A 72,089-nucleotide genomic window follows, 5' to 3' on the forward strand; every position below is an offset into this window, starting at 1 on the left:
ATATTCTTTACTTAAAGGAGAGTACAGTGGTAAATGTGTGTTATACAAGGCAGAATACCACTGAAATAGAGAAAGAAACACGTTCGGCAGCTTTGGAAAGCCTTACACTTCACTGAAATGTAGTACTACACTCTATAACACAGTTGAGAGACAATGTTCAATAGCTGCCTCAGTACTTAACAGTGTGTAGGAAGTTGTTTGATAAAGTGGGCAAAGCTTATACTTGGGCCAGAAGGCAGAATATAGGAAACTACATGAAAACATGATTAATTCAGTGAAAATGACTGTAAACAGATGTGAACTTGTTTAGAACAGCTGAAAGAGATTCTCCAAGTCAGTTCTTAGTGTAGACAAGGTAGCTAACATCCGGGAAATCCTTAATTCGAGTTAACATTACATGAAACACTGTATGAATCCTATATTCTTTACTTAAAGGAGACTAGAGTGGTAAATGTGTGTTATACAAGGCAGAATACAATTGAAATAGAGAAAGAAACACGTTCGGCAGCTTTGGAAAGCCTTACACTTCACTGAAATGTAGTACTACACTTTATATAACACAGTTGAGAGACAATGTTCCCTAGCTCCCTCAGTTCATAACAGTGTGTAGGAAGTTGTTTGATAAAGTGGGCAAAGCTTATACTTGGACCAGAAGGCAGAATATAGGAAATGACAAGAAAACATGATTAATTCAGTGAAAATGACTGTAAACAGATGTGAACTTGGTTAGAACAGCTGAAAGAGATTCTCCAAGTCAGTTCTTAGTGTAGAAAAGGTAGCTAACATCCGGGAAATCCTTAATTCGAGTTAACATTACATGAAACACTGTATGAATCCTATATTCTTTACTTAAAGGAGACTAGAGTGGTAAATGTGTGTTATACAAGGCAGAATACCATTGAAATAGAGAAAGAAACACGTTCGGCAGCTTTGGAAAGCCTTACACTTCACTGAAATGTAGTACTACACTTTATATAACACAGTTGAGAGACAATGTTCCCTAGCTCCCTCAGTTCATAACAGTGTGTAGGAAGTTGTTTGATAAAGTGGGCAAAGCTTATACTTGGGCCAGAAGGCAGAATATAGGAAACAACATGAAAACATGAATAATTCAGTGAAAATGACTGTAAACAGATGAGAACTTGTTTAGAACAGCTGAAAGAGATTCTCCAAGTCAGTTCTTAGTGTAGAAAAGGTAGCTAAGATCCGGGAAATCCTTAATTCGAGTTAACATTACATGAAACACTGTATGAATCCTATATTCTTTACTTAAAGGAGACTAGAGTGGTAAATGTGTGTTATACAAGGCAGAATACCATTGAAATAGAGAAAGAAACACGTTCTGCAGCTTTGGAAAGCCTTACACTTCACTGAAATTTAGTACTACACTTTATATAACACAGTTGAGAGACAATGTTCCCTAGCTCCCTCAGTTCATAACAGTGTGTAGGAAGTTGTTTAATAAAGTGGGCAAAGCTTATACTTGGACCAGCAGGCAGAATATAGGAAACTACATGAAAACATGATTAATTCAGTGAAAATGACTGTAAAGACATGTGAACTTGTTTAGAACAGCTGAAAGAGATTCTCCAAGTCAGTTCTTAGTGTAGAAAAGGTAGCTAAGATCCGGGAAATCCTTAATTCGAGTTAAGATTACATGAAACACTGTATGAATCCTATATTCTTTACTTAAAGGAGACTAGAGTGGTAAATGTGTGTTAAACAAGGCAGAATACCATTGAAATAGAGAAAGAAACACGTTCGGCAGCTTTGGAAAGCCTTACACTTCACTGAAATGTAGTACTACACTTTATATAACACAGTTGAGAGACAATGTTCCCTAGCTCCCTCAGTTCATAACAGTGTGTAGGAAGTTGTTTGATAAACTGGGCAAAGCTTATACTTGGGACAGAAGGCAGAATATAGGAAACTACATGAAAACATGAATAATTCAGTGAAAATGACTGTAAACAGATGAGAACTTGTTTAGAACAGCTGAAAGAGAATCTCCAAGTCAGTTCTTAGTGTACAAAAGGTACCTAAGATAAGGAAAATCCTTAATTCCAGTTAAGATCACATGAAACACTGTATGAATCCTATATTCTTTACTTAAAGGAGACTAGATTGGTAAATGTGTGTTATACAAGGCAGAATACCATTGAAATAGAGAAAGAAACACGTTCGGCAGCTTTGGAAAGCCTTACACTTCACTGAAATGTAGTACTACACTTTATATAACACAGTTGAGAGACAATGTTCCCTAGCTCCCTCAGTTCATAACAGTGTGTAGGACGTTGTTTGATAAAGTGGGCAAAGCTTATACTTGGGCCAGAAGGCAGAATATAGGAAACTACATGAAAACATGAATAATTCAGTGAAAATGACTGTAAACAGATGAGAACTGGTTTAGAACAGCTGAAAGAGAATCTCCAAGTCAGTTCTTAGTGTAGAAAAGGTAGGTAAGATAAGGGAAATACTTAATTCCAGTTAAGATCACATGAAACACTGTATGAATCCTATATTCTTTACTTTAAGGAGAGTACAGTGGTAAATGTGTGTTATACAAGGCAGAATACAATTGAAATAGAGAAAGAAACACGTTCGGCAGCTTTGGAAAGCCTTACACTTCACTGAAATGTAGTACTACACTTTATATAACACAGTTGAGAGACAATGTTCCCTAGCTCCCTCAGTTCATAACAGCGTGTAGGAAGTTGTTTGATAAAGTGGGCAAAGCTTATACTTGGACCAGAAGGCAGAATATAGGAAACGACAAGAAAACATGATTAATTCAGTGAAAATGACTGTAAACAGATGTGAACTTGGTTAGAACAGCTGAAAGAGATTCTCCAAGTCAGTTCTTAGTGTAGAAAAGGTAGCTAACATCCGGGAAATCCTTAATTCGAGTTAACATTACATGAAACACTGTATGAATCCTATATTCTTTACTTAAAGGAGACTAGAGTGGTAAATGTGTGTTATACAAGGCAGAATACCATTGAAATAGAGAAAGAAACACGTTCTGCAGCTTTGGAAAGCCTTACACTTCACTGAAATTTAGTACTACACTTTATATAACACAGTTGAGAGACAATGTTCCCTAGCTCCCTCAGTTCATAACAGTGTGTAGGAAGTTGTTTGATAAAGTGGGCAAAGCTTATACTTGGACCAGAAGGCAGAATATAGGAAACTACATGAAAACATGATTAATTCAGTGAAAATGACTGTAAAGACATGTGAACTTGTTTAGAACAGCTGAAAGAGATTCTCCAAGTCAGTTCTTAGTGTAGAAAAGGTAGCTAAGATCCGGGAAATCCTTAATTCGAGTTAAGATTACATGAAACACTGTATGAATCCTATATTCTTTACTTAAAGGAGACTAGAGTGGTAAATGTGTGTTAAACAAGGCAGAATACCATTGAAATAGAGAAAGAAACACGTTCGGCAGCTTTGGAAAGCCTTACACTTCACTGAAATGTAGTACTACACTTTATATAACACAGTTGAGAGACAATGTTCCCTAGCTCCCTCAGTTCATAACAGTGTGTAGGAAGTTGTTTGATAAAGTGGGCAAAGCTTATACTTGGGACAGAAGGCAGAATATAGGAAACTACATGAAAACATGAATAATTCAGTGAAAATGAGTGTAAACAGATGAGAACTTGTTTAGAACAGCTGAAAGAGAATCTCCAAGTCAGTTCTTAGTGTACAAAAGGTACCTAAGATAAGGAAAATCCTTAATTCCAGTTAAGATCACATGAAACACTGTATGAATCCTATATTCTTTACTTAAAGGAGACTAGAGTGGTAAATGTGTGTTATACAAGGCAGAATACCATTGAAATAGAGAAAGAAACACGTTCGGCAGCTTTGGAAAGCCTTACACTTCACTGAAATGTAGTACTACACTTTATATAACACAGTTGAGAGACAATGTTCCCTAGCTCCCTCAGTTCATAACAGTGTGTAGGAAGTTGTTTGATAAAGTGGGCAAAGCTTATACTTGGGCCAGAAGGCAGAATATAGGAAACTACATGAAAACATGAATAATTCAGTGAAAATGACTGTAAACAGATGAGAACTGGTTTAGAACAGCTGAAAGAGAATCTCCAAGTCAGTTCTTAGTGTAGAAAAGGTAGGTAAGATAAGGGAAATACTTAATTCCAGTTAAGATCACATGAAACACTGTATGAATCCTATATTCTTTACTTAAAGGAGAGTACAGTGGTAAATGTGTGTTATACAAGGCAGAATACCATTGAAATAGAGAAAGAAACACGTTCGGCAGCTTTGGAAAGCCTTACACTTCACTGAAATGTAGTACTACACTCTATAACACAGTTGAGAGACAATGTTCAATAGCTGCCTCAGTACTTAACAGTGTGTAGGAAGTTGTTTGATAAAGTGGGCAAAGCTTATACTTGGGCCAGAAGGCAGAATATAGGAAACTACATGAAAACATGATTAATTCAGTGAAAATGACTGTAAACAGATGTGAACTTGTTTAGAACAGCTGAAAGAGATTCTCCAAGTCAGTTCTTAGTGTAGAAAAGGTAGCTAACATCCGGGAAATCCTTAATTCGAGTTAACATTACATGAAACACTGTATGAATCCTATATTCTTTACTTAAAGGAGACTAGAGTGGTAAATGTGTGTTATACAAGGCAGAATACCATTGAAATAGAGAAAGAAACACGTTCGGCAGCTTTGGAAAGCCTTACACTTCACTGAAATGTAGTACTACACTCTATAACACAGTTGAGAGACAATGTTCAATAGCTGCCTCAGTACTTAACAGTGTGTAGGAAGTTGTTTGATAAAGTGAGCAAAGCTTATACTTGGACCAGAAGGCAGAATATAGGAAACTACATGAAAACATGATTAATTCAGTGAAAATGACTGTAAACAGATGTGAACTTGTTTAGAACAGCTGAAAGAGATTCTCCAAGTCAGTTCTTAGTGTAGACAAGGTAGCTAACATCCGGGAAATCCTTAATTCGAGTTAACATTACATGAAACACTGTATGAATCCTATATTCTTTACTTAAAGGAGACTAGAGTGGTAAATGTGTGTTATACAAGGCAGAATACAATTGAAATAGAGAAAGAAACACGTTCGGCAGCTTTGGAAAGCCTTACACTTCACTGAAATGTAGTACTACACTTTATATAACACAGTTGAGAGACAATGTTCCCTAGCTCCCTCAGTTCATAACAGTGTGTAGGAAGTTGTTTGATAAAGTGGGCAAAGCTTATACTTGGACCAGAAGGCAGAATATAGGAAACGACATGAAAACATGATTAATTCAGTGAAAATGACTGTAAACAGATGTGAACTTGGTTAGAACAGCTGAAAGAGATTCTCCAAGTCAGTTCTTAGTGTAGAAAAGGTAGCTAAGATCCGGGAAATCCTTAATTCGAGTTAACATTACATGAAACACTGTATGAATCCTATATTCTTTACTTAAAGGAGACTAGAGTGGTAAATGTGTGTTATACAAGGCAGAATACCATTGAAATAGAGAAAGAAACACATTCGGCAGCTTTGGAAAGCCTTACACTTCACTGAAATGTAGTACTACACTTTATATAACACAGTTGAGAGACAATGTTCAATAGCTGCCTCAGTACTTAACAGTGTGTAGGAAGTTGTTTGATAAAGTGGGCAAAGCTTATACTTGGACCAGAAGGCAGAATATAGGAAACTACATGAAAACATGATTAATTCAGTGAAAATGACTGTAAAGAGATGTGAACTTGTTTAGAACAGCTGAAAGAGATTCTCCAAGTCAGTTCTTAGTGTAGAAAAGGTAGCTAAGATCCGGGAAATCCTTAATTCGAGTTAAGATTACATGAAACACTGTATGAATCCTATATTCTTTACTTAAAGGAGACTAGATTGGTAAATGTGTGTTATACAAGGCAGAATACCATTGAAATAGAGAAAGAAACACGTTCGGCAGCTTTGGAAAGCCTTACACTTCACTGAAATGTAGTACTACACTTTATATAACACAGTTGAGAGACAATGTTCCCTAGCTCCCTCAGTTCATAACAGTGTGTAGGAAGTTGTTTGATAAAGTGGGCAAAGCTTATACTTGGGCCAGAAGGCAGAATATAGGAAACTACATGAAAACATGAATAATTCAGTGAAAATGACTGTAAACAGATGAGAACTGGTTTAGAACAGCTGAAAGAGAATCTCCAAGTCAGTTCTTAGTGTAGAAAAGGTAGGTAAGATAAGGGAAATACTTAATTCCAGTTAAGATCACATGAAACACTGTATGAATCCTATATTCTTTACTTAAAGGAGAGTACAGTGGTAAATGTGTGTTATACAAGGCAGAATACAATTGAAATAGAGAAAGAAACACGTTCGGCAGCTTTGGAAAGCCTTACACTTCACTGAAATGTAGTACTACACTTTATATAACACAGTTGAGAGACAATGTTCCCTAGCTCCCTCAGTTCATAACAGTGTGTAGGAAGTTGTTTGATAAAGTGGGCAAAGCTTATACTTGGACCAGAAGGCAGAATATAGGAAACGACAAGAAAACATGATTAATTCAGTGAAAATGACTGTAAACAGATGTGAACTTGGTTAGAACAGCTGAAAGAGATTCTCCAAGTCAGTTCTTAGTGTAGAAAAGGTAGCTAACATCCGGGAAATCCTTAATTCGAGTTAACATTACATGAAACACTGTATGAATCCTATATTCTTTACTTAAAGGAGACTAGAGTGGTAAATGTGTGTTATACAAGGCAGAATACCATTGAAATAGAGAAAGAAACACGTTCTGCAGCTTTGGAAAGCCTTACACTTCACTGAAATTTAGTACTACACTTTATATAACACAGTTGAGAGACAATGTTCCCTAGCTCCCTCAGTTCATAACAGTGTGTAGGAAGTTGTTTGATAAAGTGGGCAAAGCTTATACTTGGACCAGAAGGCAGAATATAGGAAACTACATGAAAACATGATTAATTCAGTGAAAATGACTGTAAAGACATGTGAACTTGTTTAGAACAGCTGAAAGAGATTCTCCAAGTCAGTTCTTAGTGTAGAAAAGGTAGCTAACATCCGGGAAATCCTTAATTCGAGTTAACATTACATGAAACACTGTATGAATCCTATATTCTTTACTTAAAGGAGACTAGATTGGTAAATGTGTGTTATACAAGGCAGAATACCATTGAAATAGAGAAAGAAACACGTTCGGCAGCTTTGGAAAGCCTTACACTTCACTGAAATGTAGTACTACACTTTATATAACACAGTTGAGAGACAATGTTCCCTAGCTCCCTCAGTTCATAACAGTGTGTAGGAAGTTGTTTGATAAAGTGGGCAAAGCTTATACTTGGGCCAGAAGGCAGAATATAGGAAACTACATGAAAACATGAATAATTCAGTGAAAATGACTGTAAACAGATGAGAACTGGTTTAGAACAGCTGAAAGAGAATCTCCAAGTCAGTTCTTAGTGTAGAAAAGGTAGGTAAGATAAGGGAAATACTTAATTCCAGTTAAGATCACATGAAACACTGTATGAATCCTATATTCTTTACTTAAAGGAGAGTACAGTGGTAAATGTGTGTTATACAAGGCAGAATACCACTGAAATAGAGAAAGAAACACGTTCGGCAGCTTTGGAAAGCCTTACACTTCACTGAAATGTAGTACTACACTCTATAACACAGTTGAGAGACAATGTTCAATAGCTGCCTCAGTACTTAACAGTGTGTAGGAAGTTGTTTGATAAAGTGGGCAAAGCTTATACTTGGGCCAGAAGGCAGAATATAGGAAACTACATGAAAACATGATTAATTCAGTGAAAATGACTGTAAACAGATGTGAACTTGTTTAGAACAGCTGAAAGAGATTCTCCAAGTCAGTTCTTAGTGTAGACAAGGTAGCTAACATCCGGGAAATCCTTAATTCGAGTTAACATTACATGAAACACTGTATGAATCCTATATTCTTTACTTAAAGGAGACTAGAGTGGTAAATGTGTGTTATACAAGGCAGAATACAATTGAAATAGAGAAAGAAACACGTTCGGCAGCTTTGGAAAGCCTTACACTTCACTGAAATGTAGTACTACACTTTATATAACACAGTTGAGAGACAATGTTCCCTAGCTCCCTCAGTTCATAACAGTGTGTAGGAAGTTGTTTGATAAAGTGGGCAAAGCTTATACTTGGACCAGAAGGCAGAATATAGGAAATGACAAGAAAACATGATTAATTCAGTGAAAATGACTGTAAACAGATGTGAACTTGGTTAGAACAGCTGAAAGAGATTCTCCAAGTCAGTTCTTAGTGTAGAAAAGGTAGCTAACATCCGGGAAATCCTTAATTCGAGTTAACATTACATGAAACACTGTATGAATCCTATATTCTTTACTTAAAGGAGACTAGAGTGGTAAATGTGTGTTATACAAGGCAGAATACCATTGAAATAGAGAAAGAAACACGTTCGGCAGCTTTGGAAAGCCTTACACTTCACTGAAATGTAGTACTACACTTTATATAACACAGTTGAGAGACAATGTTCCCTAGCTCCCTCAGTTCATAACAGTGTGTAGGAAGTTGTTTGATAAAGTGGGCAAAGCTTATACTTGGGCCAGAAGGCAGAATATAGGAAACTACATGAAAACATGAATAATTCAGTGAAAATGACTGTAAACAGATGAGAACTTGTTTAGAACAGCTGAAAGAGATTCTCCAAGTCAGTTCTTAGTGTAGAAAAGGTAGCTAAGATCCGGGAAATCCTTAATTCGAGTTAACATTACATGAAACACTGTATGAATCCTATATTCTTTACTTAAAGGAGACTAGAGTGGTAAATGTGTGTTATACAAGGCAGAATACCATTGAAATAGAGAAAGAAACACGTTCTGCAGCTTTGGAAAGCCTTACACTTCACTGAAATTTAGTACTACACTTTATATAACACAGTTGAGAGACAATGTTCCCTAGCTCCCTCAGTTCATAACAGTGTGTAGGAAGTTGTTTGATAAAGTGGGCAAAGCTTATACTTGGACCAGCAGGCAGATTATAGGAAACTACATGAAAACATGATTAATTCAGTGAAAATGACTGTAAAGACATGTGAACTTGTTTAGAACAGCTGAAAGAGATTCTCCAAGTCAGTTCTTAGTGTAGAAAAGGTAGCTAAGATCCGGGAAATCCTTAATTCGAGTTAAGATTACATGAAACACTGTATGAATCCTATATTCTTTACTTAAAGGAGACTAGAGTGGTAAATGTGTGTTAAACAAGGCAGAATACCATTGAAATAGAGAAAGAAACACGTTCGGCAGCTTTGGAAAGCCTTACACTTCACTGAAATGTAGTACTACACTTTATATAACACAGTTGAGAGACAATGTTCCCTAGCTCCCTCAGTTCATAACAGTGTGTAGGAAGTTGTTTGATAAACTGGGCAAAGCTTATACTTGGGACAGAAGGCAGAATATAGGAAACTACATGAAAACATGAATAATTCAGTGAAAATGACTGTAAACAGATGAGAACTTGTTTAGAACAGCTGAAAGAGAATCTCCAAGTCAGTTCTTAGTGTACAAAAGGTACCTAAGATAAGGAAAATCCTTAATTCCAGTTAAGATCACATGAAACACTGTATGAATCCTATATTCTTTACTTAAAGGAGACTAGATTGGTAAATGTGTGTTATACAAGGCAGAATACCATTGAAATAGAGAAAGAAACACGTTCGGCAGCTTTGGAAAGCCTTACACTTCACTGAAATGTAGTACTACACTTTATATAACACAGTTGAGAGACAATGTTCCCTAGCTCCCTCAGTTCATAACAGTGTGTAGGAAGTTGTTTGATAAAGTGGGCAAAGCTTATACTTGGGCCAGAAGGCAGAATATAGGAAACTACATGAAAACATGAATAATTCAGTGAAAATGACTGTAAACAGATGAGAACTGGTTTAGAACAGCTGAAAGAGAATCTCCAAGTCAGTTCTTAGTGTAGAAAAGGTAGGTAAGATAAGGGAAATACTTAATTCCAGTTAAGATCACATGAAACACTGTATGAATCCTATATTCTTTACTTTAAGGAGAGTACAGTGGTAAATGTGTGTTATACAAGGCAGAATACAATTGAAATAGAGAAAGAAACACGTTCGGCAGCTTTGGAAAGCCTTACACTTCACTGAAATGTAGTACTACACTTTATATAACACAGTTGAGAGACAATGTTCCCTAGCTCCCTCAGTTCATAACAGCGTGTAGGAAGTTGTTTGATAAAGTGGGCAAAGCTTATACTTGGACCAGAAGGCAGAATATAGGAAACGACAAGAAAACATGATTAATTCAGTGAAAATGACTGTAAACAGATGTGAACTTGGTTAGAACAGCTGAAAGAGATTCTCCAAGTCAGTTCTTAGTGTAGAAAAGGTAGCTAACATCCGGGAAATCCTTAATTCGAGTTAACATTACATGAAACACTGTATGAATCCTATATTCTTTACTTAAAGGAGACTAGAGTGGTAAATGTGTGTTATACAAGGCAGAATACCATTGAAATAGAGAAAGAAACACGTTCTGCAGCTTTGGAAAGCCTTACACTTCACTGAAATTTAGTACTACACTTTATATAACACAGTTGAGAGACAATGTTCCCTAGCTCCCTCAGTTCATAACAGTGTGTAGGAAGTTGTTTGATAAAGTGGGCAAAGCTTATACTTGGACCAGAAGGCAGAATATAGGAAACTACATGAAAACATGATTAATTCAGTGAAAATGACTGTAAAGACATGTGAACTTGTTTAGAACAGCTGAAAGAGATTCTCCAAGTCAGTTCTTAGTGTAGAAAAGGTAGCTAAGATCCGGGAAATCCTTAATTCGAGTTAAGATTACATGAAACACTGTATGAATCCTATATTCTTTACTTAAAGGAGACTAGAGTGGTAAATGTGTGTTAAACAAGGCAGAATACCATTGAAATAGAGAAAGAAACACGTTCGGCAGCTTTGGAAAGCCTTACACTTCACTGAAATGTAGTACTACACTTTATATAACACAGTTGAGAGACAATGTTCCCTAGCTCCCTCAGTTCATAACAGTGTGTAGGAAGTTGTTTGATAAAGTGGGCAAAGCTTATACTTGGGACAGAAGGCAGAATATAGGAAACTACATGAAAACATGAATAATTCAGTGAAAATGACTGTAAACAGATGAGAACTTGTTTAGAACAGCTGAAAGAGAATCTCCAAATCAGTTCTTAGTGTACAAAAGGTACCTAAGATAAGGAAAATCCTTAATTCCAGTTAAGATCACATGAAACACTGTATGAATCCTATATTCTTTACTTAAAGGAGACTAGAGTGGTAAATGTGTGTTATACAAGGCAGAATACCATTGAAATAGAGAAAGAAACACGTTCGGCAGCTTTGGAAAGCCTTACACTTCACTGAAATGTAGTACTACACTTTATATAACACAGTTGAGAGACAATGTTCCCTAGCTCCCTCAGTTCATAACAGTGTGTAGGAAGTTGTTTGATAAAGTGGGCAAAGCTTATACTTGGGCCAGAAGGCAGAATATAGGAAACTACATGAAAACATGAATAATTCAGTGAAAATGACTGTAAACAGATGAGAACTGGTTTAGAACAGCTGAAAGAGAATCTCCAAGTCAGTTCTTAGTGTAGAAAAGGTAGGTAAGATAAGGGAAATACTTAATTCCAGTTAAGATCACATGAAACACTGTATGAATCCTATATTCTTTACTTAAAGGAGAGTACAGTGGTAAATGTGTGTTATACAAGGCAGAATACCATTGAAATAGAGAAAGAAACACGTTCGGCAGCTTTGGAAAGCCTTACACTTCACTGAAATGTAGTACTACACTCTATAACACAGTTGAGAGACAATGTTCAATAGCTGCCTCAGTACTTAACAGTGTGTAGGAAGTTGTTTGATAAAGTGGGCAAAGCTTATACTTGGGCCAGAAGGCAGAATATAGGAAACTACATGAAAACATGATTAATTCAGTGAAAATGACTGTAAACAGATGTGAACTTGTTTAGAACAGCTGAAAGAGATTCTCCAAGTCAGTTCTTAGTGTAGAAAAGGTAGCTAACATCCGGGAAATCCTTAATTCGAGTTAACATTACATGAAACACTGTATGAATCCTATATTCTTTACTTAAAGGAGACTAGAGTGGTAAATGTGTGTTATACAAGGCAGAATACCATTGAAATAGAGAAAGAAACACGTTCGGCAGCTTTGGAAAGCCTTACACTTCACTGAAATGTAGTACTACACTCTATAACACAGTTGAGAGACAATGTTCAATAGCTGCCTCAGTACTTAACAGTGTGTAGGAAGTTGTTTGATAAAGTGAGCAAAGCTTATACTTGGACCAGAAGGCAGAATATAGGAAACTACATGAAAACATGATTAATTCAGTGAAAATGACTGTAAACAGATGTGAACTTGTTTAGAACAGCTGAAAGAGATTCTCCAAGTCAGTTCTTAGTGTAGACAAGGTAGCTAACATCCGGGAAATCCTTAATTCGAGTTAACATTACATGAAACACTGTATGAATCCTATATTCTTTACTTAAAGGAGACTAGAGTGGTAAATGTGTGTTATACAAGGCAGAATACAATTGAAATAGAGAAAGAAACACGTTCGGCAGCTTTGGAAAGCCTTACACTTCACTGAAATGTAGTACTACACTTTATATAACACAGTTGAGAGACAATGTTCCCTAGCTCCCTCAGTTCATAACAGTGTGTAGGAAGTTGTTTGATAAAGTGGGCAAAGCTTATACTTGGACCAGAAGGCAGAATATAGGAAACTACATGAAAACATGATTAATTCAGTGAAAATGACTGTAAACAGATGTGAACTTGGTTAGAACAGCTGAAAGAGATTCTCCAAGTCAGTTCTTAGTGTAGAAAAGGTAGCTAAGATCCGGGAAATCCTTAATTCGAGTTAACATTACATGAAACACTGTATGAATCCTATATTCTTTACTTAAAGGAGACTAGAGTGGTAAATGTGTGTTATACAAGGCAGAATACCATTGAAATAGAGAAAGAAACACGTTCGGCAGCTTTGGAAAGCCTTACACTTCACTGAAATGTAGTACTACACTTTATATAACACAGTTGAGAGACAATGTTCAATAGCTGCCTCAGTACTTAACAGTGTGTAGGAAGTTGTTTGATAAAGTGGGCAAAGCTTATACTTGGACCAGAAGGCAGAATATAGGAAACTACATGAAAACATGATTAATTCAGTGAAAATGACTGTAAAGAGATGTGAACTTGTTTAGAACAGCTGAAAGAGATTCTCCAAGTCAGTTCTTAGTGTAGAAAAGGTAGCTAAGATCCGGGAAATCCTTAATTCGAGTTAAGATTACATGAAACACTGTATGAATCCTATATTCTTTACTTAAAGGAGACTAGATTGGTAAATGTGTGTTATACAAGGCAGAATACCATTGAAATAGAGAAAGAAACACGTTCGGCAGCTTTGGAAAGCCTTACACTTCACTGAAATGTAGTACTACACTTTATATAACACAGTTGAGAGACAATGTTCCCTAGCTCCCTCAGTTCATAACAGTGTGTAGGAAGTTGTTTGATAAAGTGGGCAAAGCTTATACTTGGGCCAGAAGGCAGAATATAGGAAACTACATGAAAACATGAATAATTCAGTGAAAATGACTGTAAACAGATGAGAACTGGTTTAGAACAGCTGAAAGAGAATCTCCAAGTCAGTTCTTAGTGTAGAAAAGGTAGGTAAGATAAGGGAAATACTTAATTCCAGTTAAGATCACATGAAACACTGTATGAATCCTATATTCTTTACTTAAAGGAGAGTACAGTGGTAAATGTGTGTTATACAAGGCAGAATACAATTGAAATAGAGAAAGAAACACGTTCGGCAGCTTTGGAAAGCCTTACACTTCACTGAAATGTAGTACTTCACTTTATATAACACAGTTGAGAGACAATGTTCCCTAGCTCCCTCAGTTCATAACAGCGTGTAGGAAGTTGTTTGATAAAGTGGGCAAAGCTTATACTTGGACCAGAAGGCAGAATATAGGAAACGACAAGAAAACATGATTAATTCAGTGAAAATGACTGTAAACAGATGTGAACTTGGTTAGAACAGCTGAAAGAGATTCTCCAAGTCAGTTCTTAGTGTAGAAAAGGTAGCTAACATCCGGGAAATCCTTAATTCGAGTTAACATTACATGAAACACTGTATGAATCCTATATTCTTTACTTAAAGGAGACTAGAGTGGTAAATGTGTGTTATACAAGGCAGAATACCATTGAAATAGAGAAAGAAACACGTTCTGCAGCTTTGGAAAGCCTTACACTTCACTGAAATTTAGTACTACACTTTATATAACACAGTTGAGAGACAATGTTCCCTAGCTCCCTCAGTTCATAACAGTGTGTAGGAAGTTGTTTGATAAAGTGGGCAAAGCTTATACTTGGACCAGAAGGCAGAATATAGGAAACTACATGAAAACATGATTAATTCAGTGAAAATGACTGTAAAGACATGTGAACTTGTTTAGAACAGCTGAAAGAGATTCTCCAAGTCAGTTCTTAGTGTAGAAAAGGTAGCTAAGATCCGGGAAATCCTTAATTCGAGTTAAGATTACATGAAACACTGTATGAATCCTATATTCTTTACTTAAAGGAGACTAGAGTGGTAAATGTGTGTTAAACAAGGCAGAATACCATTGAAATAGAGAAAGAAACACGTTCGGCAGCTTTGGAAAGCCTTACACTTCACTGAAATGTAGTACTACACTTTATATAACACAGTTGAGAGACAATGTTCCCTAGCTCCCTCAGTTCATAACAGTGTGTAGGAAGTTGTTTGATAAAGTGGGCAAAGCTTATACTTGGGACAGAAGGCAGAATATAGGAAACTACATGAAAACATGAATAATTCAGTGAAAATGACTGTAAACAGATGAGAACTTGTTTAGAACAGCTGAAAGAGAATCTCCAAGTCAGTTCTTAGTGTACAAAAGGTACCTAAGATAAGGAAAATCCTTAATTCCAGTTAAGATCACATGAAACACTGTATGAATCCTATATTCTTTACTTAAAGGAGACTAGATTGGTAAATGTGTGTTATACAAGGCAGAATACCATTGAAATAGAGAAAGAAACACGTTCGGCAGCTTTGGAAAGCCTTACACTTCACTGAAATGTAGTACTACACTTTATATAACACAGTTGAGAGACAATGTTCCCTAGCTCCCTCAGTTCATAACAGTGTGTAGGAAGTTGTTTGATAAAGTGGGCAAAGCTTATACTTGGGCCAGAAGGCAGAATATAGGAAACTACATGAAAACATGAATAATTCAGTGAAAATGACTGTAAACAGATGAGAACTGGTTTAGAACAGCTGAAAGAGAATCTCCAAGTCAGTTCTTAGTGTAGAAAAGGTAGGTAAGATAAGGGAAATACTTAATTCCAGTTAAGATCACATGAAACACTGTATGAATCCTATATTCTTTACTTAAAGGAGAGTACAGTGGTAAATGTGTGTTATACAAGGCAGAATACCATTGAAATAGAGAAAGAAACACGTTCGGCAGCTTTGGAAAGCCTTACACTTCACTGAAATGTAGTACTACACTCTATAACACAGTTGAGAGACAATGTTCAATAGCTGCCTCAGTACTTAACAGTGTGTAGGAAGTTGTTTGATAAAGTGGGCAAAGCTTATACTTGGGCCAGAAGGCAGAATATAGGAAACTACATGAAAACATGATTAATTCAGTGAAAATGACTGTAAACAGATGTGAACTTGTTTAGAACAGCTGAAAGAGATTCTCCAAGTCAGTTCTTAGTGTAGAAAAGGTAGCTAACATCCGGGAAATCCTTAATTCGAGTTAACATTACATGAAACACTGTATGAATCCTATATTCTTTACTTAAAGGAGACTAGAGTGGTAAATGTGTGTTATACAAGGCAGAATACCATTGAAATAGAGAAAGAAACACGTTCGGCAGCTTTGGAAAGCCTTACACTTCACTGAAATGTAGTACTACACTCTATAACACAGTTGAGAGACAATGTTCAATAGCTGCCTCAGTACTTAACAGTGTGTAGGAAGTTGTTTGATAAAGTGAGCAAAGCTTATACTTGGACCAGAAGGCAGAATATAGGAAACTACATGAAAACATGATTAATTCAGTGAAAATGACTGTAAACAGATGTGAACTTGTTTAGAACAGCTGAAAGAGATTCTCCAAGTCAGTTCTTAGTGTAGACAAGGTAGCTAACATCCGGGAAATCCTTAATTCGAGTTAACATTACATGAAACACTGTATGAATCCTATATTCTTTACTTAAAGGAGACTAGAGTGGTAAATGTGTGTTATACAAGGCAGAATACAATTGAAATAGAGAAAGAAACACGTTCGGCAGCTTTGGAAAGCCTTACACTTCACTGAAATGTAGTACTACACTTTATATAACACAGTTGAGAGACAATGTTCCCTAGCTCCCTCAGTTCATAACAGTGTGTAGGAAGTTGTTTGATAAAGTGGGCAAAGCTTATACTTGGACCAGAAGGCAGAATATAGGAAACGACATGAAAACATGATTAATTCAGTGAAAATGACTGTAAACAGATGTGAACTTGGTTAGAACAGCTGAAAGAGATTCTCCAAGTCAGTTCTTAGTGTAGAAAAGGTAGCTAAGATCCGGGAAATCCTTAATTCGAGTTAACATTACATGAAACACTGTATGAATCCTATATTCTTTACTTAAAGGAGACTAGAGTGGTAAATGTGTGTTATACAAGGCAGAATACCATTGAAATAGAGAAAGAAACACGTTCGGCAGCTTTGGAAAGCCTTACACTTCACTGAAATGTAGTACTACACTTTATATAACACAGTTGAGAGACAATGTTCAATAGCTGCCTCAGTACTTAACAGTGTGTAGGAAGTTGTTTGATAAAGTGGGCAAAGCTTATACTTGGACCAGAAGGCAGAATATAGGAAACTACATGAAAACATGATTAATTCAGTGAAAATGACTGTAAAGAGATGTGAACTTGTTTAGAACAGCTGAAAGAGATTCTCCAAGTCAGTTCTTAGTGTAGAAAAGGTAGCTAACATCCGGGAAATCCTTAATTCGAGTTAACATTACATGAAACACTGTATGAATCCTATATTCTTTACTTAAAGGAGACTAGAGTGGTAAATGTGTGTTATACAAGGCAGAATACCATTGAAATAGAGAAAGAAACACGTTCTGCAGCTTTGGAAAGCCTTACACTTCACTGAAATTTAGTACTACACTTTATATAACACAGTTGAGAGACAATGTTCCCTAGCTCCCTCAGTTCATAACAGTGTGTAGGAAGTTGTTTGATAAAGTGGGCAAAGCTTATACTTGGACCAGAAGGCAGAATATAGGAAACTACATGAAAACATGATTAATTCAGTGAAAATGACTGTAAAGACATGTGAACTTGTTTAGAACAGCTGAAAGAGATTCTCCAAGTCAGTTCTTAGTGTAGAAAAGGTAGCTAAGATCCGGGAAATCCTTAATTCGAGTTAAGATTACATGAAACACTGTATGAATCCTATATTCTTTACTTAAAGGAGACTAGAGTGGTAAATGTGTGTTAAACAAGGCAGAATACCATTGAAATAGAGAAAGAAACACGTTCGGCAGCTTTGGAAAGCCTTACACTTCACTGAAATGTAGTACTACACTTTATATAACACAGTTGAGAGACAATGTTCCCTAGCTCCCTCAGTTCATAACAGTGTGTAGGAAGTTGTTTGATAAAGTGGGCAAAGCTTATACTTGGGACAGAAGGCAGAATATAGGAAACTACATGAAAACATGAATAATTCAGTGAAAATGACTGTAAACAGATGAGAACTTGTTTAGAACAGCTGAAAGAGAATCTCCAAGTCAGTTCTTAGTGTACAAAAGGTACCTAAGATAAGGAAAATCCTTAATTCCAGTTAAGATCACATGAAACACTGTATGAATCCTATATTCTTTACTTAAAGGAGACTAGATTGGTAAATGTGTGTTATACAAGGCAGAATACCATTGAAATAGAGAAAGAAACACGTTCGGCAGCTTTGGAAAGCCTTACACTTCACTGAAATGTAGTACTACACTTTATATAACACAGTTGAGAGACAATGTTCCCTAGCTCCCTCAGTTCATAACAGTGTGTAGGAAGTTGTTTGATAAAGTGGGCAAAGCTTATACTTGGGCCAGAAGGCAGAATATAGGAAACTACATGAAAACATGAATAATTCAGTGAAAATGACTGTAAACAGATGAGAACTGGTTTAGAACAGCTGAAAGAGAATCTCCAAGTCAGTTCTTAGTGTAGAAAAGGTAGGTAAGATAAGGGAAATACTTAATTCCAGTTAAGATCACATGAAACACTGTATGAATCCTATATTCTTTACTTAAAGGAGAGTACAGTGGTAAATGTGTGTTATACAAGGCAGAATACCACTGAAATAGAGAAAGAAACACGTTCGGCAGCTTTGGAAAGCCTTACACTTCACTGAAATGTAGTACTACACTCTATAACACAGTTGAGAGACAATGTTCAATAGCTGCCTCAGTACTTAACAGTGTGTAGGAAGTTGTTTGATAAAGTGGGCAAAGCTTATACTTGGGCCAGAAGGCAGAATATAGGAAACTACATGAAAACATGATTAATTCAGTGAAAATGACTGTAAACAGATGTGAACTTGTTTAGAACAGCTGAAAGAGATTCTCCAAGTCAGTTCTTAGTGTAGACAAGGTAGCTAACATCTGGGAAATCCTTAATTCGAGTTAACATTACATGAAACACTGTATGAATCCTATATTCTTTACTTAAAGGAGACTAGAGTGGTAAATGTGTGTTATACAAGGCAGAATACAATTGAAATAGAGAAAGAAACACGTTCGGCAGCTTTGGAAAGCCTTACACTTCACTGAAATGTAGTACTACACTTTATATAACACAGTTGAGAGACAATGTTCCCTAGCTCCCTCAGTTCATAACAGTGTGTAGGAAGTTGTTTGATAAAGTGGGCAAAGCTTATACTTGGACCAGAAGGCAGAATATAGGAAACGACAAGAAAACATGATTAATTCAGTGAAAATGACTGTAAACAGATGTGAACTTGGTTAGAACAGCTGAAAGAGATTCTCCAAGTCAGTTCTTAGTGTAGAAAAGGTAGCTAACATCCGGGAAATCCTTAATTCGAGTTAACATTACATGAAACACTGTATGAATCCTATATTCTTTACTTAAAGGAGACTAGAGTGGTAAATGTGTGTTATACAAGGCAGAATACCATTGAAATAGAGAAAGAAACACGTTCGGCAGCTTTGGAAAGCCTTACACTTCACTGAAATGTAGTACTACACTCTATAACACAGTTGAGAGACAATGTTCCCTAGCTCCCTCAGTTCATAACAGTGTGTAGGAAGTTGTTTGATAAAGTGGGCAAAGCTTATACTTGGGCCAGAAGGCAGAATATAGGAAACTACATGAAAACATGAATAATTCAGTGAAAATGACTGTAAACAGATGAGAACTTGTTTAGAACAGCTGAAAGAGATTCTCCAAGTCAGTTCTTAGTGTAGAAAAGGTAGCTAAGATCCGGGAAATCCTTAATTCGAGTTAACATTACATGAAACACTGTATGAATCCTATATTCTTTACTTAAAGGAGACTAGAGTGGTAAATGTGTGTTATACAAGGCAGAATACCATTGAAATAGAGAAAGAAACACGTTCTGCAGCTTTGGAAAGCCTTACACTTCACTGAAATTTAGTACTACACTTTATATAACACAGTTGAGAGACAATGTTCCCTAGCTCCCTCAGTTCATAACAGTGTGTAGGAAGTTGTTTGATAAAGTGGGCAAAGCTTATACTTGGACCAGAAGGCAGAATATAGGAAACTACATGAAAACATGATTAATTCAGTGAAAATGACTGTAAAGACATGTGAACTTGTTTAGAACAGCTGAAAGAGATTCTCCAAGTCAGTTCTTAGTGTAGAAAAGGTAGCTAAGATCCGGGAAATCCTTAATTCGAGTTAAGATTACATGAAACACTGTATGAATCCTATATTCTTTACTTAAAGGAGACTAGAGTGGTAAATGTGTGTTAAACAAGGCAGAATACCATTGAAATAGAGAAATAAACACGTTCGGCAGCTTTGGAAAGCCTTACACTTCACTGAAATGTAGTACTACACTTTATATAACACAGTTGAGAGACAATGTTCCCTAGCTCCCTCAGTTCATAACAGTGTGTAGGAAGTTGTTTGATAAAGTGGGCAAAGCTTATACTTGGGACAGAAGGCAGAATATAGGAAACTACATGAAAACATGAATAATTCAGTGAAAATGACTGTAAACAGATGAGAACTTGTTTAGAACAGCTGAAAGAGAATCTCCAAGTCAGTTCTTAGTGTACAAAAGGTACCTAAGATAAGGAAAATCCTTAATTCCAGTTAAGATCACATGAAACACTGTATGAATCCTATATTCTTTACTTAAAGGAGACTAGATTGGTAAATGTGTGTTATACAAGGCAGAATACCATTGAAATAGAGAAAGAAACACGTTCGGCAGCTTTGGAAAGCCTTACACTTCACTGAAATGTAGTACTACACTTTATATAACACAGTTGAGAGACAATGTTCCCTAGCTCCCTCAGTTCATAACAGTGTGTAGGAAGTTGTTTGATAAAGTGGGCAAAGCTTATACTTGGGCCAGAAGGCAGAATATAGGAAACTACATGAAAACATGAATAATTCAGTGAAAATGACTGTAAACAGATGAGAACTGGTTTAGAACAGCTGAAAGAGAATCTCCAAGTCAGTTCTTAGTGTAGAAAAGGTAGGTAAGATAAGGGAAATACTTAATTCCAGTTAAGATCACATGAAACACTGTATGAATCCTATATTCTTTACTTAAAGGAGAGTACAGTGGTAAATGTGTGTTATACAAGGCAGAATACCATTGAAATAGAGAAAGAAACACGTTCGGCAGCTTTGGAAAGCCTTACACTTCACTGAAATGTAGTACTACACTTTATATAACACAGTTGAGAGACAATGTTCCCTAGCTCCCTCAGTTCATAACAGTGTGTAGGAAGTTGTTTGATAAAGTGGGCAAAGCTTATACTTGGACCAGAAGGCAGAATATAGGAAACGACAAGAAAACATGATTAATTCAGTGAAAATGACTGTAAACAGATGTGAACTTGGTTAGAACAGCTGAAAGAGATTCTCCAAGTCAGTTCTTAGTGTAGAAAAGGTAGCTAACATCCGGGAAATCCTTAATTCGAGTTAACATTACATGAAACACTGTATGAATCCTATATTCTTTACTTAAAGGAGACTAGAGTGGTAAATGTGTGTTATACAAGGCAGAATACCATTGAAATAGAGAAAGAAACACGTTCGGCAGCTTTGGAAAGCCTTACACTTCACTGAAATGTAGTACTACACTCTATAACACAGTTGAGAGACAATGTTCCCTAGCTCCCTCAGTTCATAACAGTGTGTAGGAAGTTGTTTGATAAAGTGGGCAAAGCTTATACTTGGGCCAGAAGGCAGAATATAGGAAACTACATGAAAACATGAATAATTCAGTGAAAATGACTGTAAACAGATGAGAACTTGTTTAGAACAGCTGAAAGAGATTCTCCAAGTCAGTTCTTAGTGTAGAAAAGGTAGCTAAGATCCGGGAAATCCTTAATTCGAGTTAACATTACATGAAACACTGTATGAATCCTATATTCTTTACTTAAAGGAGACTAGAGTGGTAAATGTGTGTTATACAAGGCAGAATACCATTGAAATAGAGAAAGAAACACGTTCTGCAGCTTTGGAAAGCCTTACACTTCACTGAAATTTAGTACTACACTTTATATAACACAGTTGAGAGACAATGTTCCCTAGCTCCCTCAGTTCATAACAGTGTGTAGGAAGTTGTTTGATAAAGTGGGCAAAGCTTATACTTGGACCAGAAGGCAGAATATAGGAAACTACATGAAAACATGATTAATTCAGTGAAAATGACTGTAAAGACATGTGAACTTGTTTAGAACAGCTGAAAGAGATTCTCCAAGTCAGTTCTTAGTGTAGAAAAGGTAGCTAAGATCCGGGAAATCCTTAATTCGAGTTAAGATTACATGAAACACTGTATGAATCCTATATTCTTTACTTAAAGGAGACTAGAGTGGTAAATGTGTGTTAAACAAGGCAGAATACCATTGAAATAGAGAAATAAACACGTTCGGCAGCTTTGGAAAGCCTTACACTTCACTGAAATGTAGTACTACACTTTATATAACACAGTTGAGAGACAATGTTCCCTAGCTCCCTCAGTTCATAACAGTGTGTAGGAAGTTGTTTGATAAAGTGGGCAAAGCTTATACTTGGGACAGAAGGCAGAATATAGGAAACTACATGAAAACATGAATAATTCAGTGAAAATGACTGTAAACAGATGAGAACTTGTTTAGAACAGCTGAAAGAGAATCTCCAAGTCAGTTCTTAGTGTACAAAAGGTACCTAAGATAAGGAAAATCCTTAATTCCAGTTAAGATCACATGAAACACTGTATGAATCCTATATTCTTTACTTAAAGGAGACTAGATTGGTAAATGTGTGTTATACAAGGCAGAATACCATTGAAATAGAGAAAGAAACACGTTCGGCAGCTTTGGAAAGCCTTACACTTCACTGAAATGTAGTACTACACTTTATATAACACAGTTGAGAGACAATGTTCCCTAGCTCCCTCAGTTCATAACAGTGTGTAGGAAGTTGTTTGATAAAGTGGGCAAAGCTTATACTTGGGCCAGAAGGCAGAATATAGGAAACTACATGAAAACATGAATAATTCAGTGAAAATGACTGTAAACAGATGAGAACTGGTTTAGAACAGCTGAAAGAGAATCTCCAAGTCAGTTCTTAGTGTAGAAAAGGTAGGTAAGATAAGGGAAATACTTAATTCCAGTTAAGATCACATGAAACACTGTATGAATCCTATATTCTTTACTTAAAGGAGAGTACAGTGGTAAATGTGTGTTATACAAGGCAGAATACCATTGAAATAGAGAAAGAAACACGTTCGGCAGCTTTGGAAAGCCTTACACTTCACTGAAATGTAGTACTACACTCTATAACACAGTTGAGAGACAATGTTCAATAGCTGCCTCAGTACTTAACAGTGTGTAGGAAGTTGTTTGATAAAGTGGGCAAAGCTTATACTTGGGCCAGAAGGCAGAATATAGGAAACTACATGAAAACATGATTAATTCAGTGAAAATGACTGTAAACAGATGTGAACTTGTTTAGAACAGCTGAAAGAGATTCTCCAAGTCAGTTCTTAGTGTAGAAAAGGTAGCTAACATCCGGGAAATCCTTAATTCGAGTTAACATTACATGAAACACTGTATGAATCCTATATTCTTTACTTAAAGGAGACTAGAGTGGTAAATGTGTGTTATACAAGGCAGAATACCATTGAAATAGAGAAAGAAACATGTTCGGCAGCTTTGGAAAGCCTTACACTTCACTGAAATGTAGTACTACACTCTATAACACAGTTGAGAGACAATGTTCAATAGCTGCCTCAGTACTTAACAGTGTGTAGGAAGTTGTTTGATAAAGTGAGCAAAGCTTATACTTGGACCAGAAGGCAGAATATAGGAAACTACATGAAAACATGATTAATTCAGTGAAAATGACTGTAAACAGATGTGAACTTGTTTAGAACAGCTGAAAGAGATTCTCCAAGTCAGTTCTTAGTGTAGACAAGGTAGCTAACATCCGGGAAATCCTTAATTCGAGTTAACATTACATGAAACACTGTATGAATCCTATATTCTTTACTTAAAGGAGACTAGAGTGGTAAATGTGTGTTATACAAGGCAGAATACAATTGAAATAGAGAAAGAAACACGTTCGGCAGCTTTGGAAAGCCTTACACTTCACTGAAATGTAGTACTACACTTTATATAACACAGTTGAGAGACAATGTTCCCTAGCTCCCTCAGTTCATAACAGTGTGTAGGAAGTTGTTTGATAAAGTGGGCAAAGCTTATACATGGACCAGAAGGCAGAATATAGGAAACGACATGAAAACATGATTAATTCAGTGAAAATGACTGTAAACAGATGTGAACTTGGTTAGAACAGCTGAAAGAGATTCTCCAAGTCAGTTCTTAGTGTAGAAAAGGTAGCTAAGATCCGGGAAATCCTTAATTCGAGTTAACATTACATGAAACACTGTATGAATCCTATATTCTTTACTTAAAGGAGACTAGAGTGGTAAATGTGTGTTATACAAGGCAGAATACCATTGAAATAGAGAAAGAAACACGTTCGGCAGCTTTGGAAAGCCTTACACTTCACTGAAATGTAGTACTACACTTTATATAACACAGTTGAGAGACAATGTTCAATAGCTGCCTCAGTACTTAACAGTGTGTAGGAAGTTGTTTGATAAAGTGGGCAAAGCTTATACTTGGACCAGAAGGCAGAATATAGGAAACTACATGAAAACATGATTAATTCAGTGAAAATGACTGTAAAGAGATGTGAACTTGTTTAGAACAGCTGAAAGAGATTCTCCAAGTCAGTTCTTAGTGTAGAAAAGGTAGCTAACATCCGGGAAATCCTTAATTCGAGTTAACATTACATGAAACACTGTATGAATCCTATATTCTTTACTTAAAGGATACTAGAGTGGTAAATGTGTGTTATACCAGGCAGAATACCATTGAAATAGAGAAAGAAACACGTTCGGCAGCTTTGTAAAGCCTTACACTTCACTGAAATGTAGTACTACACTTTATATAACACAGTTGAGAGACAATGTTCCCTAGCTCCCTCAGTTCATAACAGTGTGTAGGAAGTTGTTTGATAAAGTGGGCAAAGCTTATACTTGGGCCAGAAGGCAGAATATAGGAAACTACATGAAAACATGAATAATTCAGTGAAAATGACTGTAAACAGATGAGAACTTGTTTAGAACAGCTGAAAGAGATTCTCCAAGTCAGTTCTTAGTGTAGAAAAGGTAGCTAAGATCCGGGAAATCCTTAATTCGAGTTAACATTACATGAAACACTGTATGAATCCTATATTCTTTACTTAAAGGAGACTAGAGTGGTAAATGTGTGTTATACAAGGCAGAATACCATTGAAATAGAGAAAGAAACACGTTCTGCAGCTTTGGAAAGCCTTACACTTCACTGAAATTTAGTACTACACTTTATATAACACAGTTGAGAGACAATGTTCCCTAGCTCCCTCAGTTCATAACAGTGTGTAGGAAGTTGTTTGATAAAGTGGGCAAAGCTTATACTTGGACCAGAAGGCAGAATATAGGAAACTACATGAAAACATGATTAATTCAGTGAAAATGACTGTAAAGACATGTGAACTTGTTTAGAACAGCTGAAAGAGATTCTCCAAGTCAGTTCTTAGTGTACAAAAGGTACCTAAGATAAGGAAAATCCTTAATTCCAGTTAAGATCACATGAAACACTGTATGAATCCTATATTCTTTACTTAAAGGAGAGTACAGTGGTAAATGTGTGTTATACAAGGCAGAATACCACTGAAATAGAGAAAGAAACACGTTCGGCAGCTTTGGAAAGCCTTACACTTCACTGAAATGTAGTACTACACTCTATAACACAGTTGAGAGACAATGTTCAATAGCTGCCTCAGTACTTAACAGTGTGTAGGAAGTTGTTTGATAAAGTGGGCAAAGCTTATACTTGGGCCAGAAGGCAGAATATAGGAAACTACATGAAAACATGATTAATTCAGTGAAAATGACTGTAAACAGATGTGAACTTGTTTAGAACAGCTGAAAGAGATTCTCCAAGTCAGTTCTTAGTGTAGACAAGGTAGCTAACATCCGGGAAATCCTTAATTCGAGTTAACATTACATGAAACACTGTATGAATCCTATATTCTTTACTTAAAGGAGACTAGAGTGGTAAATGTGTGTTATACAAGGCAGAATACCATTGAAATAGAGAAAGAAACACGTTCTGCAGCTTTGGAAAGCCTTACACTTCACTGAAATGTAGTACTACACTTTATATAACACAGTTGAGAGACAATGTTCCCTAGCTCCCTCAGTTCATAACAGTGTGTAGGAAGTTGTTTGATAAAGTGGGCAAAGCTTATACTTGGACCAGAAGGCAGAATATAGGAAACTATATGAAAACATGATTAATTCAGTGAAAATGACTGTAAAGACATGTGAACTTCTTTAGAACAGCTGAAAGAGATTCTCCAAGTCAGTTCTTAGTGTAGAAAAGGTAGCTAAGATCCGGGAAATCCTTAATTCGAGTTAAGATTACATGAAACACTGTATGAATCCTATATTCTTTACTTAAAGGAGACTAGAGTGGTAAATGTGTGTTAAACAAGGCAGAATACCATTGAAATAGAGAAAGAAACACGTTCGGCAGCTTTGTAAAGCCTTACACTTCACTGAAATGTAGTACTACACTTTATATAACACAGTTGAGAGACAATGTTCCCTAGCTCCCTCAGTTCATAACAGTGTGTAGGAAGTTGTTTGATAAAGTGGGCAAAGCTTATACTTGGGACAGAAGGCAGAATATAGGAAACTACATGAAAACATGAATAATTCAGTGAAAATGACTGTAAACAGATGAGAACTTGTTTAGAACAGCTGAAAGAGAATCTCCAAGTCAGTTCTTAGTGTACAAAAGGTACCTAAGATAAGGAAAATCCTTAATTCCAGTTAAGATCACATGAAACACTGTATGAATCCTATATTCTTTACTTAAAGGAGACTAGATTGGTAAATGTGTGTTATACAAGGCAGAATACCATTGAAATAGAGAAAGAAACACGTTCGGCAGCTTTGGAAAGCCTTACACTTCACTGAAATGTAGTACTACACTTTATATAACACAGTTGAGAGACAATGTTCCCTAGCTCCCTCAGTTCATAACAGTGTGTAGGAAGTTGTTTGATAAAGTGGGCAAAGCTTATACTTGGACCAGAAGGCAGAATATAGGAAACTACATGAAAACATGATTAATTCAGTGAAAATGACTGTAAACAGATGTGAACTTGTTTAGAACAGCTGAAAGAGATTCTCCAAGTCAGTTCTTAGTGTAGAAAAGGTAGCTAAGATCCGGGAAATCCTTAATTCGAGTTAAGATTACATGAAACACTGTATGAATCCTATATTCTTTACTTAAAGGAGACTAGAGTGGTAAATGTGTGTTATACAAGGCAGAATACCATTGAAATAGAGAAAGAAACACGTTCGGCAGCTTTGGAAAGCCTTACACTTCACTGAAATGTAGTACTACACTTTATATAACACAGTTGAGAGACAATGTTCCCTAGCTCCCTCAGTTCATAACAGTGTGTAGGAAGTTGTTTGATAAAGTGGGCAAAGCTTATACTTGGGCCAGAAGGCAGAATATAGGAAACTACATGAAAACATGAATAATTCAGTGAAAATGACTGTAAACAGATGAGAACTTGTTTAGAACAGCTGAAAGAGATTCTCCAAGTCAGTTCTTAGTGTAGAAAAGGTAGCTAAGATCCAGGAAATCCTTAATTCGAGTTAACATTACATGAAACACTGTATGAATCCTATATTCTTTACTTAAAGGAGACTAGAGTGGTAAATGTGTGTTATACAAGGCAGAATACCATTGAAATAGAGAAAGAAACACGTTCTGCAGCTTTGGAAAGCCTTACACTTCACTGAAATTTAGTACTACACTTTATATAACACAGTTGAGAGACAATGTTCCCTAGCTCCCTCAGTTCATAACAGTGTGTAGGAAGTTGTTTGATAAAGTGGGCAAAGCTTATACTTGGACCAGAAGGCAGAATATAGGAAACTACATGAAAACATGATTAATTCAGTTAAAATGACTGTAAAGAGATGTGAACTTGTTTAGAACAGCTGAAAGAGATTCTCCAAGTCAGTTCTTAGTGTAGAAAAGGTAGCTAAGATCCGGGAAATCCTTAATTCGAGTTAAGATTACATGAAACACTGTATGAATCCTATATTCTTTACTTAAAGGAGACTAGAGTGGTAAATGTGTGTTATACAAGGCAGAATACCATTGAAATAGAGAAAGAAACACGTTCGGCAGCTTTGGAAAGCCTTACACTTCACTGAAATGTAGTACTACACTGTATATAACACAGTTGAGAGACAATGTTCCCTAGCTCCCTCAGTTCATAACAGTGTGTAGGAAGTTGTTTGATAAAGTGGGCAAAGCTTATACTTGGGACAGAAGGCAGAATATAGGAAACTACATGAAAACATGAATAATTCAGTGAAAATGACTGTAAACAGATGAGAACTTGTTTAGAACAGCTGAAAGAGAATCTCCAAGTCAGTTCTTAGTGTACAAAAGGTACCTAAGATAAGGAAAATCCTTAATTCCAGTTAAGATCACATGAAACACTGTATGAATCCTATATTCTTTACTTAAAGGAGACTAGATTGGTAAATGTGTGTTATACAAGGCAGAATACCATTGAAATAGAGAAAGAAACACGTTCGGCAGCTTTGGAAAGCCTTACACTTCACTGAAATGTAGTACTACACTTTATATAACACAGTTGAGAGACAATGTTCCCTAGCTCCCTCAGTTCATAACAGTGTGTAGGAAGTTGTTTGATAAAGTGGGCAAAGCTTATACTTGGGCCAGAAGGCAGAATATAGGAAACTACATGAAAACATGAATAATTCAGTGAAAATGACTGTAAACAGATGAGAACTGGTTTAGAACAGCTGAAAGAGAATCTCCAAGTCAGTTCTTAGTGTAGAAAAGGTAGGTAAGATAAGGGAAATACTTAATTCCAGTTAAGATCACATGAAACACTGTATGAATCCTATATTCTTTACTTAAAGGAGAGTACAGTGGTAAATGTGTGTTATACAAGGCAGAATACCATTGAAATAGAGAAAGAAACACGTTCGGCAGCTTTGGAAAGCCTTACACTTCACTGAAATGTAGTACTACACTCTATAACACAGTTGAGAGACAATGTTCAATAGCTGCCTCAGTACTTAACAGTGTGTAGGAAGTTGTTTGATAAAGTGGGCAAAGCTTATACTTGGGCCAGAAGGCAGAATATAGGAAACTACATGAAAACATGATTAATTCAGTGAAAATGACTGTAAACAGATGTGAACTTGTTTAGAACAGCTGAAAGAGATTCTCCAAGTCAGTTCTTAGTGTACAAAAGGTAGCTAACATCCGGGAAATCCTTAATTCGAGTTAACATTACATGAAACACTGTATGAATCCTATATTCTTTACTTAAAGGAGACTAGAGTGGTAAATGTGTGTTATACAAGGCAGAATACCATTGAAATAGAGAAAGAAACACGTTCGGCAGCTTTGGAAAGCCTTACACTTCACTGAAATGTAGTACTACACTCTATAACACAGTTGAGAGACAATGTTCAATAGCTGCCTCAGTACTTAACAGAGTGTAGGAAGTTGTTTGATAAAGTGAGCAAAGCTTATACTTGGACCAGAAGGCAGAATATAGGAAACTACATGAAAACATGATTAATTCAGTGAAAATGACTGTAAACAGATGTGAACTTGTTTAGAACAGCTGAAAGAGATTCTCCAAGTCAGTTCTTAGTGTAGAAAAGGTAGCTAACATCCGGGAAATCCTTAATTCGAGTTAACATTACATGAAACACTGTATGAATCCTATATTCTTTACTTAAAGGAGACTAGAGTGGTAAATGTGTGTTATACAAGGCAGAATACCATTGAAATAGAGAAAGAAACACGTTCGGCAGCTTTGGAAAGCCTTACACTTCACTGAAATGTAGTACTACACTTTATATAACACAGTTGAGAGACAATGTTCCCTAGCTCCCTCAGTTCATAACAGTGTGTAGGAAGTTGTTTGATAAAGTGGGCAAAGCTTATACTTGGACCAGAAGGCAGAATATAGGAAACTACATGAAAACAGGATTAATTCAGTGAAAATGACTGTAAACAGATGTGAACTTGTTTAGAACAGCTGAAAGAGATTCTCCAAGTCAGTTCTTAGTGTAGACAAGGTAGCTAACATCCGGGAAATCCTTAATTCGAGTTAACATTACATGAAACACTGTATGAATCCTATATTCTTTACTTAAAGGAGACTAGAGTGTTAAATGTGTGTTATACAAGGCAGAATACCATTGAAATAGAGAAAGAAACACGTTCGGCAGCTTTGGAAAGCCTTACACTTCACTGAAATGTAGTACTACACTCTATAACACAGTTGAGAGACAATGTTCAATAGCTGCCTCCGTACTTAACAGTGTGTAGGAAGTTGTTTGATAAAGTGGGCAAAGCTTATACTTGGACCAGAAGGCAGAATATAGGAAACTACATGAAAACATGATTAATTCAGTGAAAATGACTGTAAACAGATGTGAACTTGTTTAGAACAGCTGAAAGAGATTCTCCAAGTCAGTTCTTAGTGTAGAAAAGGTAGCTAAGATCCGGGAAATCCTTAATTCGAGTTAAGATTACATGAAACACTGTATGAATCCTATATTCTTTACTTAAAGGAGACTAGAGTGGTAAATGTGTGTTATACAAGGCAGAATACCATTGAAATAGAGAAAGAAACACGTTCGGCAGCTTTGGATAGCCTTACACTTCACTGAAATATAGTACTACACTCTATAACACAGTTGAGAGACAATGTTCAATAGCTGCCTCAGTACTTAACAGTGTGTAGGAAGTTGTTTGATAAAGTGGGCAAAGCTTATACTTGGACCAGAAGGCAGAATATAGGAAACTACATGAAAACATGATTAATTCAGTGAAAATGACTGTAAACAGATGTGAACTTGTTTAGAACAGCTGAAAGAGATTCTCCAAGTCAGTTCTTAGTGTAGAAAAGGTAGCTAAGATCCGGGAAATCCTTAATTCGAGTTAAGATTACATGAAACACTGTATGAATCCTATATTCTTTACTTAAAGGAGACTAGAGTGGTAAATGTGTGTTATACAAGGCAGAATACCATTGAAATAGAGAAAGAAACACGTTCGGCAGCTTTGGAAAGCCTTACACTTCACTGAAATATAGTACTACACTTTATATAACACAGTTGAGAGACAATGTTCCCTAGCTCCCTCAGTTCATAACAGTGTGTAGGAAGTTGTTTGATAAAGTGGGCAAAGCTTATACTTGGGCCAGAAGGCAGAATATAGGAAACTACATGAAAACATGAATAATTCAGTGAAAATGACTGTAAACAGATGAGAACTTGTTTAGAACAGCTGAAAGAGATTCTCCAAGTCAGTTCTTAGTGTAGAAAAGGTAGCTAAGATCCAGGAAATCCTTAATTCGAGTTAACATTACATGAAACACTGTATGAATCCTATATTCTTTACTTAAAGGAGACTAGAGTGGTAAATGTGTGTTATACAAGGCAGAATACCATTGAAATAGAGAAAGAAACACGTTCTGCAGCTTTGGAAAGCCTTACACTTCACTGAAATTTAGTACTACACTTTATATAACACAGTTGAGAGACAATGTTCCCTAGCTCCCTCAGTTCATAACAGTGTGTAGGAAGTTGTTTGATAAAGTGGGCAAAGCTTATACTTGGACCAGAAGGCAGAATATAGGAAACTACATGAAAACATGATTAATTCAGTTAAAATGACTGTAAAGAGATGTGAACTTGTTTAGAACAGCTGAAAGAGATTCTCCAAGTCAGTTCTTAGTGTAGAAAAGGTAGCTAAGATCCGGGAAATCCTTAATTCGAGTTAAGATTACATGAAACACTGTATGAATCCTATATTCTTTACTTAAAGGAGACTAGAGTGGTAAATGTGTGTTATACAAGGCAGAATACCATTGAAATAGAGAAAGAAACACGTTCGGCAGCTTTGGAAAGCCTTACACTTCACTGAAATGTAGTACTACACTGTATATAACACAGTTGAGAGACAATGTTCCCTAGCTCCCTCAGTTCATAACAGTGTGTAGGAAGTTGTTTGATAAAGTGGGCAAAGCTTATACTTGGGATAGAAGGCAGAATATAGGAAACTACATGAAAACATGAATAATTCAGTGAAAATGACTGTAAACAGATGAGAACTTGTTTAGAACAGCTGAAAGAGATTCTCCAAGTCAGTTCTTAGTGTAGAAAAGGTAGCTAAGATCCAGGAAATCCTTAATTCGAGTTAACATTACATGAAACACTGTATGAATCCTATATTCTTTACTTAAAGGAGACTAGAGTGGTAAATGTGTGTTATACAAGGCAGAATACCATTGAAATAGAGAAAGAAACACGTTCTGCAGCTTTGGAAAGCCTTACACTTCACTGAAATTTAGTACTACACTTTATATAACACAGTTGAGAGACAATGTTCCCTAGCTCCCTCAGTTCATAACAGTGTGTAGGAAGTTGTTTGATAAAGTGGGCAAAGCTTATACTTGGACCAGAAGGCAGAATATAGGAAACTACATGAAAACATGATTAATTCAGTTAAAATGACTGTAAAGAGATGTGAACTTGTTTAGAACAGCTGAAAGAGATTCTCCAAGTCAGTTCTTAGTGTAGAAAAGGTAGCTAAGATCCGGGAAATCCTTAATTCGAGTTAAGATTACATGAAACACTGTATGAATCCTATATTCTTTACTTAAAGGAGACTAGAGTGGTAAATGTGTGTTATACAAGGCAGAATACCATTGAAATAGAGAAAGAAACACGTTCGGCAGCTTTGGAAAGCCTTACACTTCACTGAAATGTAGTACTACACTGTATATAACACAGTTGAGAGACAATGTTCCCTAGCTCCCTCAGTTCATAACAGTGTGTAGGAAGTTGTTTGATAAAGTGGGCAAAGCTTATACTTGGGACAGAAGGCAGAATATAGGAAACTACATGAAAACATGAATAATTCAGTGAAAATGACTGTAAACAGATGAGAACTTGTTTAGAACAGCTGAAAGAGAATCTCCAAGTCAGTTCTTAGTGTACAAAAGGTACCTAAGATAAGGAAAATCCTTAATTCCAGTTAAGATCACATGAAACACTGTATGAATCCTATATTCTTTACTTAAAGGAGACTAGATTGGTAAATGTGTGTTATACAAGGCAGAATACCATTGAAATAGAGAAAGAAACACGTTCGGCAGCTTTGGAAAGCCTTACACTTCACTGAAATGTAGTACTACACTTTATATAACACAGTTGAGAGACAATGTTCCCTAGCTCCCTCAGTTCATAACAGTGTGTAGGAAGTTGTTTGATAAAGTGGGCAAAGCTTATACTTGGGCCAGAAGGCAGAATATAGGAAACTACATGAAAACATGAATAATTCAGTGAAAATGACTGTAAACAGATGAGAACTGGTTTAGAACAGCTGAAAGAGAATCTCCAAGTCAGTTCTTAGTGTAGAAAAGGTAGGTAAGATAAGGGAAATACTTAATTCCAGTTAAGATCACATGAAACACTGTATGAATCCTATATTCTTTACTTAAAGGAGAGTACAGTGGTAAATTTGTGTTATACAAGGCAGAATACCATTGAAATAGAGAAAGAAACACGTTCGGCAGCTTTGGAAAGCCTTACACTTCACTGAAATGTAGTACTACACTCTATAACACAGTTGAGAGACAATGTTCAATAGCTGCCTCAGTACTTAACAGTGTGTAGGAAGTTGTTTGATAAAGTGGGCAAAGCTTATACTTGGGCCAGAAGGCAGAATATAGGAAACTACATGAAAACATGATTAATTCAGTGAAAATGACTGTAAACAGATGTGAACTTGTTTAGAACAGCTGAAAGAGATTCTCCAAGTCAGTTCTTAGTGTACAAAAGGTAGCTAACATCCGGGAAATCCTTAATTCGAGTTAACATTACATGAAACACTGTATGAATCCTATATTCTTTACTTAAAGGAGACTAGAGTGGTAAATGTGTGTTATACAAGGCAGAATACCATTGAAATAGAGAAAGAAACACGTTCGGCAGCTTTGGAAAGCCTTACACTTCACTGAAATGTAGTACTACACTCTATAACACAGTTGAGAGACAATGTTCAATAGCTGCCTCAGTACTTAACAGAGTGTAGGAAGTTGTTTGATAAAGTGAGCAAAGCTTATACTTGGACCAGAAGGCAGAATATAGGAAACTACATGAAAACATGATTAATTCAGTGAAAATGACTGTAAACAGATGTGAACTTGTTTAGAACAGCTGAAAGAGATTCTCCAAGTCAGTTCTTAGTGTAGAAAAGGTAGCTAACATCCGGGAAATCCTTAATTCGAGTTAACATTACATGAAACACTGTATGAATCCTATATTCTTTACTTAAAGGAGACTAGAGTGGTAAATGTGTGTTATACAAGGCAGAATACCATTGAAATAGAGAAAGAAACACGTTCGGCAGCTTTGGAAAGCCTTACACTTCACTGAAATGTAGTACTACACTTTATATAACACAGTTGAGAGACAATGTTCCCTAGCTCCCTCAGTTCATAACAGTGTGTAGGAAGTTGTTTGATAAAGTGGGCAAAGCTTATACTTGGACCAGAAGGCAGAATATAGGAAACTACATGAAAACAGGATTAATTCAGTGAAAATGACTGTAAACAGATGTGAACTTGTTTAGAACAGCTGAAAGAGATTCTCCAAGTCAGTTCTTAGTGTAGACAAGGTAGCTAACATCCGGGAAATCCTTAATTCGAGTTAACATTACATGAAACACTGTATGAATCCTATATTCTTTACTTAAAGGAGACTAGAGTGTTAAATGTGTGTTATACAAGGCAGAATACCATTGAAATAGAGAAAGAAACACGTTCGGCAGCTTTGGAAAGCCTTACACTTCACTGAAATGTAGTACTACACTCTATAACACAGTTGAGAGACAATGTTCAATAGCTGCCTCAGTACTTAACAGTGTGTAGGAAGTTGTTTGATAAAGTGGGCAAAGCTTATACTTGGACCAGAAGGCAGAATATAGGAAACTACATGAAAACATGATTAATTCAGTGAAAATGACTGTAAACAGATGTGAACTTGTTTAGAACAGCTGAAAGAGATTCTCCAAGTCAGTTCTTAGTGTAGAAAAGGTAGCTAAGATCCGGGAAATCCTTAATTCGAGTTAAGATTACATGAAACACTGTATGAATCCTATATTCTTTACTTAAAGGAGACTAGAGTGGTAAATGTGTGTTATACAAGGCAGAATACCATTGAAATAGAGAAAGAAACACGTTCGGCAGCTTTGGATAGCCTTACACTTCACTGAAATGTAGTACTACACTCTATAACACAGTTGAGAGACAAGGTTCAATAGCTGCCTCAGTACTTAACAGTGTGTAGGAAGTTGTTTGATAAAGTGGGCAAAGCTTATACTTGGGCCAGAAGGCAGAATATAGGAAACTACATGAAAACATGATTAATTCAGTGAAAATGACTGTAAACAGATGTGAACTTGTTTAGAACAGCTGAAAGAGATTCTCCAAGTCAGTTCTTAGTGTAGAAAAGGTAGCTAACATCCGGGAAATCCTTAATTCGAGTTAACATTACATGAAACACTGTATGAATCCTATATTCTTTACTTAAAGGAGACTAGAGTGTTAAATGTGTGTTATACAAGGCAGAATACCATTGAAATAGAGAAAGAAACACGTTCGGCAGCTTTGGAAAGCCTTACACTTCACTGAAATGTACTACTACACTCTATAACACAGTTGAGAGACAATGTTCAATAGCTGCCTCAGTACTTAACAGTGTGTAGGAAGTTGTTTGATAAAGTGGGCAAAGCTTATACTTGGACCAGAAGGCAGAATATAGGAAACTACATGAAAACATGATTAATTCAGTGAAAATGACTGTAAACAGATGTGAACTTGTTTAGAACAGCTGAAAGAGATTCTCCAAGTCAGTTCTTAGTGTAGAAAAGGTAGCTAAGATCGGGGAAATCCTTAATTCGAGTTAAGATTACATGAAACACTGTATGAATCCTATATTCTTTACTTAAAGGAGACTAGAGTGGTAAATGTGTGTTATACAAGGCAGAATACCATTGAAATAGAGAAAGAAACACGTTCGGCAGCTTTGGAAAGCCTTACACTTCACTGAAATGTAGTACTACACTTTATATAACACAGTTGAGAGACAATGTTCCCTAGCTCCCTCAGTTCATAACAGTGTGTAGGAAGTTGTTTGATAAAGTGGGCAAAGCTTATACTTGGACCAGAAGGCAGAATATAGGAAACTACATGAAAACATGATTAATTCAGTGAAAATGACTGTAAACAGATGTGAACTTGTTTAGAACAGCTGAAAGAGATTCTCCAAGTCAGTTCTTAGTGTAGAAAAGGTAGCTAACATCCGGGAAATCCTTAATTCGAGTTAACATTACATGAAACACTGTATGAATCCTATATTCTTTACTTAAAGGAGACTAGAGTGTTAAATGTGTGTTATACAAGGCAGAATACCATTGAAATAGAGAAAGAAACACGTTCGGCAGCTTTGGAAAGCCTTACACTTCACTGAAATGTAGTACTACACTCTATAACACAGTTGAGAGACAATGTTCAATAGCTGCCTCAGTACTTAACAGAGTGTAGGAAGTTGTTTGATAAAGTGGGCAAAGCTTATACTTGGACCAGAAGGCAGAATATAGGAAACTACATGAAAACATGATTAATTCAGTGAAAATGACTGTAAACAGATGTGAACTTGTTTAGAACAGCTGAAAGAGATTCTCCAAGTCAGTTCTTAGTGTAGAAAAGGTAGCTAACATCCGGGAAATCCTTAATTCGAGTTAACATTACATGAAACACTGTATGAATCCTATATTCTTTACTTAAAGGAGACTAGAGTGGTAAATGTGTGTTATACAAGGCAGAATACCATTGAAATAGAGAAAGAAACACGTTCGGCAGCTTTGGAAAGCCTTACACTTCACTGAAATGTAGTACTACACTTTATATAACACAGATGAGAGACAATGTTCCCTAGCTCCCTCAGTTCATAACAGTGTGTAGGAAGTTGTTTGATAAAGTGGGCAAAGCTTATACTTGGGCCAGAAGGCAGAATATAGGAAACTACATGAAAACATGATTAATTCAGTGAAAATGACTGTAAACAGATGTGAACTTGTTTAGAACAGCTGAAAGAGATTCTCCAAGTCAGTTCTTAATGTAGAAAAGGTAGCTAAGATCCGGGAAATCCTTAATTCGAGTTAAGATTACATGAAACACTGTATGAATCCTATATTCTTTACTTAAAGGAGACTAGAGTGGTAAATGTGTGTTATACAAGGCAGAATACCATTGAAATAGAGAAAGAAACACGTTCGGCAGCTTTGGATAGCCTTACACTTCACTGAAATGTAGTACTACACTCTATAACACAGTTGAGAGACAATGTTCAATAGCTGCCTCAGTACTTAACAGTGTGTAGGAAGTTGTTTGATAAAGTGGGCAAAGCTTATACTTGGACCAGAAGGCAGAATATAGGAAACTACATGAAAACATGATTAATTCAGTGAAAATGACTGTAAACAGATGTGAACTTGTTTAGAACAGCTGAAAGAGATTCTCCAAGTCAGTTCTTAGTGTAGAAAAGGTAGCTAAGATCCGGGAAATCCTTAATTCGAGTTAAGATTACATGAAAAACTGTATGAATCCTATATTCTTTACTTAAAGGAGACTAGAGTGGTAAATGTGTGTTATACAAGGCAGAATACCATTGAAATAGAGAAAGAAACACGTTCGGCAGCTTTGGAAAGCCTTACACTTCACTGAAATGTAGTACTACACTTTATATAACACAGTTGAGAGACAATGTTCCCTAGCTCCCTCAGTTCATAACAGTGTGTAGGAAGTTGTTTGATAAAGTGGGCAAAGCTTATACTTGGGCCAGAAGGCAGAATATAGGAGACTACATGAAAACATGAATAATTCAGTGAAAATGACTGTAAACAGATGAGAACTTGTTTAGAACAGCTGAAAGAGATTCTCCAAGTCAGTTCTTAGTGTAGAAAAGGTAGCTAAGATCCAGGAAATCCTTAATTCGAGTTAACATTACATGAAACACTGTATGAATCCTATATTCTTTACTTAAAGGAGACTAGAGTGGTAAATGTGTGTTATACAAGGCAGAATACCATTGAAATAGAGAAAGAAACACGTTCTGCAGCTTTGGAAAGCCTTACACTTCACTGAAATTTAGTACTACACTTTATATAACACAGTTGAGAGACAATGTTCCCTAGCTCCCTCAGTTCATAACAGTGTGTAGGAAGTTGTTTGATAAAGTGGGCAAAGCTTATACTTGGACCAGAAGGCAGAATATAGGAAACTACATGAAAACATGATTAATTCAGTTAAAATGACTGTAAAGAGATGTGAACTTGTTTAGAACAGCTGAAAGAGATTCTCCAAGTCAGTTCTTAGTGTAGAAAAGGTAGCTAAGATCCGGGAAATCCTTAATTCGAGTTAAGATTACATGAAACACTGTATGAATCCTATATTCTTTACTTAAAGGAGACTAGAGTGGTAAATGTGTGTTATACAAGGCAGAATACCATTGAAATAGAGAAAGAAACACGTTCGGCAGCTTTGGAAAGCCTTACACTTCACTGAAATGTAGTACTACACTGTATATAACACAGTTGAGAGACAATGTTCCCTAGCTCCCTCAGTTCATAACAGTGTGTAGGAAGTTGTTTGATAAAGTGGGCAAAGCTTATACTTGGACCAGAAGGCAGAATATAGGAAACGACATGAAAACATGATTAATTCAGTGAAAATGACTGTAAACAGATGTGAACTTGGTTAGAACAGCTGAAAGAGATTCTCCAAGTCAGTTCTTAGTGTAGAAAAGGTAGCTAAGATCCGGGAAATCCTTAATTCGAGTTAACATTACATGAAACACTGTATGAATCCTATATTCTTTACTTAAAGGAGACTAGAGTGGTAAATGTGTGTTATACAAGGCAGAATACCATTGAAATAGAGAAAGAAACACGTTCGGCAGCTTTGGAAAGCCTTACACTTCACTGAAATGTAGTACTACACTTTATATAACACAGTTGAGAGACAATGTTCAATAGCTGCCTCAGTACTTAACAGTGTGTAGGAAGTTGTTTGATAAAGTGGGCAAAGCTTATACTTGGACCAGAAGGCAGAATATAGGAAACTACATGAAAACATGATTAATTCAGTGAAAATGACTGTAAAGAGATGTGAACTTGTTTAGAACAGCTGAAAGAGATTCTCCAAGTCAGTTCTTAGTGTAGAAAAGGTAGCTAACATCCGGGAAATCCTTAATTCGAGTTAACATTACATGAAACACTGTATGAATCCTATATTCTTTACTTAAAGGATACTAGAGTGGTAAATGTGTGTTATACCAGGCAGAATACCATTGAAATAGAGAAAGAAACACGTTCGGCAGCTTTGTAAAGCCTTACACTTCACTGAAATGTAGTACTACACTTTATATAACACAGTTGAGAGACAATGTTCCCTAGCTCCCTCAGTTCATAACAGTGTGTAGGAAGTTGTTTGATAAAGTGGGCAAAGCTTATACTTGGGCCAGAAGGCAGAATATAGGAAACTACATGAAAACATGAATAATTCAGTGAAAATGACTGTAAACAGATGAGAACTTGTTTAGAACAGCTGAAAGAGATTCTCCAAGTCAGTTCTTAGTGTAGAAAAGGTAGCTAAGATCCGGGAAATCCTTAATTCGAGTTAACATTACATGAAACACTGTATGAATCCTATATTCTTTACTTAAAGGAGACTAGAGTGGTAAATGTGTGTTATACAAGGCAGAATACCATTGAAATAGAGAAAGAAACACGTTCTGCAGCTTTGGAAAGCCTTACACTTCACTGAAATTTAGTACTACACTTTATATAACACAGTTGAGAGACAATGTTCCCTAGCTCCCTCAGTTCATAACAGTGTGTAGGAAGTTGTTTGATAAAGTGGGCAAAGCTTATACTTGGACCAGAAGGCAGAATATAGGAAACTACATGAAAACATGATTAATTCAGTGAAAATGACTGTAAAGACATGTGAACTTGTTTAGAACAGCTGAAAGAGATTCTCCAAGTCAGTTCTTAGTGTACAAAAGGTACCTAAGATAAGGAAAATCCTTAATTCCAGTTAAGATCACATGAAACACTGTATGAATCCTATATTCTTTACTTAAAGGAGACTAGATTGGTAAATGTGTGTTATACAAGGCAGAATACCATTGAAATAGAGAAAGAAACACGTTCGGCAGCTTTGGAAAGCCTTACACTTCACTGAAATGTAGTACTACACTTTATATAACACAGTTGAGAGACAATGTTCCCTAGCTCCCTCAGTTCATAACAGTGTGTAGGAAGTTGTTTGATAAAGTGGGCAAAGCTTATACTTGGGCCAGAAGGCAGAATATAGGAAACTACATGAAAACATGAATAATTCAGTGAAAATGACTGTAAACAGATGAGAACTGGTTTAGAACAGCTGAAAGAGAATCTCCAAGTCAGTTCTTAGTGTAGAAAAGGTAGGTAAGATAAGGGAAATACTTAATTCCAGTTAAGATCACATGAAACACTGTATGAATCCTATATTCTTTACTTAAAGGAGAGTACAGTGGTAAATGTGTGTTATACAAGGCAGAATACCACTGAAATAGAGAAAGAAACACGTTCGGCAGCTTTGGAAAGCCTTACACTTCACTGAAATGTAGTACTACACTCTATAACACAGTTGAGAGACAATGTTCAATAGCTGCCTCAGTACTTAACAGTGTGTAGGAAGTTGTTTGATAAAGTGGGCAAAGCTTATACTTGGGCCAGAAGGCAGAATATAGGAAACTACATGAAAACATGATTAATTCAGTGAAAATGACTGTAAACAGATGTGAACTTGTTTAGAACAGCTGAAAGAGATTCTCCAAGTCAGTTCTTAGTGTAGACAAGGTAGCTAACATCCGGGAAATCCTAAATTCGAGTTAACATTACATGAAACACTGTATGAATCCTATATTCTTTACTTAAAGGAGACTAGAGTGGTAAATGTGTGTTATACAAGGCAGAATACCATTGAAATAGAGAAAGAAACACGTTCGGCAGCTTTGGAAAGCCTTACACTTCACTGAAATGTAGTACTACACTTTATATAACACAGTTGAGAGACAATGTTCCCTAGCTCCCTCAGTTCATAACAGTGTGTAGGAAGTTGTTTGATAAAGTGGGCAAAGCTTATACTTGGACCAGAAGGCAGAATATAGGAAACTACATGAAAACATGAATAATTCAGTGAAAATGACTGTAAACAGATGAGAACTTGTTTAGAACAGCTGAAAGAGATTCTCCAAGTCAGTTCTTAGTGTAGAAAAGGTAGCTAAGATCCGGGAAATCCTTAATTCGAGTTAACATTACATGAAACACTGTATGAATCCTATATTCTTTACTTAAAGGAGACTAGAGTGGTAAATGTGTGTTATACAAGGCAGAATACCATTGAAATAGAGAAAGAAACACGTTCGGCAGCTTTGGAAAGCCTTACACTTCACTGAAATGTAGTACTACACTTTATATAACACAGTTGAGAGACAATGTTCCCTAGCTCCCTCAGTTCATAACAGTGTGTAGGAAGTTGTTTGATAAAGTGGGCAAAGCTTATACTTGGACCAGAAGGCAGAATATAGGAAACTACATGAAAACATGATTAATTCAGTGAAAATGACTGTAAAGACATGTGAACTTGTTTAGAACAGCTGAAAGAGATTCTCCAAGTCAGTTCTTAGTGTAGAAAAGGTAGCTAAGATCCGGGAAATCCTTAATTCGAGTTAAGATTACATGAAACACTGTATGAATCCTATATTCTTTACTTAAAGGAGACTAGAGTGGTAAATGTGTGTTATACAAGGCAGAATACCATTGAAATAGAGAAAGAAACACGTTCGGCAGCTTTGGAAAGCCTTACACTTCACTGAAATGTAGTACTACACTTTATATAACACAGTTGAGAGACAATGTTCCCTAGCTCCCTCAGTTCATAACAGTGTGTAGGAAGTTGTTTGATAAAGTGGGCAAAGCTTATACTTGGGACAGAAGGCAGAATATAGGAAACTACATGAAAACATGAATAATTCAGTGAAAATGACTGTAAACAGATGAGAATTTGTTTAGAACAGCTGAAAGAGAATCTCCAAGTCAGTTCTTAGTGTACAAAAGGTACCTAAGATAAGGAAAATCCTTAATTCCAGTTAAGATCACATGAAACACTGTATGAATCCTATATTCTTTACTTAAAGGAGACTAGATTGGTAAATGTGTGTTATACAAGGCAGAATACCATTGAAATAGAGAAAGAAACACGTTCGGCAGCTTTGGAAAGCCTTACACTTCACTGAAATGTAGTACTACACTTTATATAACACAGTTGAGAGACAATGTTCCCTAGCTCCCTCAGTTCATAACAGTGTGTAGGAAGTTGTTTGATAAAGTGGGCAAAGCTTATACTTGGGCCAGAAGGCAGAATATAGGAAACTACATGAAAACATGATTAATTCAGTGAAAATGACTGTAAACAGATGTGAACTTGTTTAGAACAGCTGAAAGAGATTCTCCAAGTCAGTTCTTAGTGTAGAAAAGGTAGCTAACATCCGGGAAATCCTTAATTCGAGTTAACATTACATGAAACACTGTATGAATCCTATATTCTTTACTTAAAGGAGACTAGAGTGGTAAATGTGTGTTATACAAGGCAGAATACCATTGAAATAGAGAAAGAAACACGTTCGGCAGCTTTGGAAAGCCTTACACTTCACTGAAATGTAGTACTACACTCTATAACACAGTTGAGAGACAATGTTCAATAGCTGCCTCAGTACTTAACAGTGTGTAGGAAGTTGTTTGATAAAGTGAGCAAAGCTTATACTTGGACCAGAAGGCAGAATATAGGAAACTACATGAAAACATGATTAATTCAGTGAAAATGACTGTAAACAGATGTGAACTTGTTTAGAACAGCTGAAAGAGATTCTCCAAGTCAGTTCTTAGTGTAGACAAGGTAGCTAACATCCGGGAAATCCTTAATTCGAGTTAACATTACATGAAACACTGTATGAATCCTATATTGTTTACTTAAAGGAGACTAGAGTGGTAAATGTGTGTTATACAAGGCAGAATACAATTGAAATAGAGAAAGAAACACGTTCGGCAGCTTTGGAAAGCCTTGCACTTCACTGAAATGTAGTACTACACTTTATATAACACAGTTGAGAGACAATGTTCCCTAGCTCCCTCAGTTCATAACAGTGTGTAGGAAGTTGTTTGATAAAGTGGGCAAAGCTTATACTTGGACCAGAAGGCAGAATATAGGAAACTACATGAAAACATGATTAATTCAGTGAAAATGACTGTAAACAGATGTGAACTTGTTTAGAACAGCTGAAAGAGATTCTCCAAGTCAGTTCTTAGTGTAGAAAAGGTAGCTAAGATCCGGGAAATCCTTAATTCGAGTTAAGATTACATGAAACACTGTATGAATCCTATATTCTTTACTTAAAGGAGACTAGAGTGGTAAATGTGTGTTATACAAGGCAGAATACCATTGAAATAGAGAAAGAAACACGTTCGGCAGCTTTGGATAGCCTTACACTTCACTGAAATGTAGTACTACACTCTATAACACAGTTGAGAGACAAGGTTCAATAGCTGCCTCAGTACTTAACAGTGTGTAGGAAGTTGTTTGATAAAGTGGGCAAAGCTTATACTTGGGCCAGAAGGCAGAATATAGGAAACTACATGAAAACATGATTAATTCAGTGAAAATGACTGTAAACAGATGTGAACTTGTTTAGAACAGCTGAAAGAGATTCTCCAAGTCAGTTCTTAGTGTAGAAAAGGTAGCTAACATCCGGGAAATCCTTAATTCGAGTTAACATTACATGAAACACTGTATGAATCCTATATTCTTTACTTAAAGGAGACTAGAGTGTTAAATGTGTGTTATACAAGGCAGAATACCATTGAAATAGAGAAAGAAACACGTTCGGCAGCTTTGGAAAGCCTTACACTTCACTGAAATGTAGTACTACACTCTATAACACAGTTGAGAGACAATGTTCAATAGCTGCCTCAGTACTTAACAGAGTGTAGGAAGTTGTTTGATAAAGTGGGCAAAGCTTATACTTGGACCAGAAGGCAGAATATCGGAAACTACGTGAAAACATGATTAATTCAGTGAAAATGACTGTAAACAGATGTGAACTTGTTTAGAACAGCTGAAAGAGATTCTCCAAGTCAGTTCTTAGTGTAGAAAAGGTAGCTAACATCCGGGAAATCCTTAATTCGAGTTAACATTACATGAAACACTGTATGAATCCTATATTCTTTACTTAAAGGAGACTAGAGTGGTAAATGTGTGTTATACAAGGCAGAATACCATTGAAATAGAGAAAGAAACACGTTCGGCAGCTTTGGAAAGCCTTACACTTCACTGAAATGTAGTACTACACTTTATATAACACAGTTGAGAGACAATGTTCCCTAGCTCCCTCAGTTCATAACAGTGTGTAGGAAGTTGTTTGATAAAGTGGGCAAAGCTTATACTTGGGCCAGAAGGCAGAATATAGGAAACTACATGAAAACATGATTAATTCAGTGAAAATGACTGTAAACAGATGTGAACTTGTTTAGAACAGCTGAAAGAGATTCTCCAAGTCAGTTCTTAATGTAGAAAAGGTAGCTAAGATCCGGGAAATCCTTAATTCGAGTTAAGATTACATGAAACACTGTATGAATCCTATATTCTTTACTTAAAGGAGACTAGAGTGGTAAATGTGTGTTATACAAGGCAGAATACCATTGAAATAGAGAAAGAAACACGTTCGGCAGCTTTGGATAGCCTTACACTTCACTGAAATGTAGTACTACACTCTATAACACAGTTGAGAGACAATGTTCAATAGCTGCCTCAGTACTTAACAGTGTGTAGGAAGTTGTTTGATAAAGTGGGCAAAGCTTATACTTGGACCAGAAGGCAGAATATAGGAAACTACATGAAAACATGATTAATTCAGTGAAAATGACTGTAAAGACATGTGAACTTGTTTAGAACAGCTGAAAGAGATTCTCCAAGTCAGTTCTTAGTGTAGAAAAGGTAGCTAAGATCCGGGAAATCCTTAATTCGAGTTAAGATTACATGAAACACTGTATGAATCCTATATTCTTTACTTAAAGGAGACTAGAGTGGTAAATGTGTGTTATACAAGGCAGAATACCATTGAAATAGAGAAAGAAACACGTTCGGCAGCTTTGGAAAGCCTTACACTTCACTGAAATGTAGTACTACACTTTATATAACACAGTTGAGAGACAATGTTCCCTAGCTCCCTCAGTTCATAACAGTGTGTAGGAAGTTGTTTGATAAAGTGGGCAAAGCTTATACTTGGGACAGAAGGCAGAATATAGGAAACTACATGAAAACATGAATAATTCAGTGAAAATGACTGTAAACAGATGAGAATTTGTTTAGAACAGCTGAAAGAGAATCTCCAAGTCAGTTCTTAGTGTACAAAAGGTACCTAAGATAAGGAAAATCCTTAATTCCAGTTAAGATCACATGAAACACTGTATGAATCCTATATTCTTTACTTAAAGGAGACTAGATTGGTAAATGTGTGTTATACAAGGCAGAATACCATTGAAATAGAGAAAGAAACACGTTCGGCAGCTTTGGAAAGCCTTACACTTCACTGAAATGTAGTACTACACTTTATATAACACAGTTGAGAGACAATGTTCCCTAGCTCCCTCAGTTCATAACAGTGTGTAGGAAGTTGTTTGATAAAGTGGGCAAAGCTTATACTTGGGCCAGAAGGCAGAATATAGGAAACTACATGAAAACATGATTAATTCAGTGAAAATGACTGTAAACAGATGTGAACTTGTTTAGAACAGCTGAAAGAGATGCTCCAAGTCAGTTCTTAGTGTAGAAAAGGTAGCTAACATCCGGGAAATCCTTAATTCGAGTTAACATTACATGAAACACTGTATGAATCCTATATTCTTTACTTAAAGGAGACTAGAGTGGTAAATGTGTGTTATACAAGGCAGAATACCATTGAAATAGAGAAAGAAACACGTTCGGCAGCTTTGGAAAGCCTTACACTTCACTGAAATGTAGTACTACACTCTATAACACAGTTGAGAGACAATGTTCAATAGCTGCCTCAGTACTTAACAGTGTGTAGGAAGTTGTTTGATAAAGTGAGCAAAGCTTATACTTGGACCAGAAGGCAGAATATAGGAAACTACATGAAAACATGATTAATTCAGTGAAAATGACTGTAAACAGATGTGAACTTGTTTAGAACAGCTGAAAGAGATTCTCCAAGTCAGTTCTTAGTGTAGACAAGGTAGCTAACATCCGGGAAATCCTTAATTCGAGTTAACATTACATGAAACACTGTATGAATCCTATATTGTTTACTTAAAGGAGACTAGAGTGGTAAATGTGTGTTATACAAGGCAGAATACAATTGAAATAGAGAAAGAAACACGTTCGGCAGCTTTGGAAAGCCTTGCACTTCACTGAAATGTAGTACTACACTTTATATAACACAGTTGAGAGACAATGTTCCCTAGCTCCCTCAGTTCATAACAGTGTGTAGGAAGTTGTTTGATAAAGTGGGCAAAGCTTATACTTGGACCAGAAGGCAGAATATAGGAAACTACATGAAAACATGATTAATTCAGTGAAAATGACTGTAAACAGATGTGAACTTGTTTAGAACAGCTGAAAGAGATTCTCCAAGTCAGTTCTTAGTGTAGAAAAGGTAGCTAAGATCCGGGAAATCCTTAATTCGAGTTAAGATTACATGAAACACTGTATGAATCCTATATTCTTTACTTAAAGGAGACTAGAGTGGTAAATGTGTGTTATACAAGGCAGAATACCATTGAAATAGAGAAAGAAACACGTTCGGCAGCTTTGGATAGCCTTACACTTCACTGAAATGTAGTACTACACTCTATAACACAGTTGAGAGACAAGGTTCAATAGCTGCCTCAGTACTTAACAGTGTGTAGGAAGTTGTTTGATAAAGTGGGCAAAGCTTATACTTGGGCCAGAAGGCAGAATATAGGAAACTACATGAAAACATGATTAATTCAGTGAAAATGACTGTAAACAGATGTGAACTTGTTTAGAACAGCTGAAAGAGATTCTCCAAGTCAGTTCTTAGTGTAGAAAAGGTAGCTAACATCCGGGAAATCCTTAATTCGAGTTAACATTACATGAAACACTGTATGAATCCTATATTCTTTACTTAAAGGAGACTAGAGTGTTAAATGTGTGTTATACAAGGCAGAATACCATTGAAATAGAGAAAGAAACACGTTCGGCAGCTTTGGAAAGCCTTACACTTCACTGAAATGTAGTACTACACTCTATAACACAGTTGAGAGACAATGTTCAATAGCTGCCTCAGTACTTAACAGAGTGTAGGAAGTTGTTTGATAAAGTGGGCAAAGCTTATACTTGGACCAGAAGGCAGAATATAGGAAACTACATGAAAACATGATTAATTCAGTGAAAATGACTGTAAACAGATGTGAACTTGTTTAGAACAGCTGAAAGAGATTCTCCAAGTCAGTTCTTAGTGTAGAAAAGGTAGCTAACATCCGGGAAATCCTTAATTCGAGTTAACATTACATGAAACACTGTATGAATCCTATATTCTTTACTTATAGGAGACTAGAGTGGTAAATGTGTGTTATACAAGGCAGAATACCATTGAAATAGAGAAAGAAACACGTTCGGCAGCTTTGGAAAGCCTTACACTTCACTGAAATGTAGTACTACACTTTATATAACACAGTTGAGAGACAATGTTCCCTAGCTCCCTCAGTTCATAACAGTGTGTAGGAAGTTGTTTGATAAAGTGGGCAAAGCTTATACTTGGGCCAGAAGGCAGAATATAGGAAACTACATGAAAACATGATTAATTCAGTGAAAATGACTGTAAACAGATGTGAACTTGTTTAGAACAGCTGAAAGAGATTCTCCAAGTCAGTTCTTAATGTAGAAAAGGTAGCTAAGATCCGGGAAATCCTTAATTCGAGTTAAGATTACATGAAACACTGTATGAATCCTATATTCTTTACTTAAAGGAGACTAGAGTGGTAAATGTGTGTTATACAAGGCAGAATACCATTGAAATAGAGAAAGAAACACGTTCGGCAGCTTTGGATAGCCTTACACTTCACTGAAATGTAGTACTACACTCTATAACACAGTTGAGAGACAATGTTCAATAGCTGCCTCAGTACTTAACAGTGTGTAGGAAGTTGTTTGATAAAGTGGGAAAAGCTTATACTTGGACCAGAAGGCAGAATATAGGAAACTACATGAAAACATGATTAATTCAGTGAAAATGACTGTAAACAGATGTGAACTTGTTTAGAACAGCTGAAAGAGATTCTCCAAGTCAGTTCTTAGTGTAGAAAAGGTAGCTAAGATCCGGGAAATCCTTAATTCGAGTTAAGATTACATGAAACACTGTATGAATCCTATATTCTTTACTTAAAGGAGACTAGAGTGGTAAATGTGTGTTATACAAGGCAGAATACCATTGAAATAGAGAAAGAAACACGTTCGGCAGCTTTGGAAAGCCTTACACTTCACTGAAATGTAGTACTACACTTTATATAACACAGTTGAGAGACAATGTTCCCTAGCTCCCTCAGTTCATAACAGTGTGTAGGAAGTTGTTTGATAAAGTGGGCAAAGCTTATACTTGGGCCAGAAGGCAGAATATAGGAAACTACATGAAAACATGAATAATTCAGTGAAAATGACTGTAAACAGATGAGAACTTGTTTAGAACAGCTGAAAGAGATTCTCCAAGTCAGTTCTTAGTGTAGAAAAGGTAGCTAAGATCCAGGAAATCCTTAATTCGAGTTAACATTACATGAAACACTGTATGAATCCTATATTCTTTACTTAAAGGAGACTAGAGTGGTAAATGTGTGTTATACAAGGCAGAATACCATTGAAATAGAGAAAGAAACACGTTCTGCAGCTTTGGAAAGCCTTACACTTCACTGAAATTTAGTACTACACTTTATATAACACAGTTGAGAGACAACGTTCCCTAGCTCCCTCAGTTCATAACAGTGTGTAGGAAGTTGTTTGATAAAGTGGGCAAAGCTTATACTTGGACCAGAAGGCAGAATATAGGAAACTACATGAAAACATGATTAATTCAGTTAAAATGACTGTAAAGAGATGTGAACTTGTTTAGAACAGCTGAAAGAGATTCTCCAAGTCAGTTCTTAGTGTAGAAAAGGTAGCTAAGATGCGGGAAATCCTTAATTCGAGTTAAGATTACATGAAACACTGTATGAATCCTATATTCTTTACTTAAAGGAGACTAGAGTGGTAAATGTGTGTTATACAAGGCAGAATACCATTGAAATAGAGAAAGAAACACGTTCGGCAGCTTTGGAAAGCCTTACACTTCACTGAAATGTAGTACTACACTGTATATAACACAGTTGAGAGACAATGTTCCCTAGCTCCCTCAGTTCATAACAGTGTGTAGGAAGTTGTTTGATAAAGTGGGCAAAGCTTATACTTGGGACAGAAGGCAGAATATAGGAAACTACATGAAAACATGAATAATTCAGTGAAAATGACTGTAAACAGATGAGAACTTGTTTAGAACAGCTGAAAGAGAATCTCCAAGTCAGTTCTTAGTGTACAAAAGGTACCTAAGATAAGGAAAATCCTTAATTCCAGTTAAGATCACATGAAACACTGTATGAATCCTATATTCTTTACTTAAAGGAGACTAGATTGGTAAATGTGTGTTATACAAGGCAGAATACCATTGAAATAGAGAAAGAAACACGTTCGGCAGCTTTGGAAAGCCTTACACTTCACTGAAATGTAGTACTACACTTTATATAACACAGTTGAGAGACAATGTTCCCTAGCTCCCTCAGTTCATAACAGTGTGTAGGAAGTTGTTTGATAAAGTGGGCAAAGCTTATACTTGGGCCAGAAGGCAGAATATAGGAAACTACATGAAAACATGAATAATTCATTGAAAATGACTGTAAACAGATGAGAACTGGTTTAGAACAGCTGAAAGAGAATCTCCAAGTCAGTTCTTAGTGTAGAAAAGGTAGGTAAGATAAGGGAAATACTTAATTCCAGTTAAGATCACATGAAACACTGTATGAATCCTATATTCTTTACTTAAAGGAGAGTACAGTGGTAAATGTGTGTTATACAAGGCAGAATACCATTGAAATAGAGAAAGAAACACGTTCGGCAGCTTTGGAAAGCCTTACACTTCACTGAAATGTAGTACTACACTCTATAACACAGTTGAGAGACAATGTTCAATAGCTGCCTCAGTACTTAACAGTGTGTAGGAAGTTGTTTGATAAAGTGGGCAAAGCTTATACTTGGGCCAGAAGGCAGAATATAGGAAACTACATGAAAACATGATTAATTCAGTGAAAATGACTGTAAACAGATGTGAACTTGTTTAGAACAGCTGAAAGAGATTCTCCAAGTCAGTTCTTAGTGTAGAAAAGGTAGCTAACATCCGGGAAATCCTTAATTCGAGTTAACATTACATGAAACACTGTATGAATCCTATATTCTTTACTTAAAGGAGACTAGAGTGGTAAATGTGTGTTATACAAGGCAGAATACCATTGAAATAGAGAAAGAAACACGTTCGGCAGCTTTGGAAAGCCTTACACTTCACTGAAATGTAGTACTACACTCTATAACACAGTTGAGAGACAATGTTCAATAGCTGCCTCAGTACTTAACAGTGTGTAGGAAGTTGTTTGATAAAGTGAGCAAAGCTTATACTTGGACCAGAAGGCAGAATATAGGAAACTACATGAAAACATGATTAATTCAGTGAAAATGACTGTAAACAGATGTGAACTTGTTTAGAACAGCTGAAAGAGATTCTCCAAGTCAGTTCTTAGTGTAGACAAGGTAGCTAACATCCAGGAAATCCTTAATTCGAGTTAACATTACATGAAACACTGTATGAATCCTATATTCTTTACTTATAGGAGACTAGAGTGGTAAATGTGTGTTATACAAGGCAGAATACCATTGAAATAGAGAAAGAAACACGTTCGGCAGCTTTGGAAAGCCTTACACTTCACTGAAATGTAGTACTACACTTTATATAACACAGTTGAGAGACAATGTTCCCTAGCTCCCTCAGTTCATAACAGTGTGTAGGAAGTTGTTTGATAAAGTGGGCAAAGCTTATACTTGGGCCAGAAGGCAGAATATAGGAAACTACATGAAAACATGATTAATTCAGTGAAAATGACTGTAAACAGATGTGAACTTGTTTAGAACAGCTGAAAGAGATTCTCCAAGTCAGTTCTTAATGTAGAAAAGGTAGCTAAGATCCGGGAAATCCTTAATTCGAGTTAAGATTACATGAAACACTGTATGAATCCTATATTCTTTACTTAAAGGAGACTAGAGTGGTAAATGTGTGTTATACAAGGCAGAATACCATTGAAATAGAGAAAGAAACACGTTCGGCAGCTTTGGATAGCCTTACACTTCACTGAAATGTAGTACTACACTCTATAACACAGTTGAGAGACAATGTTCAATAGCTGCCTCAGTACTTAACAGTGTGTAGGAAGTTGTTTGATAAAGTGGGAAAAGCTTATACTTGGACCAGAAGGCAGAATATAGGAAACTACATGAAAACATGATTAATTCAGTGAAAATGACTGTAAACAGATGTGAACTTGTTTAGAACAGCTGAAAGAGATTCTCCAAGTCAGTTCTTAGTGTAGAAAAGGTAGCTAAGATCCGGGAAATCCTTAATTCGAGTTAAGATTACATGAAACACTGTATGAATCCTATATTCTTTACTTAAAGGAGACTAGAGTGGTAAATGTGTGTTATACAAGGCAGAATACCATTGAAATAGAGAAAGAAACACGTTCGGCAGCTTTGGAAAGCCTTACACTTCACTGAAATGTAGTACTACACTTTATATAACACAGTTGAGAGACAATGTTCCCTAGCTCCCTCAGTTCATAACAGTGTGTAGGAAGTTGTTTGATAAAGTGGGCAAAGCTTATACTTGGGCCAGAAGGCAGAATATAGGAAACTACATGAAAACATGAATAATTCAGTGAAAATGACTGTAAACAGATGAGAACTTGTTTAGAACAGCTGAAAGAGATTCTCCAAGTCAGTTCTTAGTGTAGAAAAGGTAGCTAAGATCCAGGAAATCCTTAATTCGAGTTAACATTACATGAAACACTGTATGAATCCTATATTCTTTACTTAAAGGAGACTAGAGTGGTAAATGTGTGTTATACAAGGCAGAATACCATTGAAATAGAGAAAGAAACACGTTCTGCAGCTTTGGAAAGCCTTACACTTCACTGAAATTTAGTACTACACTTTATATAACACAGTTGAGAGACAACGTTCCCTAGCTCCCTCAGTTCATAACAGTGTGTAGGAAGTTGTTTGATAAAGTGGGCAAAGCTTATACTTGGACCAGAAGGCAGAATATAGGAAACTACATGAAAACATGATTAATTCAGTTAAAATGACTGTAAAGAGATGTGAACTTGTTTAGAACAGCTGAAAGAGATTCTCCAAGTCAGTTCTTAGTGTAGAAAAGGTAGCTAAGATGCGGGAAATCCTTAATTCGAGTTAAGATTACATGAAACACTGTATGAATCCTATATTCTTTACTTAAAGGAGACTAGAGTGGTAAATGTGTGTTATACAAGGCAGAATACCATTGAAATAGAGAAAGAAACACGTTCGGCAGCTTTGGAAAGCCTTACACTTCACTGAAATGTAGTACTACACTGTATATAACACAGTTGAGAGACAATGTTCCCTAGCTCCCTCAGTTCATAACAGTGTGTAGGAAGTTGTTTGATAAAGTGGGCAAAGCTTATACTTGGGACAGAAGGCAGAATATAGGAAACTACATGAAAACATGAATAATTCAGTGAAAATGACTGTAAACAGATGAGAACTTGTTTAGAACAGCTGAAAGAGAATCTCCAAGTCAGTTCTTAGTGTACAAAAGGTACCTAAGATAAGGAAAATCCTTAATTCCAGTTAAGATCACATGAAACACTGTATGAATCCTATATTCTTTACTTAAAGGAGACTAGATTGGTAAATGTGTGTTATACAAGGCAGAATACCATTGAAATAGAGAAAGAAACACGTTCGGCAGCTTTGGAAAGCCTTACACTTCACTGAAATGTAGTACTACACTTTATATAACACAGTTGAGAGACAATGTTCCCTAGCTCCCTCAGTTCATAACAGTGTGTAGGAAGTTGTTTGATAAAGTGGGCAAAGCTTATACTTGGGCCAGAAGGCAGAATATAGGAAACTACATGAAAACATGAATAATTCATTGAAAATGACTGTAAACAGATGAGAACTGGTTTAGAACAGCTGAAAGAGAATCTCCAAGTCAGTTCTTAGTGTAGAAAAGGTAGGTAAGATAAGGGAAATACTTAATTCCAGTTAAGATCACATGAAACACTGTATGAATCCTATATTCTTTACTTAAAGGAGAGTACAGTGGTAAATGTGTGTTATACAAGGCAGAATACCATTGAAATAGAGAAAGAAACACGTTCGGCAGCTTTGGAAAGCCTTACACTTCACTGAAATGTAGTACTACACTCTATAACACAGTTGAGAGACAATGTTCAATAGCTGCCTCAGTACTTAACAGTGTGTAGGAAGTTGTTTGATAAAGTGGGCAAAGCTTATACTTGGGCCAGAAGGCAGAATATAGGAAACTACATGAAAACATGATTAATTCAGTGAAAATGACTGTAAACAGATGTGAACTTGTTTAGAACAGCTGAAAGAGATTCTCCAAGTCAGTTCTTAGTGTAGAAAAGGTAGCTAACATCCGGGAAATCCTTAATTCGAGTTAACATTACATGAAACACTGTATGAATCCTATATTCTTTACTTAAAGGAGACTAGAGTGGTAAATGTGTGTTATACAAGGCAGAATACCATTGAAATAGAGAAAGAAACACGTTCGGCAGCTTTGGAAAGCCTTACACTTCACTGAAATGTAGTACTACACTCTATAACACAGTTGAGAGACAATGTTCAATAGCTGCCTCAGTACTTAACAGTGTGTAGGAAGTTGTTTGATAAAGTGAGCAAAGCTTATACTTGGACCAGAAGGCAGAATATAGGAAACTACATGAAAACATGATTAATTCAGTGAAAATGACTGTAAACAGATGTGAACTTGTTTAGAACAGCTGAAAGAGATTCTCCAAGTCAGTTCTTAGTGTAGACAAGGTAGCTAACATCCGGGAAATCCTTAATTCGAGTTAACATTACATGAAACACTGTATGAATCCTATATTCTTTACTTAAAGGAGACTAGAGTGGTAAATGTGTGTTATACAAGGCAGAATACCATTGAAATAGAGAAAGAAACACGTTCGGCAGCTTTGGAAAGCCTTACACTTCACTGAAATGTAGTACTACACTTTATATAACACAGTTGAGAGACAATGTTCCCTAGCTCCCTCAGTTCATAACAGTGTGTAGGAAGTTGTTTGATAAAGTGGGCAAAGCTTATACTTGGACCTGAAGGCAGAATATAGGAAACTACATGAAAACAGGATTAATTCAGTGAAAATGACTGTAAACAGATGTGAACTTGTTTAGAACAGCTGAAAGAGATTCTCCAAGTCAGTTCTTAGTGTAGACAAGGTAGCTAAGATCCGGGAAATCCTTAATTCGAGTTAACATTACATGAAACACTGTATGAATCCTATATTCTTTACTTAAAGGAGACTAGAGTGGTAAATGTGTGTTATACAAGGCAGAATACCATTGAAATAGAGAAAGAAACACGTTCGGCAGCTTTGGATAGCCTTACACTTCACTGAAATGTAGTACTACACTCTATAACACAGTTGAGAGACAAGGTTCAATAGCTGCCTCAGTACTTAACAGTGTGTAGGAAGTTGTTTGATAAAGTGGGCAAAGCTTATACTTGGACCAGAAGGCAGAATATAGGAAACTACATGAAAACATGATTAATTCAGTGAAAATGACTGTAAACAGATGTGAACTTGTTTAGAACAGCTGAAAGAGATTCTCCAAGTCAGTTCTTAGTGTAGAAAAGGTAGCTAACATCCGGGAAATCCTTAATTCGAGTTAACATTACATGAAACACTGTATGAATCCTATATTCTTTACTTAAAGGAGACTAGAGTGGTAAATGTGTGTTATACAAGGCAGAATACCATTGAAATAGAGAAAGAAACACGTTCGGCAGCTTTGGAAAGCCTTACACTTCACTGAAATGTAGTACTACACTTTATATAACACAGTTGAGAGACAATGTTCAATAGCTGCCTCAGTACTTAACAGTGTGTAGGAAGTTGTTTGATAAAGTGGGCAAAGCTTATACTTGGACCAGAAGGCAGAATATAGGAAACTACATGAAAACATGATTAATTCAGTGAAAATGACTGTAAACAGATGTGAACTTGTTTAGAACAGCTGAAAGAGATTCTCCAAGTCAGTTCTTAGTGTAGAAAAGGTAGCTAAGATCCGGGAAATCCTTAATTCGAGTTAAGATTACATGAAACACTGTATGAATCCTATATTCTTTACTTAAAGGAGACTAGAGTGGTAAATGTGTGTTATACAAGGCAGAATACCATTGAAATAGAGAAAGAAACACGTTCGGCAGCTTTGGAAAGCCTTACACTTCACTGAAATGTAGTACTACACTGTATATAACACAGTTGAGAGACAATGTTCCCTAGCTCCCTCAGTTCATAACAGTGTGTAGGAAGTTGTTTGATAAAGTGGGCAAAGCTTATACTTGGGACAGAAGGCAGAATATAGGAAACTACATGAAAACATGAATAATTCAGTGAAAATGACTGTAAACAGATGAGAACTTGTTTAGAACAGCTGAAAGAGCATCTCCAAGTCAGTTCTTAGTGAACAAAAGGTAGGTAAGATAAGGGAAATACTTAATTCCAGTTAAGATCACATGAAACACTGTATGAATCCTATATTCTTTACTTAAAGGGGAGTACAGTGGTAAATGTGTGTTATACAAGGCAGAATACCATTGAAATAGAGAAAGAAACACGTTCGGCAGCTTTGGAAAGCCTTACACTTCACTGAAATGTAGTACTACACTTTATATAACACAGTTGAGAGACAATGTTCCCTAGCTCCCTCAGTTCATAACAGTGTGTAGGAAGTTGTTTGATAAAGTGGGCAAAGCTTATACTTGGGCCAGAAGGCAGAATATAGGAAACTACATGAAAACATGAATAATTCAGTGAAAATGACTGTAAACAGATGAGAACTTGTTTAGAACAGCTGAAAGTGAATCTCCAAGTCAGTTCTTAGTGTAGAAAAGGTAGCTAAGATAAGGAAAATCCTTAATTCCAGTTAAGATCACATGAAACACTGTATGAATCCTATATTCTTTACTTAAAGGAGACTAGAGTGGTAAATGTGTGTTATACAAGGCAGAATACCATTGAAATAGAGAAAGAAACACGTTCGGCAGCTTTGGAAAGCCTTACACTTCACTGAAATGTAGTACTACACTCTATAACACAGTTGAGAGACAATGTTCCCAAGCTGCCTCAGTTCATAACAGTGTGTAGGAAGTTGTTTGATAAAGTGGGCAAAGCTTATACTTGGGCCAGAAGGCAGAATATAGGAAACTACATGAAAACATGAATAATTCAGTGAAAATGACAGTAAACAGATGAGAACTTGTTTAGAACAGCTGAAAGAGAATCTCCAAGTCAGTTCTTAGTGTAGAAAAGGTTCGTAAGATAAGGGAAATACTTAATTCCAGTGAAGATCACATGAAACACTGTATGAATCCTATATTCTTTACTTAAAGGGGAGTACAGTGGTAAATGTGTGTTATACAAGGCAGAATACCATTGAAATAGAGAAAGAAACACGTTCGGCAGCTTTGGAAAGCCTTACACTTCACTGAAATGTAGTACTACACTTTATATAACACAGTTGAGAGACAATGTTCCCTAGCTCCCTCAGTTCATAACAGTGTGTAGGAAGTTGTTTGATAAAGTGGGCAAAGCTTATACTTGGGCCAGAAGGCAGAATATAGGAAACTACATGAAAACATGAATAATTCAGTGAAAATGACTGTAAACAGATGAGAACTTGTTTAGAACAGCTGAAAGTGAATCTCCAAGTCAGTTCTTAGTGTAGAAAAGGTAGCTAAGATAAGGAAAATCCTTAATTCCAGTTAAGATCACATGAAACACTGTATGAATCCTATATTCTTTACTTAAAGGAGACTAGAGTGGTAAATGTGTGTTATACAAGGCAGAATACCATTGAAATAGAGAAAGAAACACGTTCGGCAGCTTTGGAAAGCCTTACACTTCACTGAAATGTAGTACTACACTCTATAACACAGTTGAGAGACAATGTTCCCAAGCTGCCTCAGTTCATAACAGTGTGTAGGAAGTTGTTTGATAAAGTGGGCAAAGCTTATACTTGGGCCAGAAGGCAGAATATAGGAAACTACATGAAAACATGAATAATTCAGTGAAAATGACAGTAAACAGATGAGAACTTGTTTAGAACAGCTGAAAGAGAATCTCCAAGTCAGTTCTTAGTGTAGAAAAGGTTCGTAAGATAAGGGAAATACTTAATTCCAGTGAAGATCACATGAAACACTGTATGAATCCTATATTCTTTACTTAAAGGAGACTAGAGTGGTAAATGTGTGTTATACAAGGCAGAATACCATTGAAATAGAGAAAGAAACACGTTCGGCAGCTTTGGAAAGCCTTACACTTCACTGAAATGTAGTACTACACTCTATAACACAGTTGAGAGACAATGATCAATAGCTGCCTCAGTACTTAACAGTGTGTAGGAAGTTGTTTGATAAAGTGGGCAAAGCTTATACTTGGGCCAGAAGGCAGAATATAGGAAACTACATGAAAACATGAATAATTCAGTGAAAATGACTGTAAACAGATGAGAACTTGTTTAGAACAGCTGAAAGAGAATCTCCAAGTCAGTTCTTAGTGTAGAAAAGGTAGGTAAGATAAGGGAAATCCTTAATTCCAGTTAAGATCACATGAAACACTGTATGAATCCTATATTCTTTACTTAAAGGAGACTAGAGTGGTAAATGTGTGTTATACAAGGCAGAATACCATTGAAATAGAGAAAGAAACACGTTCGGCAGCTTTGGAAAGCCTTACACTTCACTGAAATGTAGTACTACACTTTATATAACACAGTTGAGAGACAATGTTCCCTAGCTCCCTCAGTTCATAACAGTGTGTAGGAAGTTGTTTGATAAAGTGGGCAAAGCTTATACTTGGGCCAGAAGGCAGAATATAGGAAACTACATGAAAACATGAATAATTCAGTGAAAATGACTGTAAACAGATGAGAACTTGTTTAGAACAGCTGAAAGAGAATCTCCAAGTCAGTTCTTAGTGTAGAAAAGGTAGCTAAGATAAGGAAAATCCTTAATTCCAGTTAAGATCACATGAAACACTGTATGAATCCTATATTCTTTACTTAAAGGAGACTAGAGTGGTAAATGTGTGTTATACAAGGCAGAATACCATTGAAATAGAGGAAGAAACACGTTCGGCAGCTTTGGAAAGCCTTACACTTCACTGAAATGTAGTACTACACTCTATAACACAGTTGAGAGACAATGTTCCCGAGCTGCCTCAGTTCATAACAGTGTGTAGGAAGTTGTTTGATAAAGTGGGCAAAGCTTATACTTGGGCCAGAAGGCAGAATATAGGAAACTACATGAAAACATGAATAATTCAGTGAAAATGACTGTAAACCGATGAGAACTTGTTTAGAACAGCTGAAAGAGAATCTCCAAGTCAGTTCTTAGTGTAGAAAAGGTAGGTAAGATAAGGGAAATACTTAATTCCAGTGAAGATCACATGAAACACTGTATGAATCCTATATTCTTTACTTAAAGGAGACTAGAGTGGTAAATGTGTGTTATACAAGGCAGAATACCATTGAAATAGAGAAAGAAACACGTTCGGCAGCTTTGGAAAGCCTTACACTTCACTGAAATGTAGTACTACACTTTATATAACACAGTTGAGAGACAATGTTCCCTAGCTCCCTCAGTTCATAACAGTGTGTAGGAAGTTGTTTGATAAAGTGGGCAAAGCTTATACTTGGGCCAGAAGGCAGAATATAGGAAACTACATGAAAACATGAATAATTCAGTGAAAATGACTGTAAACAGATGAGAACTTGTTTAGAACAGCTGAAAGAGAATCTCCAAGTCAGTTCTTAGTGTAGAAAAGGTAGCTAAGATAAGGAAAATCCTTAATTCCAGTTAAGATCACATGAAACACTGTATGAATCCTATATTCTTTACTTAAAGGAGACTAGAGTGGTAAATGTGTGTTATACAAGGCAGAATACCATTGAAATAGAGGAAGAAACACGTTCGGCAGCTTTGGAAAGCCTTACACTTCACTGAAATGTAGTACTACACTCTATAACACAGTTGAGAGACAATGTTCCCGAGCTGCCTCAGTTCATAACAGTGTGTAGGAAGTTGTTTGATAAAGTGGGCAAAGCTTATACATGGGCCAGAAGGCAGAATATAGGAAACTACATGAAAACATGAATAATTCAGTGAAAATGACTGTAAACAGATGAGAACTTGTTTAGAACAGCTGAAAGAGAATCTCCAAGTCAGTTCTTAGTGTAGAAAAGGTAGGTAAGATAAGGGAAATACTTAATTCCAGTGAAGATCACATGAAACACTGTATGAATCCTATATTCTTTACTTAAAGGAGACTAGAGTGGTAAATGTGTGTTATACAAGGCAGAATACCATTGAAATAGAGAAAGAAACACGTTCGGCAGCTTTGGAAAGCCTTACACTTCACTGAAATGTAGTACTACACTCTATAACACAGTTGAGAGACAATGTTCAATAGCTGCCTCAGTACTTAACAGTGTGTAGGAAGTTGTTTGATAAAGTGGGCAAAGCTTATACTTGGACCAGAAGGCAGAATATAGGAAACTACATGAAAACATGATTAATTCAGTGAAAATGACTGTAAACAGATGTGAACTTGTTTAGAACAGCTGAAAGAGATTCTCCAAGTCAGTTCTTAATGTAGAAAAGGTAGCTAAGATCCGGGAAATCCTTAATTCGAGTTAAGATTACATGAAACACTGTATGAATCCTATATTCTTTACTTAAAGGAGACTAGAGTGGTAAATGTGTGTTATACAAGGCAGAATACCATTGAAATAGAGAAAGAAACACGTTCGGCAGCTTTGGATAGCCTTACACTTCACTGAAATGTAGTACTACACTCTATAACACAGTTGAGAGACAATGTTCAATAGCTGCCTCAGTACTTAACAGTGTGTAGGAAGTTGTTTGATAAAGTGGGCAAAGCTTATACTTGGACCAGAAGGCAGAATATAGGAAACTACATGAAAACATGATTAATTCAGTGAAAATGACTGTAAACAGATGTGAACTTGTTTAGAACAGCTGAAAGAGATTCTCCAAGTCAGTTCTTAGTGTAGAAAAGGTAGCTAAGATCCGGGAAATCCTTAATTCGAGTTAAGATTACATGAAACACTGTATGAATCCTATATTCTTTACTTAAAGGAGACTAGAGTGGTAAATGTGTGTTATACAAGGCAGAATACCATTGAAATAGAGAAAGAAACACGTTCGGCAGCTTTGGATAGCCTTACACTTCACTGAAATGTAGTACTACACTCTATAACACAGTTGAGAGACAAGGTTCAATAGCTGCCTCAATACTTAACAGTGTGTAGGAAGTTGTTTGATAAAGTGGGCAAAGCTTATACTTGGGCCAGAAGGCAGAATATAGGAAACTACATGAAAACATGATTAATTCAGTGAAAATGACTGTAAACAGATGTGAACTTGTTTAGAACAGCTGAAAGAGATTCTCCAAGTCAGTTCTTAGTGTAGAAAAGGTAGCTAACATCCGGGAAATCCTTAATTCGAGTTAACATTACATGAAACACTGTATGAATCCTATATTCTTTACTTAAAGGAGACTAGAGTGTTAAATGTGTGTTATACAAGGCAGAATACCATTGAAATAGAGAAAGAAACACGTTCGGCAGCTTTGGAAAGCCTTACACTTCACTGAAATGTAGTACTACACTCTATAACACAGTTGAGAGACAATGTTCAATAGCTGCCTCAGTACTTAACAGAGTGTAGGAAGTTGTTTGATAAAGTGGGCAAAGCTTATACTTGGACCAGAAGGCAGAATATAGGAAACTACATGAAAACATGATTAATTCAGTGAAAATGACTGTAAACAGATGTGAACTTGTTTAGAACAGCTGAAAGAGATTCTCCAAGTCAGTTCTTAGTGTAGAAAAGGTAGCTAACATCCGGGAAATCCTTAATTCGAGTTAACATTACATGAAACACTGTATGAATCCTATATTCTTTACTTAAAGGAGACTAGAGTGGTAAATGTGTGTTATACAAGGCAGAATACCATTGAAATAGAGAAAGAAACACGTTCGGCAGCTTTGGAAAGCCTTACACTTCACTGAAATGTAGTACTACACTTTATATAACACAGTTGAGAGACAATGTTCCCTAGCTCCCTCAGTTCATAACAGTGTGTAGGAAGTTGTTTGATAAAGTGGGCAAAGCTTATACTTGGGCCAGAAGGCAGAATATAGGAAACTACATGAAAACATGATTAATTCAGTGAAAATGACTGTAAACAGATGTGAACTTGTTTAGAACAGCTGAAAGAGATTCTCCAAGTCAGTTCTTAATGTAGAAAAGGTAGCTAAGATCCGGGAAATCCTTAATTCGAGTTAAGATTACATGAAACACTGTATGAATCCTATATTCTTTACTTAAAGGAGACTAGAGTGGTAAATGTGTGTTATACAAGGCAGAATACCATTGAAATAGAGAAAGAAACACGTTCGGCAGCTTTGGATAGCCTTACACTTCACTGAAATGTAGTACTACACTCTATAACACAGTTGAGAGACAATGTTCAATAGCTGCCTCAGTACTTAACAGTGTGTAGGAAGTTGTTTGATAAAGTGGGAAAAGCTTATACTTGGACCAGAAGGCAGAATATAGGAAACTACATGAAAACATGATTAATTCAGTGAAAATGACTGTAAACAGATGTGAACTTGTTTAGAACAGCTGAAAGAGATTCTCCAAGTCAGTTCTTAGTGTAGAAAAGGTAGCTAAGATCCGGGAAATCCTTAATTCGAGTTAAGATTACATGAAACACTGTATGAATCCTATATTCTTTACTTAAAGGAGACTAGAGTGGTAAATGTGTGTTATACAAGGCAGAATACCATTGAAATAGAGAAAGAAACACGTTCGGCAGCTTTGGAAAGCCTTACACTTCACTGAAATGTAGTACTACACTTTATATAACACAGTTGAGAGACAATGTTCCCTAGCTCCCTCAGTTCATAACAGTGTGTAGGAAGTTGTTTGATAAAGTGGGCAAAGCTTATACTTGGGCCAGAAGGCAGAATATAGGAAACTACATGAAAACATGAATAATTCAGTGAAAATGACTGTAAACAGATGAGAACTTGTTTAGAACAGCTGAAAGAGATTCTCCAAGTCAGTTCTTAGTGTAGAAAAGGTAGCTAAGATCCAGGAAATCCTTAATTCGAGTTAACATTACATGAAACACTGTATGAATCCTATATTCTTTACTTAAAGGAGACTAGAGTGGTAAATGTGTGTTATACAAGGCAGAATACCATTGAAATAGAGAAAGAAACACGTTCTGCAGCTTTGGAAAGCCTTACACTTCACTGAAATTTAGTACTACACTTTATATAACACAGTTGAGAGACAACGTTCCCTAGCTCCCTCAGTTCATAACAGTGTGTAGGAAGTTGTTTGATAAAGTGGGCAAAGCTTATACTTGGACCAGAAGGCAGAATATAGGAAACTACATGAAAACATGATTAATTCAGTTAAAATGACTGTAAAGAGATGTGAACTTGTTTAGAACAGCTGAAAGAGATTCTCCAAGTCAGTTCTTAGTGTAGAAAAGGTAGCTAAGATGCGGGAAATCCTTAATTCGAGTTAAGATTACATGAAACACTGTATGAATCCTATATTCTTTACTTAAAGGAGACTAGAGTGGTAAATGTGTGTTATACAAGGCAGAATACCATTGAAATAGAGAAAGAAACACGTTCGGCAGCTTTGGAAAGCCTTACACTTCACTGAAATGTAGTACTACACTGTATATAACACAGTTGAGAGACAATGTTCCCTAGCTCCCTCAGTTCATAACAGTGTGTAGGAAGTTGTTTGATAAAGTGGGCAAAGCTTATACTTGGGACAGAAGGCAGAATATAGGAAACTACATGAAAACATGAATAATTCAGTGAAAATGACTGTAAACAGATGAGAACTTGTTTAGAACAGCTGAAAGAGAATCTCCAAGTCAGTTCTTAGTGTACAAAAGGTACCTAAGATAAGGAAAATCCTTAATTCCAGTTAAGATCACATGAAACACTGTATGAATCCTATATTCTTTACTTAAAGGAGACTAGATTGGTAAATGTGTGTTATACAAGGCAGAATACCATTGAAATAGAGAAAGAAACACGTTCGGCAGCTTTGGAAAGCCTTACACTTCACTGAAATGTAGTACTACACTTTATATAACACAGTTGAGAGACAATGTTTCCTAGCTCCCTCAGTTCATAACAGTGTGTAGGAAGTTGTTTGATAAAGTGGGCAAAGCTTATACTTGGGCCAGAAGGCAGAATATAGGAAACTACATGAAAACATGAATAATTCAGTGAAAATGACTGTAAACAGATGAGAACTGGTTTAGAACAGCTGAAAGAGAATCTCCAAGTCAGTTCTTAGTGTAGAAAAGGTAGGTAAGATAAGGGAAATACTTAATTCCAGTTAAGATCACATGAAACACTGTATGAATCCTATATTCTTTACTTAAAGGAGAGTACAGTGGTAAATGTGTGTTATACAAGGCAGAATACCATTGAAATAGAGAAAGAAACACGTTCGGCAGCTTTGGAAAGCCTTACACTTCACTGAAATGTAGTACTACACTCTATAACACAGTTGAGAGACAATGTTCAATAGCTGCCTCAGTACTTAACAGTGTGTAGGAAGTTGTTTGATAAAGTGGGCAAAGCTTATACTTGGGCCAGAAGGCAGAATATAGGAAACTACATGAAAACATGATTAATTCAGTGAAAATGACTGTAAACAGATGTGAACTTGTTTAGAACAGCTGAAAGAGATTCTCCAAGTCAGTTCTTAGTGTAGAAAAGGTAGCTAACATCCGGGAAATCCTTAATTCGAGTTAACATTACATGAAACACTGTATGAATCCTATATTCTTTACTTAAAGGAGACTAGAGTGGTAAATGTGTGTTATACAAGGCAGAATACCATTGAAATAGAGAAAGAAACACGTTCGGCAGCTTTGGAAAGCCTTACACTTCACTGAAATGTAGTACTACACTCTATAACACAGTTGAGAGACAATGTTCAATAGCTGCCTCAGTACTTAACAGTGTGTAGGAAGTTGTTTGATAAAGTGAGCAAAGCTTATACTTGGACCAGAAGGCAGAATATAGGAAACTACATGAAAACATGATTAATTCAGTGAAAATGACTGTAAACAGATGTGAACTTGTTTAGAACAGCTGAAAGAGATTCTCCAAGTCAGTTCTTAGTGTAGACAAGGTAGCTAACATCCGGGAAATCCTTAATTCGAGTTAACATTACATGAAACACTGTATGAATCCTATATTCTTTACTTAAAGGAGACTAGAGTGGTAAATGTGTGTTATACAAGGCAGAATACCATTGAAATAGAGAAAGAAACACGTTCGGCAGCTTTGGAAAGCCTTACACTTCACTGAAATGTAGTACTACACTTTATATAACACAGTTGAGAGACAATGTTCCCTAGCTCCCTCAGTTCATAACAGTGTGTAGGAAGTTGTTTGATAAAGTGGGCAAAGCTTATACTTGGACCTGAAGGCAGAATATAGGAAACTACATGAAAACAGGATTAATTCAGTGAAAATGATTGTAAACAGATGTGAACTTGTTTAGAACAGCTGAAAGAGATTCTCCAAGTCAGTTCTTAGTGTAGACAAGGTAGCTAACATCCGGGAAATCCTTAATTCGAGTTAACATTACATGAAACACTGTATGAATCCTATATTCTTTACTTAAAGGAGACTAGAGTGTTAAATGTGTGTTATACAAGGCAGAATACCATTGAAATAGAGAAAGAAACACGTTCGGCAGCTTTGGAAAGCCTTACACTTCACTGAAATGTAGTACTACACTCTATAACACAGTTGAGAGACAATGTTCAATAGCTGCCTCAGTACTTAACAGTGTGTAGGAAGTTGTTTGATAAAGTGGGCAAAGCTTATACTTGGACCAGAAGGCAGAATATAGGAAACTACATGAAAACATGATTAATTCAGTGAAAATGACTGTAAACAGATGTGAACTTGTTTAGAACAGCTGAAAGAGATTCTCCAAGTCAGTTCTTAGTGTAGAAAAGGTAGCTAAGATCCGGGAAATCCTTAATTCGAGTTAAGATTACATGAAACACTGTATGAATCCTATATTCTTTACTTAAAGGAGACTAGAGTGGTAAATGTGTGTTATACAAGGCAGAATACCATTGAAATAGAGAAAGAAACACGTTCGGCAGCTTTGGATAGCCTTACACTTCACTGAAATGTAGTACTACACTCTATAACACAGTTGAGAGACAAGGTTCAATAGCTGCCTCAGTACTTAACAGTGTGTAGGAAGTTGTTTGATAAAGTGGGCAAAGCTTATACTTGGACCAGAAGGCAGAATATAGGAAACTACATGAAAACATGATTAATTCAGTGAAAATGACTGTAAACAGATGTGAACTTGTTTAGAACAGCTGAAAGAGATTCTCCAAGTCAGTTCTTAGTGTAGAAAAGGTAGCTAACATCCGGGAAATCCTTAATTCGAGTTAACATTACATGAAACACTGTATGAATCCTATATTCTTTACTTAAAGGAGACTAGAGTGGTAAATGTGTGTTATACAAGGCAGAATACCATTGAAATAGAGAAAGAAACACGTTCGGCAGCTTTGGAAAGCCTTACACTTCACTGAAATGTAGTACTACACTTTATATAACACAGTTGAGAGACAATGTTCAATAGCTGCCTCAGTACTTAACAGTGTGTAGGAAGTTGTTTGATAAAGTGGGCAAAGCTTATACTTGGACCAGAAGGCAGAATATAGGAAACTACATGAAAACATGATTAATTCAGTGAAAATGACTGTAAACAGATGTGAACTTGTTTAGAACAGCTGAAAGAGATTCTCCAAGTCAGTTCTTAGTGTAGAAAAGGTAGCTAAGATCCGGGAAATCCTTAATTCGAGTTAAGATTACATGAAACACTGTATGAATCCTATATTCTTTACTTAAAGGAGACTAGAGTGGTAAATGTGTGTTATACAAGGCAGAATACCTTTGAAATAGAGAAAGAAACACGTTCGGCAGCTTTGGAAAGCCTTACACTTCACTGAAATGTAGTACTACACTGTATATAACACAGTTGAGAGACAATGTTCCCTAGCTCCCTCAGTTCATAACAGTGTGTAGGAAGTTGTTTGATAAAGTGGGCAAAGCTTATACTTGGGACAGAAGGCAGAATATAGGAAACTACATGAAAACATGAATAATTCAGTGAAAATGACTGTAAACAGATGAGAACTTGTTTAGAACAGCTGAAAGAGCATCTCCAAGTCAGTTCTTAGTGAACAAAAGGTAGGTAAGATAAGGGAAATACTTAATTCCAGTTAAGATCACATGAAACACTGTATGAATCCTATATTCTTTACTTAAAGGGGAGTACAGTGGTAAATGTGTGTTATACAAGGCAGAATACCATTGAAATAGAGAAAGAAACACGTTCGGCAGCTTTGGAAAGCCTTACACTTCACTGAAATGTAGTACTACACTTTATATAACACAGTTGAGAGACAATGTTCCCTAGCTCCCTCAGTTCATAACAGTGTGTAGGAAGTTGTTTGATAAAGTGGGCAAAGCTTATACTTGGGCCAGAAGGCAGAATATAGGAAACTACATGAAAACATGAATAATTCAGTGAAAATGACTGTAAACAGATGAGAACTTGTTTAGAACAGCGGAAAGAGAATCTCCAAGTCAGTTCTTAGTGTAGAAAAGGTAGCTAAGATAAGGAAAATCCTTAATTCCAGTTAAGATCACATGAAACACTGTATGAATCCTATATTCTTTACTTAAAGGAGACTAGAGTGGTAAATGTGTGTTATACAAGGCAGAATACCATTGAAATAGAGAAAGAAACACGTTCGGCAGCTTTGGAAAGCCTTACACTTCACTGAAATGTAGTACTACACTCTATAACACAGTTGAGAGACAATGATCAATAGCTGCCTCAGTACTTAACAGTGTGTAGGAAGTTGTTTGATAAAGTGGGCAAAGCTTATACTTGGGCCAGAAGGCAGAATATAGGAAACTACATGAAAACATGAATAATTCAGTGAAAATGACTGTAAACAGATGAGAACTTGTTTAGAACAGCTGAAAGAGAATCTCCAAGTCAGTTCTTAGTGTAGAAAAGGTAGGTAAGATAAGGGAAATCCTTAATTCCAGTTAAGATCACATGAAACACTGTATGAATCCTATATTCTTTACTTAAAGGAGACTAGAGTGGTAAATGTGTGTTATACAAGGCAGAATACCATTGAAATAGAGAAAGAAACACGTTCGGCAGCTTTGGAAAGCCTTACATTTCACTGAAATGTAGTACTACACTTTATATAACACAGTTGAGAGACAATGTTCCCTAGCTCCCTCAGTTCATAACAGTGTGTAGGAAGTTGTTTGATAAAGTGGGCAAAGCTTATACTTGGGCCAGAAGGCAGAATATAGGAAACTACATGAAAACATGAATAATTCAGTGAAAATGACTGTAAACAGATGAGAACTTGTTTAGAACAGCTGAAAGAGAATCTCCAAGTCAGTTCTTAGTGTAGAAAAGGTAGCTAAGATAAGGAAAATACTTAATTCCAGTGAAGATCACATGAAACACTGTATGAATCCTATATTCTTTACTTAAAGGAGACTAGAGTGGTAAATGTGTGTTATACAAGGCAGAATACCATTGAAATAGAGAAAGAAACACGTTCGGCAGCTTTGGAAAGCCTTACACTTCACTGAAATGTAGTACTACACTTTATATAACACAGTTGAGAGACAATGTTCCCTAGCTCCCTCAGTTCATAACAGTGTGTAGGAAGTTGTTTGATAAAGTGGGCAAAGCTTATACTTGGGCCAGAAGGCAGAATATAGGAAACTACATGAAAACATGAATAATTCAGTGAAAATGACTGTAAACAGATGAGAACTTGTTTAGAACAGCTGAAAGAGAATCTCCAAGTCAGTTCTTAGTGTAGAAAAGGTAGCTAAGATAAGGAAAATCCTTAATTCCAGTTAAGATCACATGAAACACTGTATGAATCCTATATTCTTTACTTAAAGGAGACTAGAGTGGTAAATGTGTGTTATACAAGGCAGAATACCATTGAAATAGAGGAAGAAACACGTTCGGCAGCTTTGGAAAGCCTTACACTTCACTGAAATGTAGTACTACACTCTATAACACAGTTGAGAGACAATGTTCCCGAGCTGCCTCAGTTCATAACAGTGTGTAGGAAGTTGTTTGATAAAGTGGGCAAAGCTTATACTTGGGCCAGAAGGCAGAATATAGGAAACTACATGAAAACATGAATAATTCAGTGAAAATGACTGTAAACAGATGAGAACTTGTTTAGAACAGCTGAAAGAGAATCTCCAAGTCAGTTCTTAGTGTAGAAAAGGTAGGTAAGATAAGGGAAATACTTAATTCCAGTGAAGATCACATGAAACACTGTATGAATCCTATATTCTTTACTTAAAGGAGACTAGAGTGGTAAATGTGTGTTATACAAGGCAGAATACCATTGAAATAGAGAAAGAAACACGTTCGGCAGCTTTGGAAAGCCTTACACTTCACTGAAATGTAGTACTACACTCTATAACACAGTTGAGAGACAATGTTCAATAGCTGCCTCAGTACTTAACAGTGTGTAGGAAGTTGTTTGATAAAGTGGGCAAAGCTTATACTTGGGCCAGAAGGCAGAATATAGGAAACTACATGAAAACATGAATAATTCAGTGAAAATGACTGTAAACAGATGAGAACTTGTTTAGAACAGCTGAAAGAGAATCTCCAAGTCAGTTCTTAGTGTAGAAAAGGTAGCTAAGATAAGGAAAATCCTTAATTCCAGTTAAGATCACATGAAACACTGTATGAATCCTATATTCTTTACTTAAAGGAGACTAGAGTGGTAAATGTGTGTTATACAAGGCAGAATACCATTGAAATAGAGAAAGAAACACGTTCGGCAGCTTTGGAAAGCCTTACACTTCACTGAAATGTAGTACTACACTCTATAACACAGTTGAGAGACAATGTTCCCAAGCTGCCTCAGTTCATAACAGTGTGTAGAAAGTTGTTTGATAAAGTGGGCAAAGCTTATACTTGGGCCAGAAGGCAGAATATAGGAAACTACATAAAAACATGAATAATTCAGTGAAAATGACTGTAAACAGATGAGAACTTGTCTAGAACAGCTGAAAGAGAATCTCCAAGTCAGTTCTTAGTGTAGAAAAGGTAGCTAAGATAAGGAAAATCCTTAATTCCAGTTAAGATCACATGAAACACTGTATGAATCCTATATTCTTTACTTAAAGGAGACTACAGTGGTAAATGTGTGTTATACAAGGCAGAATACCATTGAAATAGAGAAAGAAACACGTTCGGCAGCTTTGGAAAGCCTTACACTTCACTGAAATGTAGTACTACACTCTATAACACAGTTGAGAGACAATGTTCCCGAGCTGCCTCAGTTCATAACAGTGTGTAGGAAGTTGTTTGATAAAGTGGGCAAAGCTTATACTTGGGCCAGAAGGCAGAATATAGGAAACTACATGAAAACATGAATAATTCAGTGAAAATGACTGTAAACAGATGAGAACTTGTTTAGAACAGCTGAAAGAGAATCTCCAAGTCAGTTCTTAGTGTAGAAAAGGTAGGTAAGATAAGGGAAATACTTAATTCCAGTGAAGATCACATGAAACACTGTATGAATCCTATATTCTTTACTTAAAGGAGACTAGAGTGGTAAATGTGTGTTATACAAGGCAGAATACCATTGAAATAGAGAAAGAAACACGTTCGGCAGCTTTGGAAAGCCTTACACTTCACTGAAATGTAGTACTACACTCTATAACACAGTTGAGAGACAATGTTCAATAGCTGCCTCAGTACTTAACAGTGTGTAGGAAGTTGTTTGATAAAGTGGGCAAAGCTTATACTTGGACCAGAAGGCAGAATATAGGAAACTACATGAAAACATGATTAATTCAGTGAAAATGACTGTAAACAGATGTGAACTTGTTTAGAACAGCTGAAAGAGATTTTCCAAGTCAGTTCTTAGTGTAGAAAAAGTAGCTAAGATCCGGGATATCCTTAATTCGAGTTAAGATTACATGAAACACTGTATGAATCCTATATTCTTTACTTAAAGGAGACTAGAGTGGTAAATGTGTGTTATACAAGGCAGAATACCATTGAAATAGAGAAAGAAACACGTTCGGCAGCTTTGGAAAGCCTTACACTTCACTGAAATGTAGTACTACACTTTATATAACACAGTTGAGAGACAATGTTCCCTAGCTCCCTCAGTTCATAACAGTGTGTAGGAAGTTGTTTGATAAAGTGGGCAAAGCTTACACTTGGGCCAGAAGGCAGAATATAGGAAACTACATGAAAACATGAATAATTCAGTGAAAATGACTGTAAACAGATGAGAAATTGTTTAGAACAGCTGAAAGAGAATCTCCAAGTCAGTTCTTAGTGTAGAAAAGGTAGCTAAGATAAGGAAAATCCTTAATTCCAGTTAAGATCACATGAAACACTGTATGAATCCTATATTCTTTACTTAAAGGAGACTAGAGTGGTAAATGTGTGTTATACAAGGCAGAATACCATTGAAATAGAGAAAGAAACACGTTTGGCAGCTTTGGAAAGCCTTACACTTCACTGAAATGTAGTACTACACTCTATAACACAGTTGAGAGACAATGTTCAATAGCTGCCTCAGTACTTAACAGTGTGTAGGAAGTTGTTTGATAAAGTGGGCAAAGCTTATACTTGGACCAGAAGGCAGAATATAGGAAACTACATGAAAACATGATTAATTCAGTGAAAATGACTGTAAACAGATATGAACTTGTTTAGAACAGCTGAAAGAGATTTTCCAAGTCAGTTCTTAGTGTAGAAAAAGTAGCTAAGATCCGGGAAATCCTTAATTCGAGTTAAGATTACATGAAACACTGAATGAATCCTATATTCTTTACTTAAAGGAGACTAGAGTGGTAAATGTGTGTTATACAAGGCAGAATACCATTGAAATAGAGAAAGAAACACGTTCGGCAGCTTTGGAAAGCCTTACACTTCACTGAAATGTAGTACTACACTCTATAACACAGTTGAGAGACAATGTTCAATAGCTGCCTCAGTACTTAACAGTGTGTAGGAAGTTGTTTGATAAAGAGGGCAAAGCTTATACTTGGACCAGAAGGCAGAATATAGGAAACTACATGAAAACATGATTAATTCAGTGAAAATGACTGTAAACAGATGTGAACTTGTTTAGAACAGCTGAAAGAGATTTTCCAAGTCAGTTCTTAGTGTAGAAAAAGTAGCTAAGATCCGGGATATCCTTAATTCGAGTTAA

This window comes from Pipistrellus hanaki (genome assembly GCF_964339955.1).
Source record: "Pipistrellus hanaki genome assembly, chromosome: 8".
NCBI classification, from domain to species: domain Eukaryota; kingdom Metazoa; phylum Chordata; class Mammalia; order Chiroptera; family Vespertilionidae; genus Pipistrellus; species Pipistrellus hanaki.